General features: G+C 41.4%; 1 protein-coding gene across 1 annotated transcript; it reads left to right on the forward strand.

The window, feature by feature from the left end:
* Positions 1-9,180: 9,180 nt before the first annotated feature.
* On the forward strand, positions 9,181-47,371 carry supt5h (SPT5 homolog, DSIF elongation factor subunit). The gene is made up of 28 exons (XM_084065214.1): positions 9,181-9,379; positions 12,688-12,844; positions 13,969-14,040; positions 17,200-17,269; positions 18,016-18,084; positions 18,862-18,927; positions 19,041-19,071; positions 19,812-19,880; positions 20,696-20,947; positions 21,757-21,846; positions 23,254-23,324; positions 23,680-23,785; positions 24,901-24,991; positions 26,885-27,021; positions 28,020-28,175; positions 29,896-30,042; positions 32,340-32,486; positions 33,091-33,216; positions 34,813-34,897; positions 35,971-36,084; positions 36,596-36,698; positions 37,559-37,686; positions 39,404-39,512; positions 41,490-41,648; positions 42,205-42,373; positions 44,256-44,453; positions 45,544-45,639; positions 46,689-47,371. The coding sequence occupies exons 1-28, from the start codon at positions 9,296-9,298 to the stop codon at positions 46,827-46,829; spliced, it is 3,243 nt and encodes a 1,080-aa protein (XP_083921340.1). The 5' UTR covers positions 9,181-9,295; the 3' UTR covers positions 46,830-47,371.
* Positions 47,372-72,089: the final 24,718 nt, after the last annotated feature.

Here is a 72,089-nt window from a genome sequence, read left to right on the forward strand (position 1 = left end):
CTTCAAGCGTTTCTTTAAAAAAACTGGCCTGAAAAAAGCGCCTGTAAGAAGACGTGTTTGTGGAACTGAAAGGAGTTGTTTAGTGGATGACCGTGATACTGACATGATACTGACGTGTTACTGACCATGATACTGACCATGATACTACCATGATACTGACCATGATACTGACCATGATACTACCATGATACTGACCATGATACTGACCATGATACTACCATTATACTGACCATGATACTACCATGATACTACCATGATACTGACCATGATACTGACCATGATACTGACATGATACTGACATGATACTGACATGATACTGACATGATACTACCATGATACTGACGTGTTACTGACCATGATACTGACCATGATACTACCATTATACTGACCATGATACTACCATGATACTACCATGATACTGACCATGATACTACCATGATACTACCATGATACTGACATGATACTGACCATGATACTGACCATGATACTAACATGATACTGACACTTGCCATGAAACTGAGCATGATGCTGACGTAAAAATCTTCTCTTATGGGGGTCCCTGGCTTATCTTTTCAAATGGGGGTCCGCGGGCTAATAAGTGTCAATTTGGGGGTCCTTGACATGAAAAAGTTTGAGAACTGACGGTTCATAAGATGTTCACGGACCGGCATGGTGAACTTCAAGCGTTTCTTTAAAAAAACTGGCCTGAAAAAAGCGCCTGTAAGAAGACGTGTTTGTGGAACTGAAAGGAGTTGTTTAGTGGATGACCTACAGTAACCTGGGGGCAGGAAGAGGAGTTAGCACATCAGACATGTATTGTGGAGCTAGACCATTAAGGGCTTTAAAAACTAAAAGTTAAATGTTTTAATTAATTTGATAATTCGCTTGTATGCAGTTGGGCCAACATCATTGTTAAGGGGTTCCATGGCCTAATGAAAGTCCATTTTGGAGTCTGTGACATATCTTTTTTTTTAAAAACCCGCCTGTTTTCTCATCAACTTTCTCCCTGTATCTAACAATACATGGGCAACTAGTGGCCCCCACCTTCACTTAATGTGGCCCTGCGGGTCAATATATAAACATGCAAGTTTACATGACCTGTTTAAACTTACTACACTGCATTGTATTTAATGTCCAGTCTGTGTTTACTCAAGTTCATTGGGGTATTCTTGTGTGACACCTTATCTCTGCACTCCATCAGTGTTTTACCATTAGGTACATGTTATTTATATTTTTAACACCTTATCTCTCCTCTCCATCAGTAGATGATCATTAGGTACTGCACATCATGTGGTTTCTCTGCAACATCACAGTTTTCTTGCTGACATGAAGCTGTTATTCACCACGTCTTCCTGTAGCTTCACCGTGTCTCTGAAACGGAAAATCTTACACAGTGTGTGTGTGTGCGTGCATGTGTGTGTAAATATAAAATAAAAACATTAACATTATAAAATCTATAAAACAATTTAAGGATTTAGTTAAACAGAAATAAAAAAGTAGCAATTACATTCAGTGCTCAATGAGAAAACAGACAATGGATCATCCTCAGACTGAACTAAAAGCAATAGACTTACATAACAATTACAATAATTATTGTACCTCTGGGGGTGGACAAGTGTTGTAATGTTGAGAAGTATAAGAGTATATAGTGCTGGAATTTAAATAAGAATATTAGAAGTTGTTTGGAAGAGTGGGGGAAAGAAAGGAGCTGGCTGTTTGGAAAATGAACTTTTGACTGACGTTACAATGACTAAAAATGATGTTGCCATGCAGGACAACTGTTGATCTTTTGTGTAAAATTAAAGGAGGAATTGTAGTATTTAAATAAGAATATTAGAAGTTGTTTGGAAGTGTGGGAAATGAAAAAAAGCTGGCTGTGTGGAAAGTGAACTTTCTGCTGACTTATAATGATTAACAATTATGTTGTCATGCTGGATAACCGTTGACCTTTTGTGTAAAATTAAAGGAGGAATTGTAGTATTTAAATAAGAATATTAGAAGTTGTTTGGAAGTGTGGGGGAAAAAAAATAAGCTGGCTGTTTGGAAAGTGAACTTTTGGCTGACTTTATAATGACTAAAAATGATGTTGCCATGCGGGACAACTGTTGACCTTATGTGTAAAATTAAAGGACGAATTGTAGTATTTAAATAAGAATAGTAGAAGTTGTTGTGAAAGTTAATTCTAATTTTATAAAAATATCTGTGATAAACAGCATGGTGTTGAAAAGTGGAACACACACACGCACGCACGCACGCGCGCACACACACACACACACACACACACACACACACACACACACACACACACACACACACACACACACACACACACACACACACACACACACTGAGAGCGTACGAGCCAGCCCACAACCACATGCTGCAAACTCACCAACCCCTGGCACACTGCCTATCTGTCTGCTACCATGCTAGCTGTCTGCTACCATGCTAGCTGTTAGCTTTCTGCTAGCTGTCTGCTACCATGCTAGCTGCTAGCTGTATGCTACCCTGCTAGCTGTCTGCTACCATACTTGCTGTCTGCTACCATGCAAGATGTCTGCTACCCTGCTAGCTGTCTGCTACCATGCTAGCTGTCTGCTAGCTGCTAGCTATATGCTACCATGCTGGCTGTTAGCTGTCTGCTAGCTGTCTGCTACCATAATAGCTGCGAGCATACTAGCTGCTAGCTGTCTGCTACCATGCTAGCTGCTAGCTGTCTGCTACCCTGCTAGCTCTCTGCTACCATGATAGCTGTCTGCTACCATAATAGCACGCTAGCATACTAGCTGCTAGCTGTCTGCTACCATGCCAGCTGCTAGCTGTCTGCTACCATGCTAGCTGCTAGCTGTCTGCTACCCTGCTAGCTCTCTGCTACCATGATAGCTGTCTGCTACCATAATAGCACGCTAGCATACTAGCTGCTAGCTGTCTGCTACCATGCCAGCTGCTAGCTGTCTGCTAACCTGCTAGCTGTCTGCTACCATGCTAGCTGTCTGATACCATGCAAGATGTCTGCTACCCTGCTAGCTGTCTGCTACCATGCTAGCTGTCTGCTACCCTGCTAGCTGTCTGCTACCCTGCTAGCTGTCTGCTATCCTGCTAGCTGTCTGCTACCATGCTAGCTGTCTGCTACCATGCTGGCTGTTAACTGTCTGCTAGCCGTCTGCTACCATAATAGCTGCGAGCATACTAGCTGCTAGCTGTCGGCTACCCTGCTAGCTCTCTGCTACCATGATAGCTGTCTGCTACCATAATAGCTGCTACCATGCTAGTTGCTAAATGTCTGCTAACCTGCTAGCTGTCTGCTACCATGCTAGCTGTCTGATACCATGCAAGATGTCTGCTACCCTGATAGCTGTCTGCTACCATGCTAGCTGTCTGCTAGCTGTCTGCTACCATGCTAGCTGTTAGCTGCATGCTAGCTGTCTGCTACCATAATAGCTGCTAGCATACTAGCTGCTAGCTGTCTGCTACCATGCTAGCTGCTAGCTCTCTGCTACCATGCTAGCTGTCTGCTACCATGCTAGCTGTTAGCTGTCTGCTACCATGCTAGCTGTTAGCTGTCTGCTACCAAGCTAGCTGTCTGCTACCATGCAAGCTGTCTGCTACCATGCAAGCTGTCTGCTACCATGCTAGCTGTCTGCTACCCTGCTAGCTGTATGCTAGCTGCTAGCTGTCTGCTACCATGCTAGCTGCTAGCTGCTAGCTGTCTGCTACCATGATAGCTGCTAGCTGTCTGCTACCATGCTAGCTGTCTGCTACCATGCTAGCTGTCTGCTACCATGCTAGCTGTCTGCTACCATGCAAGCTGTCTGCTACCCTGCTAGCTGTCTGCTAGCTGCTAGCTGTCTGCTACCATGCTAGCTGCTAGCTGTCTGCTACCATGCTAGCTGTCTGCTACCATGCAAGCTGTCTGCTACCCTGCTAGCTGTCTGCTACCCTGCTAGCTGTCTGCTAGCTGCTAGCTGTCTGCTACCATGCTAGCTGTTAGCTGTCTGCTACCATGCTAGCTGCTAGCTGTATGCTACCCTGCTAGCTGTCTGCTACCATGGACAGAAGGGGGGGGGGGGGTGATATGCAGCAAAGGTCGCCGGAATCGGCCTAGGTGCCCAGGCGGTTACGCCAACCGTCCGGGCCTCCTCCTCCTACAGATTGTGTGCCAAACTCACACACATTGCTACACAGTAGCACTGCCAAGGACGCCGATACTGTAGGTGCCTCGAGGCTAAAGCACACAGGGGAAATGACGAGCACCCATCACAAACTATCTGTCTGCTACCATGCTAGCTGTCTGCTACCATGCTAGCTGTTAGCTTTCTGCTAGCTGTCTGCTACCATGCTAGCTGCTAGCTGTATGCTACCCTGCTAGCTGTCTGCTACCATACTTGCTGTCTGCTACCATGCTAGCTGTTAACTGTCTGCTAGCCGTCTGCTACCATAATAGCTGCGAGCATACTAGCTGCTAGCTGTCGGCTACCCTGCTAGCTCTCTGCTACCATGATAGCTGTCTGCTACCATAATAGCTGCTACCATGCTAGTTGCTAAATGTCTGCTAACCTGCTAGCTGTCTGCTACCATGCTAGCTGTCTGATACCATGCAAGATGTCTGCTACCCTGATAGCTGTCTGCTACCATGCTAGCTGTCTGCTACCATGCTAGCTGTCTGCTAGCTGTCTGCTACCATGCTAGCTGTAAGCTGCATGCTAGCTGTCTGCTACCATAATAGCTGCTAGCATACTAGCTGCTAGCTGTCTGCTACCATGCTAGCTGCTAGCTCTCTGCTACCATGCTAGCTGTCTGCAAGCTGCTAGCTGTCTGCTACCATGCTAGCTGTTAGCTGTCTGCTACCATGCTAGCTGTTAGCTGTCTGCTACCAAGCTAGCTGTCTGCTACCATGCAAGCTGTCTGCTACCAAGCTAGCTGTCTGCTACCATGCAAGCTGTCTGCTACCATGCTAGCTGTCTGCTACCCTGCTAGCTGTATGCTAGCTGCTAGCTGTCTGCTACCATGCTAGCTGCTAGCTGCTAGCTGTCTGCTACCATGCTAGCTGCTAGCTGTCTGCTACCATGCTAGCTGTCTGCTACCATGCTAGCTGTCTGCTACCCTGCTAGCTGTCTGCTACCATGCTAGCTGTCTGCTACCCTGCTAGCTGTCTGCTATCCTGCTAGCTGTCTGCTACCATGCTAGCTGTCTGCTACCATGCTGGCTGTTAACTGTCTGCTAGCCGTCTGCTACCATAATAGCTGCTAGCATACTAGCTGCTAGCTGTCTGCTACCATGCTAGCTGCTAGCTCTCTGCTACCATGCTAGCTGTCTGCAAGCTGCTAGCTGTCTGCTACCATGCTAGCTGTTAGCTGTCTGCTACCATGCTAGCTGTTAGCTGTCTGCTACCAAGCTAGCTGTCTGCTACCATGCAAGCTGTCTGCTACCAAGCTAGCTGTCTGCTACCATGCAAGCTGTCTGCTACCATGCTAGCTGTCTGCTACCCTGCTAGCTGTATGCTAGCTGCTAGCTGTCTGCTACCATGCTAGCTGCTAGCTGTCTGCTACCATGCTAGCTGCTAGCTGTCTGCTACCATGCTAGCTGTCTGCTACCATGCTAGCTGTCTGCTACCCTGCTAGCTGTCTGCTACCATGCTAGCTGTCTGCTACCCTGCTAGCTGTCTGCTATCCTGCTAGCTGTCTGCTACCATGCTAGCTGTCTGCTACCATGCTGGCTGTTAACTGTCTGCTAGCCGTCTGCTACCATAATAGCTGCGAGCATACTAGCTGCTAGCTGTCGGCTACCCTGGTAGCTCTCTGCTACCATGATAGCTGTCTGCCATAATAGCTGCTACCAGAATCAATTACTGAATGTCAGTCTCCAGGTCCAGCACGAGTAGAGAAACGGTTGTTGCCCCTTCCCTAGCCCCTGTAATAAGTGTTGCCATGTTGGCTTATTATAAGTGACTTTGGGCTTCTTTTTCTGTGAAGTTGCTTGTAAAAATTGGTAGTTGCGGGTTGCAGTTCTTTGGAGCTTTCTAAAGTATAATTGCTTATTTAGGCTTCTTTCCATGTTTTTATTAATATTATTTAATATTATCAATATTACATGTTTCTCAAATATTCATGAAAATGTTTTGTGCAATTGTGTTATTAGAATGTTTCACAAATATTCCAAATATTCCACCGTTTTATTGCAAGAGTTTTTGAAAATAGCCGAGCTTGTAGATCTGTTATTTTCAAATAGCCAAAGCATATAGGTTTAAAGTGCTCATGTGGCCTTAAGTTGCTTCTTTTGGGCTTGTTTTCCTAGACCTGGTTGCTTATTTCTCTCACCGAATATGGCAACACTGCCTGTAAAAGTGAGTCCTCATTAACGTTGGCTGACAGTTTGTGCTGAACTAAATGCCAACTTTTGCCAACAGACTGCCAGTCTGTAGTATTCTGAAGTAGTCTGTTTGGTGGAGAGTCACTTTATGGCACGTTAGGAGTCCACTAGGACAGTGGTTTTCTAACTTTTTCTTAATTTTCAAGGACCCCCTAATAACTCTGAGAGTGCACAGATGGAACCAAATGGACCCTGGTTCCATTTGTGCACACATGCTTGTACACATGCTTGTATCACACATGCTTGTATCACACACCGAAGGACCTGAGCATCTCAGAAAGAACATTCTGCTCTGACCCAAGGGTTTCTGACCCAAACCTTTCAGGCCGCGACCCCTCAAAATAATCACTCCTATAGCCGGTCCGTGAACATCTTATGAACCGTCAGCCGGCAGGGACGTGCACAGATAGACTCTAGGTGGTGCTAGAGCACCTGCCCTTTGCCCTCTTGACCAGAAGTGCCCTTTTTTCCCCAGTTTACAGCAGGGGTCTTCAACAGGGGGTCCGGGACCCCTAGGGGGTCCTCAGAGTTACTACAGGGGGTCCGCCAAATCTTTATGTGATATGATTTTTCTTTTTACCATAACCACTCGAAACCTAGCATCCCTTTTCTGAGGAGAACTTTAGCCAAAAATAGCCAATCTACAAGCCCACAACGCCTCGCAGCGTTGTGGGCTTGTAGATCGGCTATTTTTGGCAAAGAGGTATAGGTGTAGAGGGAAAAAAGAGCAGACCAAGTAAACAAAAAAAAGTATAATTTACTTGAGCACCTGCCCCTCAAAATGTCTGTGCACGCCACTGTCAGCCGGTCAGTGGGAACAGAAAGGTTAACTTGGGAACCCCTGCTTTAGAGGATCTTCACATGTGATTCTAGAGAGGTTATAGGGTTAAGGGTTAGGGATAGGGTTAGTTATAATGGGGTCAGTCACATCTTAATCACATGACTGCAGTGATACTGTGTAGCAATGTGTGTGAGCAGTTTCCACAGCCCGTTCCACTGAACAGGTGCTGAGGCCATGATGTCACTCATGTTTATAATGTAACAGTCAACCTTGAGTCTATATTATTTATAACATTATGCAATGTGTTTGATCAGTGACCTATGGAGCGGTGCATATCAGATAAGATGTTGTATAAATGTATAGGCTCATTTAAACGTTGATACGGCATTGACGTGGATTGTTTTATGCAAGTCATCTTTTCATTGTAAGGCCAGAGAACAGTGATACAGTACAGCTGTTAAAAAAAAAAGAAAATGTTTTTTTTGTAAATGAAAATGATTGTTGTGAAAGCAAGTACCTTAATGTAAAGTAGTCTGGCATTTACCAAATTCATGCAGTTTTAACATGATTCAGCACAAATGTGTTTCAAGTTTCAATTGTACAATATGTGGCCCCTCACTCACTTTATGGAAGTCAGTATGGCCCCCTGGAAAGACATCTTGCCCACCCCTGGTTTAAGTGGTGAACAGTCTGACAATACAATCCAACACAACGCTTCACATAGACAGTGCTGTCAAACAAGTCTATAAATATATCTATGAGAGAGAGATAAAACGTGTAGTGAGGGTCCCTGCTTCATCTCTCTCTGAGCTGAGGGGTCCTTGGCCTGAAAAACGTTGAAGGCTCGACTCGGAGTAGTGGAGTAAAAGTAGACTACAATATTTGCCTCTGAGATGTAGTGGAATAGATGTAAAAGTACTGAAAATGTAAAATACTCCAGTAAAGTAAAAATTCATCAAATGGAATGTAATTGATAGAAAATAAGTATTTTTTTTTGGGTGAACTACTCCTTTAAATTGGGATTCGTAAACGTGATGTAAAAAAGTTATGTAGCCTATTGTGAAAACAAGCAGAGAACAGAGTATACAAACAACAATATACACAGCGTAATTAAAACAGTGAAAATAACAACAACAATTATGTTTGTATGCATTTCGCACATTAAAGTATATTGATTAATGTATTCATTAGCTACTGTAGTCTTACCGTGCGGTACATGAAAAAACTCCTGTTACAGTCATGGAATAACTTCAACCTGGTGTTTGCACTTTTTCCATTTACGGTCCGTGCATGTATACAAACTTTCAGATGTCAAATATAAAGTGCTTTTCCCATGGTGACGGATGTTAAAATTATGCACGGGTCTCTCATAAGTACCCATATATTATGTATTGTTCAATAGAAAGCATTTTAATCCGATCGTTGGCCATTTTATCATAGAGGTATAATGTGTTAAGAGTGCAATACACCTCCCAACCGATAGGGTCACGGAGTTGAAAACATGGCGAAAGTACGGAGAAATGGCCAAGGATTAGATCAAAATGCTTTTTATTGAACAATACGGATGATACGGGTAATTTTGAGACCCTGCACATAAATGTAACATCCGCGGCCATGGGGTAAGCACTTTATATTTTAAATATGATTCATGAACGTTTATGTAGATGACGTGTATCGGGCCGTAAATGGAGAAAGTGCAAACACCAGGTTGAAGTTCATCCACGGTCGTCGTGTATCCATGGCTATTTCTCCCTCTAACGTTTCCCGTGTTTTTTTGTATATTGAAATAATGTCATGCACATTTGTCCAGTGCATAGCCTACTGTAGGCCTTGTTGACTAGATTTAGAAGAGATGTCGAAGCCCTTACTCCTGAAATGATTGATTATGTATAAGGGGAAAAGCGGAAAACCCATTGACCCAGTGAGATCACGTTTGTAAACGTGGTCCTCCTCGCCTGGAGCAGGCGCTGTAGATGAAAGACACCCACCCCTCACCGTCCTGACCTGACGTCAGCTCAGTTTCCGGGCCTCAAATCTCGCGGCTGTGAGACCAGTCTGTAGTGTGTTGTTTATTTTGTCCTACCCGTTCTCATTAACGTGTTAATAGATAAACTAACACATCTGTCCTATCGACACAACGACGCCATGTCGGACAGCGAGGACAGCGACTTCTCGGACGCGCAGAGCGACGCGGCGAGCAGCGACGGAGAGGCCGTGGAGGACAACGAGGTACTAAATATAACAAACACCCGACAAAACAACCTAAAACCTCGCTTCAACAGGCTCTCTGTTGGGGAAGCCTGGTTCCTAATACCAATCAACTGATGGAATCCGGTCTAGAGCCCCGCCTACTGTATCCGGTCATTTGTACAATGCCACACCATGTATGAGCAAGTAACGTTTCCGTATCCGGTATAGACCGGATCAGCATTTTGCAAAGCAACTTGGAGCATCCCCAGCCTACCGACAAGACCTATTAAGTGACGTGACGCTAAGCTAAAGCTAAGCTAACCTGTTAGCCACTTAAATGCTAACGCTGGGTGCTGTGCTGTTGCTGTTTGAAGGTTCTATCTGCTGCTAGTTAGCTGCTAACATGCTAATGATGCTGGTGGTTGTACCTGGTCTTAAAAAAAACCTCACGTCTTGTCTTGTTGTTTTACTTTTTAGTTTTAACACCGCTGAATGGAGCTTCACACCGACGTTACGTTATTGCGTTGCATTACATTTAGGACGTTACATAAACCCGTTAGCCCGCCCCTTTCGGAACCCTGTATACCTTTTTTTTCTGCCGTTATCCATACATAATGAGTGGTGGAATAAGTATTCAAATGGTTTATTTCAGTAAAAGTACCAATACTGCTGTGTAGAAATACTCTGTTACAAGTAAAAGTCCCGAATTCAAAAATGTACTTGAGTAAAAGTACAAAAGTATTGGTATCGAAATGTGCTTAAAGTACCAAAAGTAGTATTCACTGTGCAGAATGTCCCATTTCACAAAATGTCTGAAAATCTTTTGAAAATACACCTCAAAATTGTACACAACTTGTACAGTACTTGAGTACATGTGCTTAGTTACTTTCCACCACTGGAAACCTGTATATACCTTTTTTTCCTCTTATGGATACTCCGTTCATCCCAAATACATAAGTATTTATGCTGCACATGCGTATTAAACCAGGGGTGGGCAAGATTTCTTTCCAGGGGGCCATACTGACTTCCAGAAAGTGAGTGAGGGGCCACACTTTGTACAATTGAAACTTGAAACACATAGTGACAAATTATGTTAAAACTGCATGAATTTGGTAAACATGCTAGACTACTTTACAATAAGGTGCCATAGCTGAGTGGTTAGTGAGCCCGCCTAGGGAGCCAGGGGCCTGGGTTGCCCCAGGTTCGATTCCAGGCCAGGCCAGCATATGTGTCGATGAAATTAAATTTGTCCCTGAGCAAGACTCTTAACCCCTAATTGCTCACAGGTTCTCCTTGGAAACAAGACCGCAAGGACTTTCATGAACGACCTGTTAAAAAGGAATTATCCTTATCCTTAAGGTACTTGCTTTCACAACAATAATTATCAGTTACAAAAACAGCTGTACTGTATCACTCTGTACTCTGGCCTTAAAATGAAAAGATGACTTGCATAAAACAATCCACGTCAATGCCGTATCAACGTTTAAATGAGCCTATACATTTATACAACATCTTATCTAGGTCACTGATCAAACGCATTGCATAATGTTATAAATATAGACTCGAAGGTTGACTGTTACATTATAAACATAAAACATTTGAGTACATACGGATGGAGGAAAGCAGGTAGGTATAGTACTCAAATGGTAAATATGAATTACTATTAATTGGAGTCTCGTTAAATACATTTTTCTAAAAAAAACTTTAACATACGGCAGCCTTTTAGAAAGTACATTTTTGGTGGGGGTCATTTTGTTTTTCTTTGAGGACTTGGCGGGCCGGATTAAGATGGTCAAAGGCCCAGGTCCGGCCCCCGGGCCGTATGTTGCCCACGTGTGCCCTAAACACTTGAACTTGGTCTGCTCTTTTTTTCCCCCTCTACACCAAACCTCTTTGCCGAAAATAGCCGATCTACAAGCTCACAACGCCTCGCAGCTTGTAGATCTGCTATTTCCAGCTAACGTTCCTCTCTGAAAAGGGATGCTAGGGTTTAAGATGCTACGGTACAAGTGTTTATGTAAAAAAAAAGTGTCCCTATCACACAAAGATTTGGCTGCCCCACTGTAGTAACTCTGTGGACCCCCTTGGAGTCCCAGACCCCTGGGCTACATTACTGTGGACCAAACCTCTGTCTATTTACATTACAATGTTGCATTACTGTGTGTGCGCCACACCAACATCATGTAATATTACAACGTTATTTTTCTTTTGGACCAGACCAACCATAAATTGCGTTACATTAAATATATGAAGAAGGCTGATTTGTGTTGTTTACTGAGGTTAAAGCAGCAGTTTAAAGTTTACAAGTTTATAGTAGACTATTGGACACAACAAATGTATAATCTTCTCCCGGTCATATTATCCTCTCTTCTCATAACATTTTTGTTTAATGTCATAAGGTTTACCCAGAGAAGCACAGCCTTCATTCTATCATTGCCTACGTTGTGTTGTAGACGTATTAACGAAGTGACACTAGGTCACTGTACTTATATTACGATTTCATTCATAATTTGGTAGATTCCAATTGTGTAAAGCAAAATGCATTATGAAAGTGAACAGATAGAAAAAACACAGATGTGATGTGAATCAGTGTACCTCATTAAACCTCATTATGCCCAAAACTATTACTTTTCAGCATTCAAATAAAAAAATGTCAGATCTACAAGCTCGAAACGCGTCACATTTTGAGCTTGTAGATCTGCTACTTTTGATACTTTTGTGTGACGCTGTAGTATGATCAAGTAGGGCGTTAATTTACATTAAAAAAACACGACGAATATGGATTTTGTTGCTCACGCAGCAAAGGTCGTCGCGATCGGGATTCGAACCCGCGAACCACGCTGTCAGGCTGCATTAGCGGCCTAGGTGCCCGGACCGCTACGGCGCTGAGTAGGCTCAAGCGAACGTCACAACGTTCAGGGCGGCAACTCGCTTGCTTTAGCTCGCTCGGTGGTCCCTCATGTGGTTCCAATTCGCTTGAGACAACGCGCCTCCGTCAATAAAAGTATTACAAATAAAAAATAAAGTATTAAAAAAAAAGAGACTGCGCGCCTCCGTCATGGTCCGAAACCGAAACTAACTTTATAAGTCATCTCCGTCGGTAGGTCAATAGGTCCTGATAACAGCCAATGAATGGTCTGAGAAATCACGGGTAGGTCAGTATGTCGCCTACTTCGCCCATTCAATGGTCTGATAAAACGTGATAATGTCCCATTTCAATGCATTGATAGCATCCGAATGGGGTGCAGGAAATGGGAATATCAGTGCTACTGAGAAAAAAACAAAGTTGATACAAATGTGTGTGTGTGTGTGTGTGTGTGTGTGTGTGTGTGTGTGTCTCTCACCAGGAGGAGACGGCCAGCCCCGTGGGCAGCGATAAGGTAGCGGAGGAGGAGGGGGAGGACCTCGAGGACGAGGAGGAGTATGACGAAGAGGAGGAGGAGGATGACGACGACAGGCCGCGGAAGAAACCCCGACACGGGGGCTTCATCCTGGACGAGGCCGGTACGGAAAAAGACCCCTTCCCCCCCTCTGCTCCTGTTTGTCGTCTATAATTCATCACACTGTGTTTACGGGCCGTGTCCATAGGGAAAACATGTTTTTTTTTGTTGAGCTGCCAGTGTCTTTCTGCCATGTATTTAAAGGTAGGGTAAGTGATATTTTTTGGTTCAAACAAAAAGTATTGTGTTAAAAGGTTAAAGCTCTATATTCTGATAGTAATCATTGCTATAGAGTGTTTGTTCAGTAACAGATGTCTCCCCGTCTCTCCAGCTCTTTAATAAACAGAAAATACATTTTCCGGTAGGTGTCAAAATCTCAGCCAATCAGGAGAAAGTACCCATTTTTAAGCTTCATTTTTATAGTGTTCCAGTTCCAGCTTTGTCTGCTAATTTCTTAGTGTCATCACTTCCAATTTCACTTGTTTAATCTGTATCCTGATTGAGTTCTCTATCCTGATTGGATACAATTGGAAATGAAACTGAAACGAAAATGCGTTTTCTGTTTTATGAAGAGCTGGAGAGACAAAGAGACTCCAAAAGGCTTTTACTGAATAAACACTCTATAGCAATATAGAGCTATTTAACACTTATTTTAACCAAAGAAAATCACTTACCCTACCTTTTAAATGGTTAAAGAGCAAGACCACTTTGGTAGAGGTTTGGGTTGTGTAGTTACCTTGTCATGATGTAACTGCAAAGGTGAATAAGACATAAGAAATGGATCATTCTAAATATGCTCCTCATTGACTTGCATTGTATGGTAAAACAGCTCTCAAAAAGTCACTCTTTTAGCACGTAAACGAACACGAACAAGGTTGATTCAGACAATACAGAACATCACAAAACCCAGTACTGTTTTTTTTTTAAATAAAAATGTTAACTTCCTGTTCCTGTTGCACTGAGTAAGAAGCCCGCTGGACGTGATATCCAAAGCACTTCTGCTCTAAAAAAAAAACACACTTTCTATGGACACGACCCCTTATTGTGTCAACGAACCCATTAACGACGCAGACTTGTCGTAAGACGTGTTTGCCTGTTATGACGTGCACAGAATAGAGACACTATAGGGCTCATTCATGTGGTCTGTTTGAAGTGTTGACTGCATTGTCTCTTGTCTTCTCTGTCTAGATGTGGACGATGAGTATGAGGACGAAGACCCATGGGAGGAGGGAGCGGAGGACATTTTGGAGAAGGGTGAGCGTGCACAAACACACGCAGGCACACACACACACACACACACACACACACACACACACACACACACACACAATGCCAAACATGTTAAAGATTCAGAACTATACGTGCACTTAGTGATCCAGACAAGGATCACTTTTATATATTCATATATGTATTCAAATTAATGTTCTTGTTTTTTTCACATGTACTATATACTGTATCTGTATCAATATTTGTACATTCTGTTAGGCTTTAAATGAACTATACTATATGAAGTTCAAGTTGTCCGTGGGTTTAGGGTTAGGTGCATCGAGAACTATGCCCAAATATGGAGATTACGGACACACACCCATATTTGGAGATCTTCTACATTTGGGCAAATTATTGTTCACATTCTTTTTTCTTCTTTTTTTTAATGCTGTGATTTCTGTTGTATGTGACGTCAGATCACAATATTTATCTGTGGAACCGAATCAAACTATCATTCAAATATATGATTATTTTAGGGGGTCTCCGCTGGTCATCAAATTATTGGCAAAACGACAAAAACAAACAAATATCCATTATTATTAATCAATAGTAAAAAATATTTTTTTGGGGGGTGAACTATCCCTTTTAAAGCAATCTGGCTGAAACTACTCATGTAAAAGTGTCAGCTTCTTGCTAATAATGTCATGAGTGGTAAGGTTTAGACTACAGTAAAACAAAAACAAAAAGTTATTGCACAAATGTTCAGCATGAACTGAACTAAAAAAAAAATAACAATAACTGCTATAGGGGTGTGCCGATACACTAATTTCACGAAACGATACGATACGATATTTGGCTCACAACTTCGATACGATTTCGATACGATACGATACGCACTTTTTTTATTATGAAAATATATGGAGGAGAAAAAAAGAAAATGCAAACAAATAATTCTGTTTTTGCATTATTCAGACATGCAAACTTGTAGCTTTTCAGCTACAATAGCCGTTTTGAATCCAAATAGTATGACACCTGACCCGAAAAAAAAACATGTTGTCACTCTTTTCACTTCGGGGCCGTTTGCATGCCTGATTATTATGATTGTAAAAAAAAAAAAAAAAAAAAAAAAAAATTCAAAAACGATATTTTTTTTTTCCAAAACGATACATATCGTCGCGAAAACGTATCGCGATATATCGCGGGACGATATATCGGCACACCCCTAAACTGCTACTTTAGCGTTCTGGCAGCACAGGCTTTGTTTTTCCTATTGTACTTATAATAACTGATGATCCTAAAGTCAAATAATTGCTGATATACAGTATATTGTCTAAAAACCGATGGCTATATAACTGTAAAGCTTGCCTCGGTTACATGCTGTGTCACCCTTTGAAAATGTCAGATTTACAAGCTTGTAGATCTGCTGTTTTCGGTGCGCGAACACCGGCACGCAACACAGTATAATTCAGCCCGTAACTATGTTGGTATAATTGATTGTATGAGATGAGATGTTGGCTCAGTTTTCTGACTGTGCTCTCCCTGTCTCACCAACATCGTCTATGATGCATGTCCTTCTTCAGTTAACGGTAATCCTCAACACTCCTCCTTAATCGTTGCTTTTTTATTGATCCATCGTGTTTTTTATATGAGTCCAGTGGATTATCAGCTCATCCATTTAATAAAAAAAAGCCCACATCCCCGGGTTAACTTTTTTATTTGTATTTTATTTGTTTGTTTCTTTCTCCATGATCAATAACTCTCATCCCATTCCAGCTCTGCTGCATTTGTAAGTCTGCAGTCTTTAATCTACGGGAAGCACAGATGGCAAATCTGTTTCTTGGTTTCCTTTAAAAAATAAAATAAAAGGAAATGCTGGTGTCAGTAGAACTTTAGGGGCTGTGTCCACCAAGGCTTCGATTTGTGAACAATACAGCATTCATCAAATTAATTTGGTTCCCCTGTACGGAAGGTTAGAGGTGTGTGTGTGTATATATAGTAGATCAAATAGTTTGGGGTCTCCTTTGTCCCTGGGTAAGTGAGTGAATCTCTTCAGAGGATCCAGTAGGACCATTTGCCTGACCTTGCTACCTGATGGAACAGTGGCTCTCAGCTTAAGTCCTGGGTAGAGCAGCAGCACCACCTCTCACCAAGTGCAATCTAACCCTAGTTACAGTCTAGTGTCTACTGTCTAAGTAGAGACTTGGGCATGACTAAAATTAAATCTGTTTGGTTAGTTTGTCCAGGGTGGGTTCCTTAAACCGGTGCCAGAAAAATGTGCATTTATCTATAAGCTGTGGTGTTTAAAAAACCCTTGGCGAAACTGAAAATTGCTTTTCACCTAAGGGATTTTTACTGTTCTAGGACCGCAGTGTGAGAGCCACCTGTCAAAGTCACTATGTTGAGAACTAACAGATGTAACGGATGCTTCTCTGTATCACATTGTGTAAAAAAAAGCTGCACACCGTCATTCTAAAACCATATCCACGCTTCAGTGTTGTCGTGGCGTGTACAACAGCTCATTATTATTATTAATCGACTTTTTTTTCTGTTTGTGTTTTTTGTCGTCTGTCATTCTGTGTTGTCGTTCCTGCCTGTTTGTTTGTTTGTGTGTTTCTACTCTTGTGTGCTACCGTACGCCCCGATGACAATCTCCTTTTGTCATCTTTGTCTGTCTCCTTCCTCCTCATCCTTCCATCTCTCCTCTCCTTCATTCTCCCTCACTTCTGATCTGCTTTTCCTTTATCCTCTCTCTCTCTCTCTCTCTCTCTCTCTCTCTCTCTCTCTCTCTCTCTCTCTCTCTCTCTCTCTCTCTCTCTCTCTCTCTCTCTCTCTCTCTCTCTCTCTCTCTCTCTCTCTCTCTCTCTCTCTCTCTCTCTCTCTCTCTCTCTCTCTCTCTCTCTCTCTCTCTCTCTCTCTCTCTCTCTCTCTCTCTCTCTCTCTCTCTCTCTCTCTCTCTCTCTCTCTCTCTCTCTCTCTCTCTCTCTCTCCTTTATTGTTTTACCTTCCTGATTGGCCCTCGGCAGAAGAGGCAGAAGGTGAGTTTTACTTTACTTGCTTTATTTGTTTGTTTAGACGGGACGCCGCATATTAATTTTACGGAACTCTTGTAACTTAGTAACAAAAACATTGTAACCAAAAGAGTTGTGTACAGTTTGAACAGTGTGTGTGTTTCTTATTGCGTACAAACTAATGTCCCTGTTCTCTGTGTGTCAGTGTCCAACATAGACCATGTGGTTCTGGATGAAGACCACTCGGGATCCAGAAGACTTCAGAACCTCTGGAGGTGATCACATAATAATCATCACATTCATTAACCACTTAAGGCCTACATGGTTGACCTATGCTAGTGTGTTTTCTGTTTTCGATCGTCAAGCTCACAACGCGTTAGCAAGATTCTAATGTGTGAGGGGGCCATTTTTCCATTACTTTTTTAATATATTGTTTTTAATGTTGAAAGTGAAATATCCCTTTAACTGGCTGAAATGAAGTCTAAAGAGAATTTTCTTTTTTGTTCTATGGCATAAGATACATCAGTTAATACCCCACTCATGAAATGTGAACCTTTTCTGTGTCTTTAGCTGTTTGCTACAATAAGACTACAGAGGTTTTGGGGACATTACCACCAACCTGCTCATCAGTAGTGGTTAGGTCAGTTAGGTAGTTCAGTGTCTTGCTCAAGGACACTTTGACACAGTATCACAGGGGGAGCCCGGGGTCAAACCCGATTTGGGAAAACGTCCGATTTCCAAGCGGCTGCTCTACCGCCTTGAGCCACTGCCACCGCAGTATCATGGACTTGTATTTGCCGGCAACAACATAACATCCAGTGAAAAAAAATCACATAGACATTTTGTCTACAAAGATACGTGGAGCGCTACATTGCCCTTTACAATAAACATTAATGTATTACTCTCTCTCTCAACATACATTATTTCCAACTTGTTTGATGCTCTCGTCCCGAGTGCCTCGACAGTGAGTGTCCACGACTTACAAGTGTGTTGTTGTTGTGTGTTTGTGTTTGTGTTGCAGAGATTCTAGAGAAGAGGCGCTGGGTGAATATTACATGAGGAAATATGCCAAATCATCTGGAGGAGAGCAGTGAGTATACTATCTACTACACTACAGTGCTTCACACATGCACACACGCACACACACACACACTTGCAGCGTGCGCATACACACACCCACACACGCGCACACACACACACACACACACACACACCCCCACTATGTTTTGTGCTGTTTTTTTAGTTTTTTGTCGTATACAGTGTCTTATTTTGTTCATGGCTTAAAACTGAAGTAAACCATTACTACTACTGAACTATTGCCATAAGCGCAAGCATTGTGTGTGCGCACGCGCATGCATGCACGTGAGACAATACACATACACATACATACATTCTGATTTATTCTTAGTCTTTTGTCGTTGTTGTTTGAATAACACACCATTTAGTCTTAGTCGACTAAATATAAAAACCATAGTCTATTAGTCTTAGTCGACAAAATTAACACACACTCACACACACACACACACACACACACACACACACACACACACACACACACACACACACACACACACACACACACACACACACACACACACACACACACACACACACACACACACACAGCTGCAATCTGGAACTTATTGTTGTGACCAAAACGCTATTTTAACCATTCTGTATGAGCGAGTAGTAGATAATATGAAATGTGTGAACCCATAGTCATATTGTATCGTCATACATATTGAGGTATGTCATTTTGCCCATTTCTAGCAGCCCCTGTATTTTGTCGGGGGAAACCCCGCTGACTTGTAAACACACCGAGCATGTTTTCATAAACCTTTTTGTGTTCTTCTTCTTCTGTGACCAGTTTCCCTGGAGGATCAGAGGAGCTGTCCGATGACATCACCCAGCAGCAACTGCTTCCTGGTGTCAAGTATGTCACGTGACACATCCAGCCAATCGGCATCCAGATGCAGAGATATCTACCGATGATTTGAATATGGCGTTATAATACCAAACCATCATTATTGTGATTGTATTTTTCAGGGATCCTAACCTTTGGACAGTCAAGTGTAAGGTATGTAGAGATTCAAGCTTTGTACTTGTTATATCTCATTATGCAAGTACAAAAGTGAAATGATTTAGGTTTGGTTCTTCAGCATTGTAACTGTAGTAACTTCAAATGTAGAGAACAAGTGGTAAGATAAAGAAATTATTAACTCATTGCCTGCGAAAAACGTTTATGAACGTTTTTGAGAATTTAGCTATTGCCTATATTTTTACAAAAATAAATTCTAGAATAATTTTTCATTTTTTGGGTTTTTCCGTTTTTCCGTTCGTCACAAAGAACCAGGAGATAACATTTTCCAAAAAGTTGCTGCTCCATTCACTTCAATGTTAAAAAAAATAAACGGACAAAAAAATATCATTTTTTCTAAGTACTAGCTTAGAAAACACTGGCAGAGGCTACAGACTGTTCTAGAGAAACTCTGTCGGTCTAAGAGTTAATTAGGGTTTGATTCCCACAAGGACTAGTTAGTCATACAAGAAATCTTTCAAACCATTTTACAATAGTAAGCACAATTTGAGTCCGTTTTTGACAAGTGACACCGTCCGTCATACGAGGAGAAATGTGACTTGTTGATGACTTTGTTCTGTATAACAATGGCCCATCTCTGCTTTGACTTATGTTGACGATAAAGTTATATCAAATTTTGTGATAGAGAGAGACCCCCTGGAACCCTGTCAAGGACCCAGTTGAGAACCAGTGCTGTCGTAGTAGGTATGTCTTCCTAACTATACGTGGTGTATTTCCAGATCGGAGAGGAGAGGGCCACCTGCATCGCCCTGATGAGGAAGTTCATCGCCTACCAGTTCACCGACACAGTAAGTTTGGACCAGTGGTTCACAAACGTGTTCATGTCAAGGACCCCCAAATTGACACATATTAGCCCACGGACCCCCATTTGAAAAGATATGCCAAGGACCCCCCATAAGAGAAGATGTTTTACGGCTCTAGCAGGGATTTTCAACCATTTTAATTTCAAGGACCCCCAGTTTGACATGCATTAGGCTACGGACCCCTATTTAATGGCATTTCTATCTTTTGGACCCCAATTTATATAGTAAAATCAATGTTAATGTAACTCTTGAGAGTGTATGCTCTCTGAGTTACAGACCCATAAGGGTCCATTTGGTTCCTAACTATCATTTAGCTGGGGACCCCCCGGAACTCCTTCAAGGACCACTTGGGGGTCCCCGGACCCCACTTAAAAAAAACAATGGCGTAGAAAACCTTGGCGATGGAAGGGGCCCCTACATATGTGCTAATAATAATGCAAAAACAGAAGTATGTATTTGCATTTGCTTTTCTTTCCCCCCCATATATTTTCATAATAAAAAAGTGTCGTATCGTGAAATAGGCACACCCCTAGTGTAAAACGATCAGGGGTGGAAAAAGTACTCAAATGTTTTACTTAAGTAAAAGTATCAATACTGCAATGTAGAAATACTTATATTGTAATATAGTTATATCTGCAAAGTAACTAATGACTAAAGGTTTCAAATAATTGTAGTGGAGTAAAAGTACAATATTTGCCTCTGAGATGTAGTGGAGTAGAAGTAAAAGTACTGACAATTGGAAATACTCCAGTAAAGTAAAAGTACCTCAACATTTCCACCATTCCTCCGGTCCCTCACAGCCGCTGCAGATCAAGTCGGTGGTGGCCCCGGAGCACGTGAAGGGCTACATCTACGTGGAGTCGTACAAGCAGACGCACGTGAAGGCGGCCATCGAGGGCGTGGGCAACCTGCGCATGGGCTTCTGGAACCAGCAGATGGTGCCCATCAAGGAGATGACGGACGTGCTGAAGGTGGTGAAGGAGGTCACCAACCTCAAGCCCAAGTCCTGGGTCCGCCTCAAGAGAGGCCTGTACAAGGACGACATCGCACAGGTAGACGCTAGAAAGAATAGCCGATCTACAAATCATAAAACATCTCAACATCTCAAACATCTCATCTTCAAACATCTCAACATCTCACTACATAAAATAGCCGATCTACAAGCTCACAATGCGTCGCATCGCGACGCATTGTGAGCTTGTAGATCTGCTATTTTCAAATGGCCAAAATATATTTAGTGCTGAAATGGTTAATGTATGTTTTGTATTAATAATCAAAATCTACAAAGTAACTAGTAACTGAAGTTTTTCAAATAATTGTAGTGGAGTAAAATTACAATATTTGCCTCTGAGATGTAGTGGAAGTACTGACAATTGGAAATACTCCAGTAAATTAAAAATCACACCCAGTGTGAAGTGAGCGGTGATTTTTATGAGTTATTAATTTCATCATGCATCTCGGTAGCCAATCACAGCACGTCACACTGGTTGTGATTTCTTTTTTTTATTAGCCTATGGGCGTGTTTTCCACAGCATGGCATCACAGCGAAATACAAATTTTCACGACGGAAAGAAAAACTTTCACCACGGATGGGTCCTAAACCCTCTTATAGGAGCGGTTGCACCGCTCAAAAATACCTCAAAACTGTACTTAAGTACAGTACTTGAGTAAATGTACTTAGTTACTTTACACCACTGATGCCAGGTTCTTGGTTGACCTGTGATCATAGAGTACAGAGGCACTACACTGTCTCTCTGCATTTGATGTTTGTGTTTACCTTGCTTATGGATAAAGAGCATCTGCTAAATGCCTACATTGTAACGACACTAAAGGTGTGAACGCTGTGGTTTGTTCATCTCAGGTGGACTACGTGGAGCCAAGTCAGAACACCATCTCTCTGAAGATGATCCCTCGCATAGACCTGGACCGCATCAAGGCCAAGATGAGCCTGGTTGGTTCATTTACACATGCACACACACACACACACACACACACACACACACACACACACACACACACACACACACACACACACTAGTGCAGGGTGTACTCTTAACCATCAAACTGCAGGTACCATTCAAGCTGTTGATTTTACGGTCCTGATTTGATTTTCATTCATTTTGATTGATTGACCAAATTATTTTATATATAATTTTGTGACAGCCCTATTAATAACAATGATTCTTCTCCAGGAGAATCATTCTCATCTGTGCCTCTATACAGACACAAAAAAACACAAGTTTAAGATAACATTCCACCCTCTGAGACTCTTATATTGACGTGCATCATCGACCCATGACGCTCAACGTACTATTCCAGGTGTTATTTTGTTTTGAATTGTTATTAGCTTTTTATTTTTGATCATGCCGGCATTGTAGATTGTTAAGGCTATTACGGGTGTACACATTTACATCTCTGCACTAGTGTTGATCCTGGATGATTGTTGAAGCCAGCTCCAAATACAGTCTTTTTTTGTTTTGTTGTTGCACATTTAAAAACAACATATTTGTAACAACAGCATAATATTGGGTTGTGCGGGTGAGATTTAGAAAAACCCTGTGGGGTTTATAAAGTTAATATCACCTCATTTAACAACAAAAATACAATAGAAATGGGAAAGTAATCAGAAAAATAAAAAGCAAACGTAAATTATTTGGCGACATAAATACAACAAGGATACACAGTATAAATGAAAAGAAAGAACCCAAGAAAGAAAGAAAAGAAGAGTCTAGAAAGACACCTGTTTTTTGTGTCGCTGACATCAAAAGCAGTTCTCAATCATGTTTTAGATAGTTTTGTTTCCATTGTAGAAAAAGTACTGACGGACACAGCGGTTTCAAGAACCTTAGACCTCGTGGCAGAAATTTACATTTGACAATTGCCAAAGCAATTGTTGTGCTGCTGATCTTAGCCTATGAATATTTTGGAAGATATTTGTACATTTTTGCCTATAATGACTTGCTCAAAATGATACGCGTGGTACAACCATGCGATAGCAGGACTTCTATGAGAGTGACCATACAATTTATAGGGTGACACGTCGTGACAGAGAGGTTCAGTAGTACTGGCCTGGCCTTTGGGTGCCTGCAACAATACATAGCCGTGAGAACTGATACTACTGTATATGCTATTTCATATACGGAGCCATTCTGCTGTTACACCGTTGTAGAACATGCTTTCATGGTGCAGGGCACTGGTTTTTAAACACCAAAATATACTGTACACATTATCACTAAACTTCACTAAAATGAGAGATGGCGGCAATGTTGTTGGATATTCTCTGAGTATCTTGTGTGTGTGTGTGTGTGTGTGTGTGTGTGTGTGTGTGTGTGTGTGTGTGTGTGTGTGTGTTGTGTAGAAAGACTGGTTTGCCAAAAGGAAGAAGTTCAAGAGACCTGCACAGAGGCTGTTTGATGCTGAGAAGATCAGGTACACACACACACACACACACACACACACACACACACACACACACACACACACACACACACACACACACACACACACACACACACACACACACACACACACACACACACACACACACACACACACACACACAGAGATTGTGCTGTGATTTTAAATGCACACACAATAATACATGTATACATATATACACACACAATACAAGTGTGTCTGTAGAGTTATTATTTATGAAACCATTGTCTGTTTTAGCCATGATTTTAATGTCTCTATTATAAAATATCTCTACATTACATTATAACTGTTAATACAAGTTGCTGAACCATACAACTGGACGTAAGGCTGTCATGTTGTTGTCCAGGTCTCTGGGAGGAGAGGTGAGCCATGATGGTGACTTCATGATCTTTGAGGGGAATCGTTACAGCCGCAAGGGATTCCTTTTCAAGAGCTTTGCCATGTCTGCTGTGGTGAGTGAGGACCATGTCTGCCTTATGATACATTATAACTAATGTCTGCTGTGGTGAGTGAGGACCATGTCTGCCTTATGATACATTATAACTAATGTCTGCTGTGGTGAGTGAGGACCATGTCTGCCTTATGATACATTATAACTAATGTCTGCTGTGGTGAGTGAGGACCATGTCTGACCTATCATAAATGATGACTAATACATCCCTAACATCTAGAGATGTTCCAATACCGATATCAGTGTCGGAAAAGCTGCCGGTACTGCCTAAAATGCTGTTATCGGCGAGTGTGCCATTCCCATACCACATAATTGATCACATGATATGTAATTTACAGTAATCAGTTATTTTGCATTTTGAATGCTTCAGTTGATGTTGCACTACTGTTTTATTTAGAAAAAAAATAATAATAATAATAAAAATAAATATTTCAAGGACCCATAACTCTGAGAGTTGGGTACAAATTGTAGTTAGGTACAAATGGAATCAAGTGGACCTGTGAGGGTCCATTTGGTTCAGTTTGTACACTCTCAGAGTTACATACCTGTAAGGGTCCATTTGGAACCCCCTCAAGGAACCCTGAGGGTCCCTGGACCCCATTTTGAGAACCACTGTCCTAGATTTTCTTTTACATTTGGGTGTAAAGAGCAGCGTCTAGGGGCTGCTAGCGGGGCCTTTAGTCTTATCTAAGGCCAGACCGCACCAATGCATCTAGTCACAACTGCCATTGAGGATAATGGTTGCAAGGACTTGCATGTTGCAAGGAGTTGCATTGGCCTTGCATCTGGCCTTTTTAAGGGCTGTTCCCACTGAGCGCTATAACCATAACTATTATTTTTCACCATGTAATTGTTTTTATAGTTGGTGTGAACTCTACCATCCACAAAATCTTTATATTGATAGTTATAGTATTTTTTTTTATAGCTAACGTATACAATCTAAAACGACACAGTTGCTTTCCTGGTTTTAATGGGTTAATGTTAGTCTTTTATGGTGTTGAAACTTTTTTTTCATTGCTGCTATTTTGGACAGGGCTCCCTCGTAAAAGAGTATCTTATATCTAAATTGGATTTAATGATTGATTTGTTTTTACTGTGTATGCTTCTTGGTTGTAGATCACAGATGGAGTGAAGCCCACGTTGTCAGAGCTGGAGAAGTTTGAGGACCAGCCTGAAGGCATCGACCTGGAGGTGGTGACCGAGTCGGGTATGTGTGTGTTTTTATAGCTGCGATCGGTACGTTATGTGTCCTGCCCTGGATTCCAACCCCGGATCTCCCGGGTGGTGGGAGACTAAACTTGTCCCCCTCTGTCAAGACAGAAGGGGTTGTAGTGTCGTATTGTAATCCCAAGAGACGACAGTCAACTTTCCTCAGAAATGATATTCGAATATTGGTCTTAAAAATTGGCAGATATTCGAATATTATTATTATAAAAAAATACTTATTTTTCTTTAAAAAAAAAAAATATATATATATATATTTTTGACAGAAACAATACAAAAAACATGTATCGAGTGCTCGGATCCAATAAAACATATTTTGTTTGTTTTTATAACTTGATACATTGTTTTTTGTGTTGTCCCTGTCAAATAAACCATTTTTTTCTTTTTTATATTCGAATATTAATATTCATATTCGAATATACAGCTTTTCCCCATATTCGAGGAATATTCGATATTCGAATATTAATTCACCAGCCTGTGTGTGTGTGTGTGTGTGTGTGTGTGTGTGCTTATGAGGCCCAAATGTTCCCACAAGTATAGCATAATTTGAAAGGATAGACTTTGGCCCTCATTTATCAACGCAGCGTATAAACCGCCATATATTTTTCCATATATTCGGCCATACACTAACGTCGAAGTCACATTTATCAACGCATCCTACACAGCTGATCCGAGCGTACACTTGGTCCCAGCGTTGATAAATGTGACGGCTGAAACCGAGCGTCATTTCAATAACACGCCCTTAAATATTCTCAACACGCCCCGATTTTACGACATGAAGACGAACTAGAAGACGGTTTGCCCTGCTCGCCACGCACACGTCTCTCTCTCTCTCTCTCTCTCTCTCTGTCTCTGTCTCTGTCTCTGTCTCTCTCTCTCTCTCTCTCTCTCTCTCGCCCGCCCGCCCAACTTCGTCTTTCCGTAGCGGTACATGAGACTCGGGCGGAATGCAGTGATTCCGTGCCGCCACGTTAATATTGGAGCGTCGGGTTTATATCCTTAACCCAGCCAGGTTGTGTAGCCTACATAACTCTCTATGACATAACTCCATAACATAGGACAAGCTACTGTAAGTTTGTAGACCTCACTGTCCATGAAAAGGTGGCCGGGAGTCCCGGCGCAAAAGCGCTCGTATATTTTTGAAAATAGCAGATCTACAAGCTCACAACGCGTTGCGATGCAACGCTGGCTTGTGAGCTTGTAGATCTGCTATTTTCAATACAGACAGATCTACAATCTTATCTTAATGACTGTTAAAGCAGTTTGTTTAAATTACTTTATAAAATGATATATTTTCACAGCGATTATTTATTAGTGTAGATATACACATTTAGGAGTGGATTATGTGTCCAGATGCTTGTCAGACAGTCAGACAATGGTGCTCCGCAGGTCTAGAATGGAATAAACGGGCGCAGCCAACGTCAACAACTGGTCTCGACCAGACGTGAGATCTCAGCGTACCGTAGGATAAAGCCCACGTCAGGATATATTGATAAATGCCGAAAAGTGCGGTGAAAACGCTGTGCGCCCATTATTTGGGCTGCACCGCGTTGATAAATGAGGGCCATTGTGTGGCGTAATGGTGGTTCTATGGTTAAAAAAAGAGTTAGGATTGAGGCGTTTAGAGGTTAGGTTTAAGGGTTAGACGGTTAGACTCTTGCCAGATTTATACATAGTTGCGTGCTGCTGTCGTGCACCGAATCTAGCCGGTCTATAAGCTCACAATGCGGCGCACCGCGGCACGTTGTGAATGCGTAGTGAGCTTGCAGATCAGCTGTTTTTTCGCCTTTAGGGTTGAAAATGGCAGGAAATTGTATAATGCCATTCATATAATTGTAATACAAACGTGTTTGTGTGTGTGTGTGTGTGTGTGCAGGTAAAGAGCGTGAACACAACCTGCAGGCCGGTGACAACGTGGAGGTGTGTGAGGGAGAGCTGATCAACCTGCAGGGCAAGATCCTCAGCGTGGACGGAAACAAGATCACTATCATGCCCAAACACGAAGACCTCAAGGTACACACACACACACACACACACACACACACTTCTACTACTATACTTGTGAGGACATCAAAAGTTTACGACGGTAATTTGATCAAACGTTTTACCATGTCTACCATGGCACCACTTTTTGCGTGCCAGGTGTCCTGCATGCACCCAAAATAGCCGATCTACAAGCTCACAACATGTCGCACTGTGACGCGTTGTGAGCTTTTAGATTGAGCTATTTTTTATCTATTTTGGGGTGTGCGACAGCATCGCACAACTAAGTATAGATCCAGCCTAAATTTAACATTTTTTTATACATTTTGTAACCATAAAACAACACTTTTTTTCGTGTGAGAACCTGGAAAATGGTCCTCATTATGTCTACTTCTTTAATTCTACTATACTTGTTGGGACATTTGGCCCTTACAAACTAGTGATACAAATACACACTCACTCACTCACTCACTCACTCACTCACTCACTCACTCACTCACTCACACAAACACCTGAATGTACACACACAAAGAGACCTGAAAGTATATTTTGTACACACACTCACACAAGTCAAGTGTAATTGTGCGGTTTGTATTGTCTGTAGTGATGAGCGGGCCGACCCGTAACCCGCGGGTTCCGCGGGTCAACCCGCGGCGCGGGTGGTCAAGTCAGGAGGCAATTATGCGGGCTGCGGGTGAGCGGGTCAGCCGCTCTCACATGCAAAAAAAAAACTATTTTGAACAACATGCTTGTTTATTTAGCCCATGACAATGTTGTGCTACTGTAGACATTTAAAGCAATTGTGGGTACTTAAAAGAGAGCTATATAAATCTGAGCTATTATGATGATGATTATCTTTTTTTTCCCACTGCGGGTCGCGGGGCGGGTTGAGCCATAGATTTATATATGGGTTCGCGGGGCGGGTGGAGGCGGGTTGGGTTCCATGGCGGGGCGGGTCATGAAAAAACCCGACCCGCACATCACTAATTGTCTGTGTTGTGTGTGTGTGTGTGTGTGTGTGCGTGCAGGACCCGCTGGAGTTCCCCGCTCATGAGTTGAGGAAGTATTTCCGCATGGGCGACCATGTGAAGGTGATCGCTGGACGCTACGAGGGAGACACCGGCCTCATCGTCAGGGTGGAGGAGAACTTTGTCATCCTCTTCTCTGACCTCACCATGCACGAGGTACACACGTGTGTGTGTGTGTGTGTGTGTGTGTGTGTGTGTGACTGAAGCTTGGTTATCACCAATGAGTAGCCAGTCAATTCTAACGTTGAGACAGACAGTGGGAAAGCTGAGAGGGAGACAGTGTAGGAGAGACAGACAATAGGAGAGCTGAGAGGGAGACAGTGTAGGAGAGACAGACAGTAGGAGAGCTGAGAGGGAGACAGTGTAGGAGAGACAGACAGTAGGAGAGCTGAGAGGGAGACAGTGTAGGAGAGACAGACAGTATAGGAGAGACAGACAGTAGGAGAGCTGAGAGGGAGACAGTGTAGGAGAGACAGACAGTAGGAGAGCTGAGAGACAGACAGTGTAGGAGAGACAGACAGACAGTAGGAGAGCTGAGAGACAGACAGTATAGGACAGACAGACAGTAGGAAAGCTGAGAGAGACAGACAGTATAGGACAACAAAGAGGGAGACGGTTTAATAGAGACAGGCAGTAGGAAAGCTGAGATACAGACAGTGTAGGAGAGACAGACAGTATAGGACAACAAAGAGGGAGACAGTGTAGGAGAGACAGACAGTAGGACAGCTGAGAGTGAGACAGTGTAGGAGAGACAGACACCTAGGTTTCACAACATATTGTATTTATTGTATGTATTGTTTGTTTTATCATTTACTGGATAGATGATTAATCGACACATTAATACAGTTATGATTGCTGTTATTATTGTTGCCATCCATGTTAAATTCCTCCACTTTATGGAGTTTTATATACGTAAAGCCACAGCAGAGCACATTAAGATATATAATACATTGTCGCTGAGAAATCTTAATTTAGTCACAGGCTCTGGCTAATACTTTTCATTAGTTCAATATTTATAAAAACCCACCCATAGAGTTCCCTGTTTTGGGCATTGTCAGTCGCTTTGGATAAAAGCGTCTGCTAAATGACCGTAATGTAATGTCATTATAGGCCAATGTACTCACATAACAAAAAAGAGAGCTAAAATAGCCGAGCTATAAGCTCACAACGCACCGTGATGGATTGCGTCGTGAACTTTTGTGTGACAATGTCGCCCACCAAAGTATAAGATAGGCCAGTGGGTGATGCAACTTTGATGATGGAGAGGACCACTATATTTCCACGCTCACTCTAGGGCCACATTGCATAGTGTTATCACTGCATTTTTACTTTTTACTCGCCATTCTTTGTCACACAAAAGAAGCAAAAATAGCCGATCTACAAGCTTAAAACGCGTCGCGGCGCGTTTTGAGCTTGTAGATCTGCTATTTTTGCTACTTTTGAATTGGAATCCAGAATTTGTTTTTGCTATTTTTGAATTAGAATCCTGAAAAGTAACATTTTTATTTAATTTCAAATACATTTAGTTACACTTATGTTAACTTTATGAACTTAAATACGAATACATTGGACATAAAAAAGACAATAGAATGTTAATACTAGTCATTAAGCTACTAATATAGACTGAAGTCATTAAAGCGGGTCATGTTTGCATGTTTGGAATTGTAACAGCTGAAATCAATAATATATCACTATTCTGATATTAACCTGCGGGGCCGCATTAAGTAAAGGTGGGGGCCGCATGTGGCCCCCGGGCCGCTAGTTGCCCATGTATTAAATAGGCGATTCATTTATGAAAACGTAAAAACATGAAATATGGAGGAGATACAGTTTCTGCCCTATATAAAAGTGTGTGTGTGTGTGTGTGTGTTTGCAGTTGAAAGTGTTGCCCAGGGACCTGCAGCTGTGTTCAGAGACGGCGTCGGGAGTGGACGCGGGCGGGCAGCATGAGTGGGGGGAGCTGGTCCAGCTGGACCCCCAGACGGTGGGGGTCATCGTCAGGCTGGAGAGGGAAACATTCCAGGTACATTTCTGTTCTCAACCTTTTCTTCATTTGAAGGACCCTCAGGTTGATATGCAGAGAGGCCATAGGGCCTGTCAACCGGTATTCCATATTCAAACCTAGAGTCAAATATAAAGAATAAAATGTGTTCTACAGTTGATCTTATTTATCAAAACGAAGCCTACTAGCTCGTCTGCTGATCTGCAAACCATGACTTGATCCCCAGCCACATCCACATCTATCTATATATATACAATTTGAATCCTGCGCCATGTCGGTTGTCCGTATGCGACGCCAGTGTGACGGTGTGACGTAATCTGACATCACGATGACAACGCCAGTGTGACGTAATCTCACGACAGCATGACATCACATCCTACCTATAAATAGGTAGGATGCACCAGTTCGACGGCTTCCATCCTCAACACAACCCACGCCGACGACCCTTTACACAAATAAACTGCTAACTTCATCTCCTGCGATTTCAACTATCTTTTCACATTGTACACCACTGCACACTCCCCACAGGTCTGCCATACCAGGTCTGAGTAATCACAAAGTGGGTTTTGGTCATTGGAGAGGTGATGCACGTCACCTCTTTCTGAAGTGGGTACTTTCAAAGCCTGCCGTGGATTTAGGAGAGCACAAAACTCTCTCTCACACTGTGAGGTGCCTGTAAGGTGGCACTGCAAAGTGAACGACGCGTCACGCTATGAACTTCTAGTATCTATATATACAATTTGAATCCTGCGCCATGTCGGTTGTCTGTATGTATGTATGTAGCCAGTGTGACGTCATATGACATCACGGTCGTGACATCACGATGAGACATGCCAGTGTGACGTAATCTCACGACAGCATGACATCACATCCTACCTATAAATAGGTAGGATGCACCAGTTCGACGGCTTCCATCCTCAACACAACCCACGCCGACGACCCTTTACACAAATAAACTGCTAACTTCATCTCCTGCGATTTCAACTATCTTTTCACATTGTACACCACTGCACACTCCCCACAGGTCTGCGTAATCACAAAGTGGGTTTTGGTCATTGGAGAGGTGATGCACGTCACCTCTTTCTGAAGTGGGTACTTTCAAAGCCTGCCGTGGATTTAGGAGAGCACAAAACTCTCTCTCACACTGTGAGGTGCCTGTAAGGTGGCACTGCAAAGTGAACGACGCGTCACGCTAGACGTTCGGGCCGCATAGCGGCCCGAACTTCTAGTATATATACAATTTGAATCCTGCGCCATGTCGGTTGTCAGTATGTACGTTGTAACGTTGTATGTAGCCAGTGTGACGTAATCTGACATCACGCCAGTGTGACGTAATCTCACGACAGCATGACATCACGCATGACATCACATCCTACCTATAAATTCTAGGATGCCGTCAGATCGCACCAGTTCGACGGCTTCCATAGTGGGTTTTGGTCATTGGAGAGGTGATGCACGTCACCTCTTTCTGAAGTGGGTACGTTCAAAGCCTGCTGTGGATTTAGGAGAGCACAAAACTCTCTCTCACACTGTGAGGTGCCTGTAAGGTGGCACTGCAAAGTGAACGACGCGTCACGCTAGACGTTCGGCCCGAACTTCTAGTAGTTTACAACTCCTGTCATAGATGTGTAGATTATGCCCCCTGTGCACACGGGAAGCACACAACATGACTTTAACCGATTCAAAATGATCATGTAGAGTAGATCAGTCCGTTTGATAATGATGGGGAGACAAGTTCACAACCAGACTCGACCAAAGAAAGCGATCTAAAATGTGAAACTTCAATTAATACCTCAGACTTTATTCAAACCTTCAGGCTACAGAATAAGATATTACGTATGAATCATTCATTTAATCTTGTAAGAGAAAGAGACGTCTGCAGTCTTTAAAATACGTTTTACGGCTTACTATATTTTATATTAGAAATAAATTTGATAAGTTTGAACCTATGTGTTGCAATAAATGCAATTTATTAGGGTCAAGCCACAGTACACAGCATCTTGTATCAAAATCAATTCTGCTCAGACCCTCATTATTGTGACATTTAACATTCAGAACCACCCTTAGCAATACTGAAACACAAAACGAAAACAAAAATACTACAACATTAAAACACAAACAAACCGATACTAAAACTTAATGTTGGGCCAATTTTGACAATCCCTACTAAGCCACGGACTAAGCCATCTAATGCTATGTTTATATCTGGGACACCAATTTGAATGTCAGGAGGAACATTTAGTGATATGCTCCTGTGTTGTGTACTCTAGGTGTTGAACGTGCATGGTGAAGTTTTATTGTCCGTTTTTTGTGTCTAGGTGTTGAACATGCACGGTAAAGTGATGACAGTGCGCCACCAAGCGGTCAACCGGCGGAAGGACAACCGATTCGCCGTGGCTCTGGACTCGGAGCAGAACAACATCCACGTCAAGGACATTGTCAAGGTCATCGACGGACCCCACTCTGTAAGGACAACACTCACTACTCTGCCATATTGTGGTATTGCTACTTTTACTTAAGTAAAATAGCTGAGTACTTCTTCCACCACTGGGGAAAGATGTACATATTTACATTCCGTAATATGACGTAGATGTAAGGTGCTATAAAACATTGGTTCTCAAAGTGGGGTCCCGGGACCCCCAGGGGTCATTGGGAGGGTACCAGGGGGTCCCCAGTAAAATGTGTTAATAAAGTGTCACAATCATTTCAATCCCTTTATCCATATTTTGTTTTTGGCTATTCAAAAATAGCAGATATACAAGCTCATAGCGCAGCACCGGGTGCTGCGCTATGAGCTTGTATATCTGCTATTTTTGAAAAACTGAACATTTTGTGCAAATCTTTGAATACATATTTTTTTAAACCGAACATTTGTAACTCAAATCTTTGCTTCATGGGGGTCCCTGGAACACAATATTGTGAGATGGGGGTCCACGGCCAAATACATATCATTTTGGGGGTCCTTGACAGGAAAAAGTTTGAGAACCACTGCTATATAATAACCATGTCATTCAGGGGTCTGTCGTGGATGAAAAGGTTAAAATATGTGTTGTATTAATGTTTTTTCAGGGTCGTGAGGGAGAGATCCGTCATCTGTTCCGGGGCTTTGCGTTCCTCCACTGTAAGAAGCTGGTGGAGAACGGAGGCATGTTCGTCTGCAAGACGAGACACCTGGTGCTGGCCGGAGGATCCAAGGTCAGAACCCTGACCGTTAAATATACGATCTACAAGCCCTCACGCGACTGAAACTTTATCAGTACTCATAACAATGGCTTCGTATTAGAGCCTGGCATTGTGTCATGAGATTCAATATCATTTTCTTCTTATTCAATATTCAACAAGACAATCCTAATGACTTCTAGATAAATCAGGTCAATGATGAGCTCTACTAATTTAGATGGAGCTACTTTATGGAGATTTTGACCAACATATTGTCCCTCACACTAGTCCTGTTTCCATACAAATGACCACGAGGTAAATCATTTCAAATCCTAGAGAAATGTATATATATATTTGAACTGGAGTACATTGTGATGAATTGAGCTAATTGTGCATCCAGTGAACTGACTACACCAAACACTGGTATGAAAGATTACAAAATATATATTTATGTCGCTAAGACATTAATATCTTTAGCATCAAACCCCCTTTTCACCTCAAACGTGAGAACCGTTTTATTAAATTAGCATAAAACTACATGGGAGGATTGTGTTGTCTATCAGTTTTAACATTGTGTTGTGTATCAGTTTTAACACATTCACCGCCCCAGAGTTTATTCATAATGTACTCACCCACTGCCAGACATTTGAGTTTTATAGCCTTTTGAACCGGTCACACAATTTTTATATCCATTAATCGGATGCTGTTTATAAACAACGACGACGGACGTACGAGCCCTCATAGTGTTTAGGTTTTTCTTTCTTCTTCTGTGATATCAGCGGCTAAGACAGGCTGCAAACGTCATATCCGTTTGGCTGTGACGTGATTTCCGCCCTTCCCCACCGGCCATCTTAGATTAGCTTAGCATCCGATCGGCTATCAGATCGTTTGTAAACACAAAGAGGATAACCGTTCGTCGATCAAAGTAAAGAAAATACAACCGGAGCTTACCGTTCGTTTTTTAAACCGTGTGAAAACCATGATGTTTAGCCAAAACCAGGAAAAAACTTTTTTTTCTGGATAAAACAGAAAACACTCCACGGATATTTTTTACATAGGATGGGTCGAAAGCGTCATGGGATGAGAAAAGTAATCAAGGATGGTATAGAAATTTACGGCGATCGTCCATTGAACCGCAAAAGACGCACCCAGTAGGGCCCTACGGGCTCGGCGCTTAACACATTGAGTGCCAATCGCGTCGATCTACGCAAATCTAAATAATTGTGCAGCGTGCCAGTCGCGTAGATCTACGCGAGGTGGTCTTTTTTTTTCTTTTTTTCTCGCAGGTTCACATTTCATTGTAGGCCTCGTTCGCCACGACACATTTCATCGTTGCACCACCGGAAACGGAATTATCCATATCCGGAGATTTTCGCTCCTATCCGCCTCCACTCTAAAGCGGAAACTAAATCTCCATTTTCTCGGTTGTTGTTTTTCTCATCGCTGATCGCTGTTTAACATAAACCGTTGTAGCTTCAAGATGAAAAAACAACAATAAATTGCTAGCACTGGTGAGTACATTATGATATTAAACTCTGACTTGGAATGTGTTAAGAGGTGGATTTTATCGGCCCGTAGAACTACGGGCTTGGCCGACAATGTGTTAACATTGTGTTGTTGTGTACCCTACAGCCCAGAGACGTGACCAACTTCACAGTGGGAGGCTTCGCCCCCATGAGCCCTCGCATCAGCAGCCCAATGCATCATGGGGGAGGAGGTGAGAACCACAGACCTGACCTCTACCAAGCGGTGTTGATTTTGACAGTACATCTTGATTTAGTTTTAGCCACATTCTAGTCATCTGAAATGTTTTTGTCTAGTTTTAGTCGACTAAATATCATAAGATTATAGTCGACTAAATCTACAGTTGACAAGCTCACAATGCGTCGCGCTGCGACACGTTGTGAGCTTGTAGATCTGCTATTTTCGGAGCGCAACACTCGAGCGCAACCGACATAAAATGACTTGTCTTAGTTCTACTGGATCTCTTCTCCACTAGTCCCTAGACTTGTATTTAGTCTTAGTCATCGTAACTTAGTTTTTATTTTGTTTTTATTTTGTTTTCGTCAGTGAGTAATCCTCCATTCCAGAGCTATGGCTGTTTGAATGTGGCTTGTTTTTTGAAAAACCACTTGAAAACAACAGAAATCCGAGAAAAAATTACTTTTGTAAATCCTTTAACATGGAAGCGGGCAATCTTTTTTTTGCTGTGATCACCTGATTTCTGGGTGCAGCGCCCCGCCCCCCACCCCCACCAAAAGAATTGGCAAGCTCTGCTTCTCACCCATTGACTTGCATGTTAAATGATGGCTTTTCCCCTTAAAGATAATCGATCATTTCAGGAGCAAGAGCTTCAAAATCTATTCTAAATCTAGTCAACAAGGCCTGCAGTAGGCTATGCACTGGACAAATGTGCATGACTTTATTTCAATAAACTAAAAACATGGGAAATGTTAGAGGGAGTAATAGCCATGGATACACGACGGTCGACTGTCACGACCGTCATGGATGAACTTCAACCTGGTGTTTGCACTTTCTCCATTTATGGCACGTACATCTACGTTCATATTTCAAATATAAAGTGCTTATCCCATGGCCACGGATGTTACATGTATGTACGGGCTCTCGGAAGTACCCGTATCATCCGTATTGTTCAATAAAAAACATTTTAACCTGATCGGTGGCCATTTTCTCTATATGGGGTTTAGCGAAGTGTCCATTGGCATTTGGACGTGAATTACGTCCGTGGCAGCGAATGGGTAAGAACTGACTTCATAATGTGTCCTCCAGGTCAGCAGCAAAGAGGAGGCGCAGGAGGTGGAGGACAGATGGGACGGGGCCGCGGCAGGAGAGACAACGACCTGATTGGGCAGACCGTTCGCATCTCACAGGGACCGTACAAAGGTGAGCCAGGCTCTGTGTGTGTGTGTGTGTGTGTGTGTGTGTCACAGTACAATTGGTTAACCCATTTAAGACCTGGGACGCATCTGTGTCATTTTTAGATTTGAGCTAAAAAGCATTATTTTACACTTTGGCCTATTCAAAAATAGCAGATCTACAAGCTCATAGTGCGGCACTCTAGTGCCGCACTATGAGCTTGTAGATCTGCTATTTTTGAAAAATCGAGAAAATGTGTGCAAATTAATATATTTATATTATTTTAAAGCGAACATTTTTAACTACAATCTTTGCTTCTGGGGGGTCCCTGGAACAAAATATTTTGAGATGGGGGTCCGCGGCCAAATACATATAATTTTGGGGGTCCTTTTGTGCCTACATTTCCCAGGGTACATTAGCCACTAATATAATGTTGTGCCTACATTTCCCAGGGTACATTAGCCACTAATATAATGTTGTGCCTACATTTCCCAGGGTATATTAGCCACTAATATAATGTTGTGCCTACATTTCCCAGGGTACATTGGTGTGGTGAAGGACGCCACAGAGTCCACAGCCAGAGTGGAGCTTCACTCCACGTGTCAGACCATCTCTGTCGACAGACAGCGCTTAACAACCATGTACGTATATATACACACACAATCGCGCTCAGTGTTATTTCTCTCTTGCTTCCACTGTCTTTTCTGGCCACTCTATACACTCAGGGTTCCCCAATTACTTTTCCCCAAGGGCCAAATTATGTCTCGGGTACCAAGCCGAGGGCCAGGGGCATTTGCCCGCGCGCAAAGCGCACATGCGCAACATTTTTATTTGTTTTTTGTCTCTAATCAAGCTATTTATTTTTTTTGTTTTTTTCTCTAATCGAGCTAATTTTTTATTCGTTTTTTTCTCTAATCAAGCTAATTTGACACTGTGTTATTTTAGGCCTGGGATTCTTAAATCCTGTGTTGAGGGTCACACAAGGAAAAAATGCACTCTGGAAACAAAATAAGTCTGCTTGAAAAGTAATAGAGATTAACAGCAGCCAGTACATGCTGAAAATCTAAATAAGTCCAGAATCAACAATTTACTTACAGATGTGTTTGTTAGTCTGCTTGAACAGTAATACAGATATTATTTAAAAAAAATAATAATAAATAAATAAAATAAAATAAATCTTTTTTTTTTCAATTTAGTTTTTTATAACAGGAGTCGTCGCGGGCCGGACAGTTGCCTCTCGCGGGCCTCCTATTGGGGAACCCTGCTATACACTCTATAATTGGCCACTAAAAATGTATAGCAAAAAAAATAAAAACTTTGACCTCACAAAACTCCCAAATTCCTCCAAAAAGTCTTCCTTCGCTGTACTAAATTATGAGTGTGGACCGACACGGATGTCGGCGGAGACATACGACAGCCATGTAGAGTTTCTAGTTGGTGTTATGTTTATTCATTGTGTCTGTGTGTGTGTGTGTGTGTGTGTGTGTGTGTGTGTAACCAGGGGAGCCAAGAGACACAGCGGCATGACGTCGACCCACGGACGCACCCCCATGTACGGCTCCCAGACTCCCATGTATGGAACGGGCTCCAGAACACCCATGTATGGCTCCCAGACCCCAATACACGAAGGTAAGACGCTGCGTGTGCGTGTGTGTTGAAGGTGCAAAATGATAACTGGTTATCCTTAAAGGTAGGGTAAGTGATAGATTTTGGTTAAAGCTCTACATTGTGATAATAATCATTGCTGTAGAGTTTTTGTTCAGTAACAGGGGTCTCCCAGTCTCTCCAGATCTGTTTCCAGATCTGGAAACAGAAAAGTCATTTTCAGGTAGATGACACATTTTCAGGAGAAGAGTGCCCATTTATCAGCTTCATTTTTATAGTGTTCCAATTTTGTCTGCTTTCTTTGAGCATTTCTTTGTGTCATCACTTCCAATTTAACTTGTTTAATTTGTATTCTGACGTGAGTTCTCTATCTTGGTTGGATACGATTGGTATCCCGACCCGAAAAGGCATTTTATGTTACTAAAGAGCTGGAGAGACATGGAGGCTCCTGTTACTGAACAAACACTCTATACAGCAATGACATTATAGAGCTAATTAACACTTATTTTAACGAAAGAAAATCACTTACCCTACCTTTAAATCTCTAAAAGAAGCATTTTATAGCTGCAATCAGAAACGTATTAACAATGTTATTTTGTGTAACAACAATGTAACAACCTGTGATGGTAGAGTATGATAATACAGTATAACTAGAACATGTACAAAGTGGTTGGAGGTGAAGAGGAGAACTCCTTACTCTTCCATTGAGAGACCTAAATGTCTCAATGGAAGAGTAAGGAGTTCTCCTCTTCCTGTGGTCTGGTAGGACGCCTACTGGCCGACAAGAGGTATTGCATGCAAGTCAAAGCACAGTTGATCCTCTGATCTTCCATCGAGAGACATTTTAAGACCCTGGTGTCAGTGGTTCTCAACCTGTGGGTCGAGACCCTCCAGGGGAGTCCCTACATGATTTAGGGGAGGACGGGGGTCCCCCAGATGACATTGAAGTGACAATTTAAGGACTTTTAAGCCTTTTTTTTAATACCTAAAGAAAGAAATGAAAAGACTATTACTGCATCAAGAGTAATCGACAAACTATACTATAAAAATGGGTCTAGCATTGGCCAAATTGTCAAATAATATTTAAGAGAGAGGCAGCAATTGTGAAAATAGCAGAACTAAGGATAAGGATAATTCCTTTTAACAGGTCGTTCATGAAAGTCCTTGCGGTCTTGTTTCCAATGAGAACCTGTGAGCAATTAGGGGTTAAGAGTCTTGCTCAGGGACGAATTTCATTTCATCGACACATATGCTGGCCTGGCCTGGAATCGAACCTGGGGCAACCAGGGTCTCTGGCTCCCTAGGCGGGCTCACTAACCACTCAGCTATGGCCGCCCCACAACTACATGTTCACAACGCCTCGCGTCGCCAGAGCTTGTAGATCTGCTATTTTCACAATATTTATCTGTGGAACCGAGTCAAACAAAATGGACTGTCTCATCTCCTACTACATTCTAATTGCTTGTCAGGGTGGGGGGGTCCCCAGTTCAAATATGATTATTTAGGGGGGTCCCCAGTTCAAATATGATTATTTAGGGGGGTCCCCAGTTCAAATACGTCAGAAATTGGTACGGTAAATATGTTAATGTCTTACTTGTGGTAACACACTGTTTTCTTTAGGAACATAATGTGTATTGGTAGAAGGATCTCTGTGTACACATTATGTTAAAAGTGTTCATGGTCTTGAAAAGGTTGGCCACTCATTACTGCTCTAACCTGTTGACCCTTTTGACCCCCAAAGCAGGAAGTCGTACGCCTCACTACGGCTCACAGACGCCCATCCACGACGGGAGCAGGACGCCGGGACAGAGTGGAGCCTGGGACCCCAACAACCCCAACACACCTTCTAGGTACACACACACACACACACACACACACACACACACACACACACACACACACACACACACACACACACACACACACACACACACACACACACACACACACACACACACACCCCTTCTCTGCCACGTGTAAATATGTTAAAGGTTCACCCCCCAAAAAATTACACTTTATTTTCCTATGGATTAGTCACCCCATGGAGACTTGAATTCATGGATTTTGTCATAGTTTTTGTCTCATTCCTATAAGCCAATGATGTGATGACCAGCGGACCGGTAGACTCTTTGTGTCTCCTACCGGAACCGCTGCCGGTTATCAAATTATTGGCTTATTCACCTGTTTCCTAGGCTTTTCACTTCCTGTGTGTTTTCCACTTCCTGTCGATTTGATCCAATGAAATCCAATGAAACTGGTCAGATGACTAATGATATCCAATGAAATCCAACAGGAAGTGGAAAACACACAGCCTAGGAAACTGGTGAATAGGAATGAGACAAAAACAGAAAAAAATAGTCTCCATGGGGTGACTAATCCATAGAAAAAAAAGTAATTTTCTATTCTGGGGCAAACATAGCCCATCTACAAGCATTGTGAGCTTGTAGATGGGATTATTTGGTAAAGACATTTGGGTAAAGAGGGGGGATACAAAGGAGTGGGCCGAGTATAGAGCCGTGGGACGCACCAGTCAACTAAGTAAACTGCTCACAAAATGTAAGGAAACTTGAATTTGGGCCATTATATCTCCCCTTTACTAATACCAATCAGTAAAGTGTTATATATCATTTTTATCGTTGATTAGTCACCTTTATAACGAGGTACAGCTTGTAAGGATTGGGCATTCATGGAATGAACAACACAGGCAAACGTGTGGATAGCGCTGAGCAAAAATGCGCCAAAATCACCCAATATGCTTTTGCTGGTAATCGCTCTTGTTTTGAGCGACCTGCCAGCACACACCTGCTGAGAGGTGGGTTCTGCAACTTTGCGTTCTGCAACATGGGTTCTGCAACTTTGTTGAGTTTGTGTATGCTCCAAGCAGCAACACTGCCCCCATAGAAAGATACCACGTTTGTCCCTTCAGGATAAGGCCCGTGCAATAGGGCAAGTGAAGCTGGTGTTCCGTTAGGCAGATTACGCATTATTTGATGTCAGCCCAGGTACCATTTGCAGGCAGGTGTGTGCCAGTCACAGGTGTATGACTGGCACCTGAGCATGGGTCCTGCAACTTTGACATCTGTCTTTGGTACCGTTGTGCAAATCTTGCCTGTAAATCTATGGTTCCTCAGTGAAGCAAGGGGTCTTGGGTTGTTGTCTTCCTTGTTGACTTCACCAGTCTCACAGAACTTGATCCTAAGTTTGGAAATGGTACCAGGGCTAACACCAAATAATGCTGTCACTCTGCATAACGGAACACCAGCTTCACTTGCCCTGTTGCACGGGCCTTATCCTGACAAAAGTGGCGTCTTTCCATGGGGGCAGTGTTGCTGCTTGGAGCATACACAAAGGTCTAACAGGCCATTTTGGCACATTTTTGCTCGGCCCTCCCCACGTTTGCCTGTGTTGCTCATTCCATGAATGCCCGATGCTTACAAGCTGTACCTTGTTGTAAAGGTGACTAATCACCGATAAAAATGATATATAACACTTTACTGATTGGTATTAGTAAAGAGGAGATATAATGGCCCAAATTCAAGTTTCCTTACATTTTGTGAGCAGTTCAAGACGGTTACTTTTCAGGATTCAAATTAAGAATTGCAAAAAGTAGCAGATCTACAAGCTCGAAACGTGGCGCGAAGCGGCGCGTTTTGAAACTTTGTGACGCTGTAGTGTGATCAAGTAGGGCGTTAATTTACGAAAAATATTTAATATGGAGATAAGAGGTTTCTGCTCGACAACAACGATACAGAGTTGTAATGTAATAATGGACTGATGTTTGATTTCTGACTGTGAAACGTTTCTCCTGTTGTTTCCTCTTCATCCAGGAACGACGAGGAGTACGACTTCGGCTACGACGACGAGCCCTCCCCGTCCCCTCAGGCGTACACCGGGACCCCCAACCCACAGACCCCCGGCTACCCCGAGGTCCCCTCGCCACAGGTCAACCCCCAGTACAACCCCCAGACCCCTGGCACCCCTGCCATGTGAGTACCACACACACACACACACACACACACACACACACACACACACAGGCCTGATCATTGTAATATTTTTAGTCGTCATCATTTCCATGTTGAAAAATGTTCCATTTATCAACATTTTCCAAAATACTGGAAATGGCAGATTGAACTTTCTTTTTCTGTTTTTCTTATATATTTTTGAATTATCTGCCTTTATTAACCCATTAAAACGGGGCACGTGTCTGTGTAACCACTTTAACCATTATTTTATACTTTCATACTTTTATACTATTCAAAAATAGCAGATCTGCAAGCTCATATGAGCTCGTAGATCTGCTATTTAAAAAAAAATCTTTCCTAAGCAATAATTTGATGACCAGTGGACCGGTAGGCAGCGGTTCCGGTAGGAGACATTTGAGACTCTTTGTGTCTCCTACCGGAACCGCTGCTGGTCATCAAATTATTGCTTAGGAAAGATTTTTTTTAAACAGCAGATCTACGAGCTCATATGAGCTTGCAGATCTCAGTGAATTTCCCAGCCCCTACTGCAACAGCGCCTCCCCGTGGTGTGTTTCAGGTACAACACGGAGCAGTACTCGCCCTACGCCGCTCCGTCTCCGCAGGGCTCCTACCAGCCCAGCCCCAGTCCTCAGAGCTACCACCAGGTGGCGCCCTCACCGGTGGGCTACCAGAACACGCACTCGCCCGCCAGCTACCATCCCACACCTTCTCCCATGGCTTATCAGGTACGTTACGCACCATAGATTTTATTTTTTTAAAACAACGGGAGCCCCATTGGTTTCTACGGAGCGGAGACATAAAATTCCACCCACTCCTTCCATTCTGAACGTGGCACCTTAGCTACAAATATCAGCCACACCGCCCGCAACCTGGGTGTAATTTTTGACCCAGACATCTCATTCAACACCCAAGTTACACGAGTAGCCCAGTCCTGCTACTACCAGATTAGGAACATTGCCAAAATAAAATCATTTATTATATCCACCGCAGTTTTCAAAGCCTCCCTCAAAACCCACCTCTTTAGACTCGCCTTCCCTACCCAGACCTAACCAAACCTCACTTTCGTCCTCTAAGACAAGTCTTAGCCTTTTGTTTTAGCCTTTTAATGTTTTCTTTTCTTTTGTTATCTTTTTTTTCCTAATAAAATTGTTTTTAAGCTGTTTTGTAAAGCGACTTTGGGTACTAGAAAAGCGCTATATAAGTCTGATGTATTATTATTATTATACATGCCTTCATGTCATCCCGCTTGGACTACTGTAAACTCCCTCTACTCGGGTATTAATAAAAAAGCCATATCCTGTCTCCAGGCGGTGCAAAACTCTGCGGCAAGATTACTCACAAGCACTAAGAAACGAGAACATATCACACCCATCCTGGCTGCCTGTGAGCTACAGAATTGATTTTAAGATTTTATTGATCACTTGTAAAGCCCTACATGGACTGGCTCTCAGTTACATTGTGGACTATGGCTAAAACCCCATGAGCCAGTGTGCCAGCTTAGATCCTCCGATAGGGCTTCTCCTGGATCCTCCCACAACGCACTTTGTCACATGGGGGGGGGGACAGGCTTTTTCGGCCCGGGCACCGTTGCTCTGGAATGCCGTACCCTTGAATCTTAGGTTAGCAGAGTCAGTGTCCTCTTTTAAATCGCTTTTGAAAACACATCTGTATATAAAGTGTTTTTTTCCTAAGGATTGTTTTATGGGCTGACATCAAATGCTGTTTTCGTGTTTTATAATTTTTTCTTATTTCTTTTTTTTCTCTTGCTGATGATTGCTGTTTTTAACATGTATGTAAAGCACTTTGTAACTACGTTTGAAAAAGCGCTATCCAGATAAAATTCATTCATTCATAAACACTGTCAGTGCAGTCAGATAATAGGAGAACAGCCCGTTACAAAGTACATAGACTGCAGAAATATTGTTACGTACAATATAGTTGACATACTTGTCAGACACAGCGGACATAAATCATGGATAAAGGGAACAACGTCTCCTCCAAATTGAGCGGCTTCCTGTAATAGCTGATACTATGTTGATTTTAACAGCAATTTTTTATTCAGTTTTAGTCATAGTCTTTTGAATAAAATTCCATTTAGTGTCATATTTTAGTCATCTGAAATGTTTTATTGTTAGTCTAGTTTTAGTGGACTAAATATCATAAGATTTTAGTCCACTGAATCTACAGTTCATTTTAGTCGACTAAAATGCATTTTGACGGTGCCTTGATGGCGTCGTAATGGCTGATTTTACACTTGGTTGCATGCTGAAAATAGCCGAATTACAAGCTCACAATCACATGCTTGTACATCTGCTGTAGACTTAGTTCTACAGGATCAATTCTCCACTAGTCCCTCACTAACATTTTAGTCTAGTTTTTATTTGTTAACGAAATTGTCAATATATTTAGTCTTAGTTTAGTTTTTATTTAGTTTTAGTCAGTTAAAAAACGGTAGTCGACAAAACATTTTCATCATTAGTTAGTTGACAAAATCAACACTGCTCCACACACACACACACACACACACGCATACACAAGTTGCTCTCGATAAGAGTGCCTGAATTGTAATTGTATAGTTTAATAATCTTTGTGTGTGTGTCTATCCAGGCCAGTCCTAGTCCTAGTCCGGTGGGCTACAGCCCCATGACCCCCGGAGCGCCCTCTCCTGGCGGGTACAACCCTCACACGCCGGGCTCCAACATCGAGCAAGGCAGCAGCGACTGGGTTACAACCGACATCCTGGTCCGAGTCAAAGACTCCTTCATGGACCTGATGGGCCAGACCGGAGTCATCAGGAGTGTGACGGTGGGACGCAATACACACAGACACGCACGCAGCAATTTCTTATTTAGTTTTAGTCATTGTCCTTTGAATAAAAATCCATTGAATTTTAACCCATTAAGACCTGAAGCGATAATTACAAATGTTTTCTAAATCCTAACAGTTTTTTTTTTTTTTATCTCAAAAAAAAAATTCAAGATTTTTCAAAAATAGCCAAAGACATCTAAAGTGACACGCGCTACGTCCTACCAGGGAAATTTCCCCCTGTCGGGTGACAAGAAGGTCAGTTGGCTCTCATGCACTGAAGGAGGCATGAGCTCGGCCCTGGCCTCCCTAGGCTGGTGGGGGGAGTGTAGTGTCCAGGATCACTTAGCAAATTGGCACCGGGTGAAAAAAGGGTTACAAAAATCGAGGGATAAAAATTATAGTAAGCGGATGGGCTTTTTGGACGAACTTTAGACTAGATTTTCTTACCTTAATAAAAATGGTCATAAACACTATATGCTTCCAGTCGCTAGTTTAAAGTCTCCTTTCAATCATCATGATGTGCGTTTTGCTAAATTATGGTCCCATTTATTCTAAAATTGACGCTAAAGTAGGCTATCCTCCAGGAGGGGCGGGATGATTTGATTGACAACCTACACAACCAATAGCATTCTTTCCCCGCCCCCGCTCTTGATTGACCAGCTACCCAACCAATAGCATTCTTTGGGGGTTCCATATGTGACCGGTTCCCTGGTCACATGTCTGGTCTGAAGCAATAGCGTTTGAGTTCCGGCGTGGCTAACTGTATATATTAAAGATGGAGGATTGCATGTTCCTGAACAATCGGCTTCATTTACGGTCTGTAGAAACCAAATGGGTGACGTCACGTTCCCATCGTCCATTCTTTTTACAGTCTATCTATGGGATGCAGACACAAAGAAGAATATTTCTTTCTGACCGTTATGCTTGAGTACACTAAACCCCAATGAACAAAACTGTTAGAAAATAATATTTTTGATCAAACTAGGGGTCCTTCAAATGAAACCATTCTCTTCTTATCCTCCTTTTCCTTGTTCCCCACCTCTTCCTTTCCTCTCCTCTGTTCCCTCTCTCTCCTCCTCCTCTTCAGGGAGGCATGTGTTCAGTCTTCATGCAGGAGTCAGAGAAGGTGGTGAGTCTGAGCAGTGAACACCTGGAGCCCATCACCCCCACCAAGAACAACAAGGTAACAGACAGACAGACAGACAGACAGACAGGCAGACAGACAGACAACAACAAAGTAAACACCAAATACATATTACTTTGGGGTAGAGGTGATGCGATCAAGGTTTTTGCGATCCGATCCGATTCCGATCAGGCAGCATCAAAACCGATCCGATTAATTCCGATCCGATAAGGCACATAATAGTCTCTATACTGTCTATCTAAAATGTTGTATTTTAAAATGTTTTGTTGCTCTCTAAAGCACTTTGAGCTGCATTTATGTCATGAAAGGTGCTATATAAATAAAGTGTATTATTATTATCTAATGTTGACCCCCCCCCCCCCTCTTGATCAGGACGTGCTACTCACTTCTGTGTTGACTCGCACGGACAATGTGTCGGCCCGTACAACATGTGGCGCGCGGCCACGACCGCGGTCCACGTGCCGCGTTTTTTTATCTTTACTTTTTATTACTGATTTTATGTTAAACTAAATGTTAACTCATTCAGTGCCCAGCTTATTTATGGAAGTTTGGCTCCTAGTGCCACAGCCAAAATTCATTGTAAAAAAAAAAGTGCTTTGGAGCCGAGATACAGCCTTTTTCAGTAAGAAGTTAAACAAAGAGCAGAATGGAGCAGAATATTTGCAAACATGACGTCTTTTAGGCGTCATGTGGCGCTCAGGGCGTCAGGCCACGTGACGTCTTAGACGTCACGTGGCACAGAATGAGTTAAAAAAGGATTGATCAAGTGATATTACTCAAACAGAGAACATAACCTCTCCAGGATCATAGTCAACAAAGTGTCACAGCGTGCTGGTTAGAAGTGCTGCATAGAACTGCTGGAGTGGAGTGTTTAAATCGGAGCGTTTGATCGGCATTTTCGCTGCGATCCGATCTGTTAATCGGATCGCGGCATCTCTACTTTGGGAGTCCTTGACCTGGCATAGTTTAAGAACCACTGTTCCACAGCACCTTGTAAATACTGTACTGTGTGTCTGCTTGTCTTGTGGACATGAATAAAATGGTTAAAATGTGTGTGTCTCTCTCTCTCTCTCTCGCTCTCTCTCCAGGTGAAGGTGATCCTGGGCGAGGACCGCGAGGCCACGGGCATCCTGCTCAGTATCGACGGGGACGACGGCATCGTGCGCATGGAGCTGGACGACCAGCTGAAGATCCTCAACCTGCGCTTCCTGGGTCGCCTGGAGCACTGAGACACACACGCACTGAGACACACACACACACACACACAGACACACACACACACACACACACACACACACACTGACACACACACACTGGGGTAACAGAGAGAGAGAGAGAAAGAGAGACTCACACTGACAGTGATGCTTAGTTCTCATCTAAAAAAAAGAAAATACTACACGACTCATGTCCTTGTTTCCCTGAGTCGTGTTGTCTGTCCTTATTTCCTTGAGCCATGTCCTTATTCCCCCCCACCCCCCCACCTGAGTCGTGTCTAACTCTGAGAGTTAAAAAATAGCGATCTACAAGCTCACGGCTTACTTTCGATTTTTTAATCTGTCCCTCGGTGAGCTCTGTGTGTGTGTGTGTGTGTGTGTGTGTGTGCGTGCGCAGTAAAATCCCCCCCAGTGTTAATTCAACTCCATGCACAGCGGCCATATTGTGAAGAAATTGGGGCCTCTTCCTTACTTCCCTCACAGGTGTTACCAATGATACTAATTAAGGCTCTGTTCCATTTTAGTGTAGCACAGTGGGACCCCCCACTCTTGAGAGTGTACCCACACTCTTGAGAGCGTACAAATGGAACCAAATGGACCCTTGCAGGTCCATTTGGTTCCATTTGTACGCTCTCAAGAGTTACACATCCGCAAGGGGCCATTTGGACCCCCCCCCCCTCCCCAAGGAAACTGTGAGGGTCCCTATGACCACAATTTGGGACCCTCTGGTGTATCAGAGTGTTTCCAGTGAGTCGAAATGTAACAATATCAGCACCTGTCACCTGTTTGACCAGAATGGAACGGAGCCTTAATTAGTATCATTGGTAACACCTGTGAAGGAAGTAATCCCTTACTTCCGAGGCCCCGATTTCTCAACAATATGGCTGCTGCTGTGCACAGAGCCTATCCCCGCCCGACGTTTTTCTTAACCTTTTTATGTGATATTATGATATCCTAGGACCAGTGGGTACAGTAGGAAAACATGTGTAACTCCATCCCAAGTCGCTAGATCACGTATTTTAACACATTGGGACCCCCACTCTTGAGAGTGTACCCACACTCTTGAGAGTGTACCCACACTCTTGAGAGCGTACAAATGGAACCAAATGGAATACAACCATGGAGTGCCAAAACCGTATATATACGTTTTTTTTAAGAAAAAAAAAAGAAGAAAAAAAATGTATCCATTTTTTTTTCCCTTCACAGCACAAGGAGATATCGTTTTCCGAAGATTTAGACTCCAATCCACTTCCTGGTTAACTTATGACTCCAAAAGCCTGTATCTCGGCTCCTCAAAAATGGTTAAAAATCCTGGCACTCAGTGTACTCTGTTTTTAAAAAAAAACTGGCACCCCATGTGTTGTTTTTTTGTGTGTTTTTTTTTTTTTTTTGAGATCTAACGTGCTAATGGACATAAACGCCCTCCACGGTGTTTTATGTCGGACGCGCCTCTCCGGAAGTCTCGCAAAAGACGAGATTTCTTCGCCCGTGACGTCGCTTTGTAAATACTACGGCGGCCCGTTTGGGACAAAAACATTGTGGAGGGTTTTCTGTCCCATCACTACGTTAGATCTCACCAAAAAAAAAAGGTATTAAAATACGCGATCTAGCGCGTGCCATAGTGCCATAGGCTCAGGTTTTTTTTTACCTGCGGTGGACTCGGGATGGAGTTATGAAATGTTTCTACTGCACCGCTCATCCTAGGATAACATAATATAATATATAAAAGGTAAGAAAAACTTTGGGCAGAATTCTCCTTTAATTCAACTCTTTGAGTGTACAAATGTAAACCAAACGGACCCACATTTGTAACCAAATCCATGTGGTTCCATTTGTACACTCTCAGAGCTACAAATGGAGGAGAAAAAAAAAAGAACCCTGAGGATTTTAGTGTGTTTGTGCGATCTCTCGCTCCACAAACTCGTTTTTTCATCGATACTTTCAACCGATTAATCTTTTTTTCAGTTATTTTATCTTTGTATGGTTAAGTGATCTGAACCTGTTTTAGTGCTTTTTTTGGATTGTAATTGTCATCATTTGTTTTTTTTTCCAAGGGACACACGACACAATCCTGAGTGTTGATTTAACTCAAACGTAGACGTTTCACACTTTTGACGGTTAAATCGACACTCTTGATTGGAACAGCGTGGCCGTTTAGAAAAGAATGGAATCGTCTACTTTTTGGCTTCATGATAAAACACCATGTTAATAAAACTGTGAAATTGGTCCACATGCTTGTGTTGGTGTGTTTGTGTACAGAATCCTCAGTAGAATGACACTTGAGTCGTTATTTTAGTCTCACATCTGTTAAAAAAAACATACTTACCCAAAATGTACTAGTTATGCAGAATGTCCCATCTAAAATGTGTACAAGTCTTTTGAATCTACAAGCTCACAACGTTGTGAGCTTGTAGATCTGCTATTTTCAAACATTTTAGTACTTTTACTTTTGGTACTTCAAGTATATTTTGATGTCAAAACTTTTGTACTTTTACTCAAGTAACATTTTGAACACATGTATGCCTTTTTCTATTAGTATAGAGTATTTTTATACTGTGGTAGTGGTACTTTTATTTAAGTAAAAATATCTGTGTACTTCTTCCACCACTAGTTAGTGCCAGATATGTGGAGAATAAAAACTAAATGATGCTTCCCCACGTTCATTTGGGATTCTATAGACGGATTTCCGCGCGACGTCATCACAGAGCAGAATGCGCAATCTGCGCATGCCCGGGTGAAAGGCGCGTTCGAAAATACAGCCCTGAGCGGCAGTGAGCGCACTGGCCAATACAAACTAATAGGCGAGTGTGCTCCGGTGCGTAATTTCCAAACGCACCCATAGGCTTCCCCCTCCTCTGCGCGGTCATATTCCTCTCATGTTTACTAACAGGAAACCTGTCTATAGGAACAGAAAGCAGAACCTTTCTCAGATGGTTCATATCATACAATATCAGAAATGTATTTTGGCCCTAAACCATTAAAACCATTTAAAACTAGAAAAAGTGCTCCTCGGAGCACAGGTCTCCGCCAGGTCAGGTAGGCAGGGGCGTCACGGCCATTCACTGTGTACGACGCGACACCCTCGCTCTCACAGATCCGTGATTTCATACCCCCCACTTTTTGAAAAAATATATGTATTTTTTTTTATAATAAATCGGTAAAATCAGGCAAAAATAAGAATTAAATAACCTAACCCTAACCCTAAAACCGAAATAAAGTAACCAAAACACGAAAAAACATTTTGAAAATACAGAATTTGTTTACATTTGACAGTTACAAATGTTTTTCACGCTTTTTCAAAAATAGCAGATCTACAAGCTCATAGCTATGAGCTGGTATATCTGCTATTTTTGAATAGCCAAAGTGTAAAATAAGGGGTATAGTAATAGTCGACCGAAAGTCCATCCCCCCCACCTTCTGAGAGCCCGTGACGTCCCTGCTGGTTGGTTATTGTGGGCCAGCAATGTTCGGAATTCGCCAACCAGGATGGAATATGACAAATCGGACAGAACCGTCTTGATCCCTTGACTATAGAGATAATGTGTACCGATTTGCATGATGTCTGGACCAAATTTGTATGAGTAATATTAAAAATAAAAGTGTTGAAAAAATTGGCTTCCTGGTGGCGCTATAATAGGCCAATGTTAAAAGGGTGGCATTTGTTCCTCAACGTAGCGCAAATGTGCGTGCAAAGTTTCACCGCATTCGCAATCAAGATGGAATATGAAAAATCAAACGGATCCGTCACATGAATATAGAGATCATGTGTACCGATTTGCGTGAAATTTGCATAAAATCTGAAGGCTTAATATCAAGAAGATTGTTTTACATAAGTCGGCCTCCTGGTGGCGCTATAAAAGGCAAATGTGAAAAATGCAGGTTAAAGGTCTTTCCTTGGCCTCTAGAGAGTGTGCATACAAAGTTTTATATAGATCGGTGCAGTTATAGGTAAAAACACGAATCGGCCTGTTATTGCACCACCATGAGGCTGATTTGAAAATTTTCAAGAGGCATTACTTCCTCAGCCTAGTGGGAATGTGTGTGGAAAATGTCACCGAAATTGCAAGCTGTGTTCATGATTTGAGGCATTTTGTTCAAAAGGAGCACTCCTGCAAACTTTGGAAGCCAATTTTAGCCAATCAGGATGAAATATGAAAAATCTGAAAGATTTATTTGGTTTAATGACTATAGAGATACTGTGTACCGATTTGCGGGATGTTTGGACAAAATCTGTAGGAGTACTGTCAAAAAATGTGTTTTGCACAAATCGGCCTCCTGGTGGCGCTATAAAAGGCCCATGTGAAAATTGTGGGACAGAGGTTCTGCTCTGGCATCCAGGGAGTGTGTGTGCACAGTTTTGATGCGATGAAGCCAACGGTGCCAGAGATTAGCTGTATACACAGACAGAATGACACACACACGGACAGGGGGCAAAACATACTCTCGCCATGCCTTTCGGCCTGGCGGAGACAATTATAGTCGATATGGCGTTACCATCATTTTAACCACTTTATATATCTCCACCCGATCTATGATATCTCTCAGGTCATCCCTGCAACATTTAAATTCAAATTACGCTACGCAAATATGTAAATCTTTCCCCCTAAGATACAACGTGTCACAGTGAAAACTTGAGAGAATAATTCCTTTTGGAGTTACGACAGATTGACGTTATACTTGACGTTTAACCACTTGAACCCCAGCATCCCTATTCTGGGGGGAATATTAACCATATATTAGCCAACATAACCGATCTACAAGCTCACAAGGTGTCGCAAGGTCCGTTTCGCTAATTCAATCTAGAGGGTCTCAGTGGTTAAACTGAAGTGATATTGATGAATTCCAAATATTAGTATCCTGCTGTGGCACCCCTGGACTTGTGTCACGGCACCCTAGGGTGCCACCGTCTGCACCCTAGGGCACCCACTTTGAGAAACCCTGCCCTGAGTTATTGCTCCACACTCCCTGGGAGCAGGGAGGGAGGGGCTGGCTTTTTAAGTCCTCCAATTGTCACCTCGCCCCCCCCCCCCCCCCCCTCACTCACACACATACACACACACACACACACACACACACACACACACACACAGCCTCTGCAATGTTTTGGAAGTGAAAGATCAAAATAAACAACTCATAATATGACGTTACTCCAGATGAACGTTGAGTAGAGTTGTCAGTGTTTCAGAGTGGTGAAAGCTGCTAAAACACAAACAGAAGTGCATTTTCTCCATCTGACCAAACTCAGGTGAGTTTCTACAGGTGACTTAGCTTAGATAATTAGCTGCTTAGCATTAAAGGAGTTGATGGAATTTCGTGTAATTTCACTTTTATTTTACTTGGTAAAGCAACAACTAGTCAGGATGAAGCATTGTTGTGTTATGTGATGTGATGTGAAGTGAATTATGTTGTATTGTTGAGCCGTGTTTGATTGTGATGCTAAGACAGGCTACAGTATGCAGGCCTAGTCAGTGGTGTAAACTAAAATAATACATACATGTACTCAAGTACTATACAAGTTTGAGGAGCTTTTACTTTACTGGAGTATTTTAATATTCAATACTTTTACTTCTCCACTACCTTCCAGAGACAAATATTTTACTTCTACTCCACTACAATTATTTGACAACTTTAGTTACTAGTTACTTTGTAGATATGGATTATTATTACAAAACATACCACTTCAGCCCTATACCCTATATAGTTTGGCTATTTGAAAATAGCCGATCTACAAGCTCACAACGCGTCACATCGTAACACGTTGTGCATAATGAGTACTTTTACTTTTGGTACTTTAAGTATATTTTGATGCCAATACTTTTGTACTTTTACTCAAGTCAATCTTGAATACCAGACTTGTACTTGTAATAGAGTATTTCTAAACTGTTGTATCAGTACTTTTACTCAAGTAAATAATTGTAGTACTTTTTACACCACTGGGCCTAGTAAACCACTTTACACATTCACCAGGATTCTGGATGGCTTGGTTCCAGGCTTAAAGGGCAAGACCACTTTGGTAGAGGTTTGGGTTGTGTTGTTGCCTTGCCATGATGTAACTCCAAAGGTGTGCAAGAAATAAAAAAATAATTGCTCCATTGATTAGAAATTGATAATTCAAAATATGCTCCTCATTGACTTACATTGTACGGTAAAACAGCTCTCAAAGTCACTCTTTTAGCACAAAAACGAACGCAAACAAAGTTGATTCAGACAATATAGAACATCACCAAACCCAGTACTGTTTTTTTTTTAATAAAAATGTCAACTTCCTGTTGATTTTGCCATTTTTAATAAGTAGAAAACCTGGACTGGATCCGCGGATCCGGATCCAGATCTTCAAATAGTAAAATCAACAGGAAGTTGACATTTTTATTAAAAAAATAAACAGTACTGGGTTTGGTGATGTTCTATATTGTCTGAATCAGCTATATTTGGGTTCATTTATGTGCTAAAAGAGTGACTTTGAGAGCTGTTTTACCGTACAATGTAAGTCAATGAGGAGCATATTTTGAATTATCAATTTCTAATCAATGGAGCAATTATTTTTGATTTCTTGCCCACCTTTGGAGTTACATCATGGCAAGGCAACTACACAACCAAAACCTCTACCAAAGTGATGTTACCCTTTAACATAATTTGTAAAAAATATTTTGAAAATCTAAAATGAATGGGTTTGACACCACAACATGGGCGCCACTGCTATGCCCTTTAAGTGTATACAGGGTATTTGTACATTTATAAAGTTACAATTTAATGACTAATACTAAATTTGCCAAATGGTCAAATATTATGTAAGAAAGAGGCAAACATTGTGATATTGGCCGATCTACAAGCCATGTATACGTATACTAGGCTGTGTATGCTGTGACAGGATACAGTATACGTATATGTGGCTCTCGGTGAATGAATCTTTCTTTCTTTTTTCTTTCTTTCAGATACTCAAGGCTGGCAGAGGTGTTGCAGGGGACACGCCCCCCTCTTCATTATAAGCCTGGACTATGCATTAAGACATCAGTGGAGGAGGGGGAGCAAGAACTGGGCTTCACTACTACAACTAGGAGGTCTAGATGGCTCCCTGATGTAGTCTTTTTTTATTTTTTTAATAAACACACACACACAAACACACCCCACACACACACACCCACCCACCCATACACCCACACACACACACACACACACACACACACACACACACACACACACACACACACACACACACACACACACACACACACACACACACACACACACACACACACACACATACTGTATGACGATGCAGATGACATCTGCATCGTCAATGCCCAGAAGACTGCGGTTCTCACCTACAGTGTAACACCCTCACAGACCATCTGGAGATCTCTCTCTATCCATGGGTTTGTCTGCATGGGGGGGGATTCCTCCGAAGACTTGGTCCGCACGGCCGAACGGCCGAAGACCTCGTCCTTCTCGGGGGTTTCCCCTGAAGACGGCTGATGAAGACGGCTCAAAGTAGGAACCTCTTTAGGACTGTCACGATTATGACATTTTACTTGACGATTATTAATTGTCCCTCAAATAATTACGATTGACGATTTAAATGTGTATCTGTCGTGCTCTGTCATACACTGAACATTGTAACATTATTAATAAAACAAAATCTGGCTTTTTAGGCTTCGTAAACAAAAGGTTCACAGGGCAGATATGACAAATAACTTGTATAATTCAATAACTTTATGCTTAAAAAGAAACATGAATAGTGGAAATAGCAGTCTGCTATTTCCACTATTTTTTCTAATGTTTGAAAACATATACACATTTTTCAACGTGGAAAAGATTATGACGATTATCTGAAAAAGTATTGCGGTCATCTCAAATACTTGCGATTAGGCGATCATGTAATAATTGTGACAGGCCTAATCTTTGGATGCTGCTGCTGCTGCTGCAGTTTGTGTTGTATGCTGTTCATGTCATGTGCTGATGTGGTTCAAGATGGAGCTCTGTTAGGGCCCGCTGTGGCAGTGAAACATGTCATGTTGGGGCCCGCTGTGGCAGTGAAACATGTTGTTGTCATGTTGGGGCCCGCTGTGGCAGTGAAACATGTTGTTGTCATGTTGTGGCCCGCTGTGTCAGTGAAACATGTTCAGTGACTGCTTGTTTGTGGCTCTGGAATTGAAGGCTGATCTGAATCTAGACCAGGGGTCTTCAACGTTTTCAGGCCAAGGACCTCCTAGCTGAGAGAGACATGAAGCAGCGAGGGACCCCCTCTATACTGTATAAAATTGTGTTTCAGATGAAACTTTTTTTGTTTACTTGGTCTGCTCTTTTTTCCCTCTACACCTATACCTCTTTGCCGAAAATAGCAGATCTACAAGCTCACAACGCCTCGCAGCGCGAGGCGTTGTGAGCTTGTAGATCTGCTATTTTTGGCTAAAGTTCTTCTCAGAAAAGGGACGCTAGGGTTCTAGTTGTTTATGTAAACAAAATAATCATACCACACAAAGATTTGGCAGACCCCCTGTAGTAACTCTGAGGACCCCCTAGGGGTCCCGGACCCCCTGTTGAAGACCCCTGATCTAGACTATGTCGGCTGTGTTGAGGCTCTTATTGGAACTGTGTGTGTGTGTGTGTGTGTGTGTGTGTGTGTGTGTGTGTGACACAGAGATAATTTGCATTAAATACTTTTTAGACATAGGCCTCTGTAAATCCGGGCCTGGACCTGGTCATTTGAAACGTCACTTTTTGGTAGAGTACCAAAAGGTTAAGGGGACTGTGTAAATCCGGGCCTTGGGCTTGGTCATTTGACCTGTTACACTAGTCACTGCAGCTACAGTGCATTCATCAAGACGATCTACTTTTTCATTTAAAAGTTCAATAGACCAATTATTTGTTTACAAACATTGAGACTGGACGCACAGGTGACTGTTTCATGTAATCAGTTCCCAACAGATCCCCAAACCTGCTGTTTTGGGGTGCGCTGGTTTCACCTCATTCAACCTCCGCTTGTGCGTTGGCTATAGAACAGCTGACATACAAGCTCACAACTGCGTCGCGGATGCGACCGCTGTGAGCTTGGAGGCAGTGGTGTAAAGTAACTAAGTACATTTACTTAAGTACTGTACTTACTGTAAGTACAATGTTGAGGTATTTGTACTTTACTTGAGTATTTCCAATTGTCTATACTTTTCCTTCTACTCCAATACATCTCGGAGGCAAATATTGTACTTTTACTCCACTACAATTATTTGAAAACTTTAGCCCTATTTTATACCTAGGCTATTTGAAAATAGCCGATCTACAAGCTCACAACGCGTCGCGATGCGACACGTTGTGAGCTTGTAGATCTGCTATTTTCAAATATGTTTGTACTTTTACTTTTGGTACTTTAAGTACATTTGATGCCAATACTTTTGTACTTTTACTCAAGTAAATTTTGAATTCTGGACTTTTACTTGTAACAGAGTATTTCTATATTGCAGTATTGGTACTTTTACTTAAGTAACCTTTGAGGACTATATGTTTGAACTTGACACTTGCCGATACTCTGCACCTCAATCTTCATGTACATGCACTGATACTCTTCTTAAACTAATGTCTTAGCCTGACACTCAGCCTGAATTTTCATTTCGTTTTTTCAGCAGCACCAGAACTGCACAGTCACCTGAGTCAACAGTCATAAATAGGTCAATGCTACTTTTAACAGTGCGGACTCCGTGCTGTGCCGCGCTCTGAACCCAGACTGAAGCACTTCAAGGGAGCTATTTTCGTTGAGGAACGATTGTAGTTGGCAAATCCAAATACAACCTTTTCCAGGATCTTTATAAAGGATACAAAGGGTCAATTTGATATAGGTCTATAGTTTGAGAGAACAGTGGGGTTGAGGTTGGGTTTTTTAATAAGGGGCTGGACCACAGCATATTTCAAATAAAGGGGGACGTAACCTGAGCTAAGACAGCCATTTATAATTGACAGGATGCTAGGACCCAACATTACATGTCAAAGGCCTCTTTGAGCAGCCGTGAGGGGACAATATCAAGGGAACAGGTTGTGGGTTTCATGTGAGAAACTGTCCAGCAGACAAGGGAGGGACACGGGCTCGAACTGGCAAAGAGTAGCACTAGGCACAGGGGGTATGAGATGGCTGCTTGCGGATAGTGAAATACATGATCTAATATCAGTTACCATTTTAACAAAAAATGAGAGAAAGTCTTCACAAGTGATCAGGGGCACGTACCTCCAGTGTGTTAATGATTGGAGGGTTTAGAACTGAATGTATGGTGTCAAAAAGGACTTTTGGTCTATGGCAGTTCTTGGTGATGAGGTTTGAGAAATATTTTACTCTTTCAGTTTCAACAATGTCTTGGTATCCCTCAGGATGTCATAGAAAACTTTGTAGCCGGTCCGTTTCCATTTACGCTCTGCCTTTCTGCAGTCTTGTCGTGCGGCTCTGGTGGCATCATTATGAGCCTGGGCTCAGTTTTGGGTTTGGGCCGCCTGGATTTTAGGGGGGGCAACATCATCCAGGACGTCTAGGCAGGTAGAATTAAATAAGGTGAGCAGTTCGTCGATGCTCATGAAGGGGGAAAAACACATTTTCAGGTCAGGACAACAATTTGATCTATTCAGCAGAGAGAACTCAAACAGGATAAACAACAGATTGTTTAAGTACCAAGATGCTTGGCAATAATATAATACTTTTATTAAAAATATTAGTAGCACATTCTAGTGATGATGTACAAACAAAATGTTAGATTAAGAAAAACGCAATTGTTATTAATACTAATAAACAATAGGTTAATATTAATTTCCAGACAACACACACAAGGCGTGATGCACCACTGAAGTCTCTGAAATCTCTCATCACAAGGAAACCACTTTAGGCTGTGGTCACACCTAACAGTGTGTCTTTTTTTGCAATGTTTTTTTAAGCCATTCAAACCGGGAATGGTGTAACCACTTAAACCATTCTTTTATATTTATAGGCTATTCAAAAATAGAAGATATACAAGCTCATAGCGCGGCACTTGTAGCGTGCGGCTCATAGCGTGTGTAGGGCAACACAATGGTTTACTCAATATTGCTCTTTTCTCTGACATGCACTATTCACGTTTCAGCCCCAGACAGAGAGTTTCAGGGTAAAGGGCACATTTATTGCTGCCGAAGTTCTAGTTTTTGTCATTGTTTTCTTGTATTTGATCCTGTTATTACGTGTTGTTTGTTATCTATTGTTAGAACAGTCTGCAAAGCAGGTCACTCCAACATCTCACTGAACATATTGTACTTAATATAATAATAAACTCAACCTTGGATTAAGAACAGTAGTGGAACCATTTTACTCAAAGTTCTGTACTTGAGTAGAATTTTGAGGTGCTTAATACTTTTTCCATTTGTTCAATACTTCATACCTCTCCACTACATCTCAGGGGCAAATATTGTACTTTTTAGTTTGTACTCCACTACAGATATTTGAAAACTTTAGTTACAAGTTACCGCGTAGATATAGATTGTAAAACATACACACTTTGAACTGGCAAAAGCTTGTGAAATGTGACATTCTGCATACGTTTATGGGGGAGAATTTAGGCCTGACTGATAGCCAGTGGTGGGAAAAGTACTCAAATTCTTTACCTAAGTAAAAGTACCAATACTGCAATATAGAAATACTCTGTTACAAGTAAAAGTCCAGAATTCTAAATTGACTTGAGTAAAAGTACAAAAGTATTGGCATCAAAATGTACTTAAAGTACCAAACGTAAAAGTACAAAAATATTTGAAAATAGCCGATCTACAAGCTCACAACGCGTCGCATCGCGACGCGTTGTAAAAGTACAAAAGTTGTAAAAGTACGTAAAAGTACAAAAATATTTGAAAATAGCCGATCTACAAGCTCACAACGCGTCGCGATGTGACGCGTTGTGAGCTTGTAGATCTGCTATTTTCAAATAGCCTAGGTATAAAATAGGGCTAAAGTGGTCAATGTATGTTTCATGATATTTATATCTGAAAAGTAACTAGAAACTAAAGTTTTCAAATAATTGTAGTGGAGTAAAAGTACTATATTTGCCTCTGAGATGTATTGGAGTAGAAGTAAAAGTATAGACAATTGGAAATGCTCAAGTAAAAATACCTCAACATTGTACTTAAGTAAAGTACTTAAGTAAATGTACTTAGTTACTTTCCACCACTGCTGATAGCTATAGTTTTGGTTCAGTGTGTCTTGTTATGGTTCAGCTTGTCCTTGTAGCATCTACAGCATAACTATGGTGTGAGCCCTGTGCTCTGATTGAACATTTAAAATATGCTATTTAATGCTATTTTATTTAAACCATTAAAACCGGGAACGCATCTGTGTAACCACTTTAACCATTATTTTATTTCTTTGGCTATTCAATATATAGCAGATATGCAAGCTCATAGCGTGGCACTGTACTGGTAGACCCCCCCCACTACATATTATATAAAATGATGTTGCAGATAGAACTTCTTCATAGATGTCACCAGGTCGATAGCTTCATAGATTTGTTTCACAGACACTATCAGTGTTATGCAAATTAATGTTTGTTTGTTTATTTGTTTACACATTATATTTTCTATTAAAATATTTGCATTCATGTTAAATGTGTGTTTTCAGACATTTAACCTCTTAAACCCTCAGTACTTAGTAAACGTTACCTTTGGCTCTGTACTTAGTCTTTTCTCTTTTTACCTCTGTCTACACAGCAAACCTCTTTGCCGAAAATAGCAGATCTACAAGCCCACGTTGTGGCATTTTAAATCTACTATTTTCAGCAAATGTTTGCCACAAGGATAGGGGGCAAATAGCAGCCCCTCCTGTAGTAGCTCTGAGGACCCCCTGAAGACCTGTATATTTCTTCATCTTAAATTCAAGTAACTCATCAATGATTATCTATCAACTCATTCATGATTATCAGCCTATATGGTGATTGATGATTGGCCTGGATCATTTTGATGCCACCTCGGAATGTGTTGATTGATTGATTGATGTACTTTATTTAGTAAGACATGAGAACAGTACATGACAGTACATAACAGTACATGGAAGTACAAATTCACAATACAAGGTCTACTAAACTGGATAGCTCATTAAGCACTAAGTTTGTTTAAGATGAGATCCCCATGCACACAAATCATGATGACATATAAGAGACAGACAGATATACACACTACTATACAGAATATCATACAATCAGCTTACAGGTTACTGGTATGAAGAGTGAAAAATATGTTCAAAAGAAGAAAGAGAGAGAGGGGGGGGGGGGGGGGGGGGTAGGGGGTAGGTTAGGTTAGGACATGGGGTAGGTTAGGACTGGGACATGGGCCATTTTTGAATTGCAGCCTCCTGAAGGTGTATCTTTAGGGCAGTTTTGAAAGTGAGTAGGGTTTTACACTCCTTTACTCATCTTTGATGAATAGCATGAGAACAAGTTCATTCCCTTTGTTGAGCCAAATCTGGGTTGAACATGATTTGTGGAGCTGCCTCTGGTGTTATGATCATGGACTTCATTAACATTTTGGAAGTATTTTGACAAAACAGGGGGATCCCAATGTTGTGGTGTATCTTGAAGACCAGGCCCATAGCAAGTTGCTGTACTCTGTCCTCAACCCTAAGCCATCCAATCCTAGCAAAATGAGCAGGGGTTAGATGGGTTTTGTGATTGAGGCCAAGAAGTAGCCTTACAAGTTTGTTTTGGGATGTTTGGAGCCTTGTTTTTAAGGCCTTGGAGGTGTTGTGATACCATGAAGTGCATCCATAATCATAATGACCTTGTATGAGGGCCCCTGCAAGAATCGCGTTCGGCGGCCTATACTGTCTCAAGTTCTGACATAATATTAGTCTAACTATAACTGACCACAACGGTCAAACTGTACACTGACCTTATGAATAGTTTGATCATGTTGAGTCTATAAACATCATGGTCATGGTGACTGTGGACCATCTCCATCCGGCCCGCGATGTCCTCAAAAGAAAACCAATTAAACCCTAATCCTAATAAGGGTTTAATAATAAACCTTTTCCACCACTGATGATTACATCACTGCATTCCATTGATTCGGGTAATCAAACTTTTTAAAGATTTGATATTTACTGTTGTTGAAACCGTCTGCCATGAGTCCATATTGTAGTCCGGTGGCTCAGCTAAAGTGGTTTCTTTTTTTTAAACTTGTGTTTCTATGTCAGTGGTTCTCAATCTTTTTCATGTCAAGGACCCCAAAATGTATATATGCTTGGCCGCGGACCCCCATCTCAATTTTTTTTTTCCAGGGACCCCCCCTGAAGCAAAGATTTCAGTTACAAATGTTTGCTTTAAAAAATATATATATATTCAAAGATTTCCACAAATTTTCTCGATTTTTCAAAATAGCAGATCTACATATCTACAAGCTCATAGCGCGGCACTCGGTGCCGCGCTATGAGCTTGTAGATCTGCTATTTTTGAATAGCCAAAGTGTGAAATAACGCTTTTTAGCTCAAATCAAAAAATGACACAGATGCTTCTTCAGGTCTTAATGGGTTAATCACCACCTTGCATTTTATGAGGCTTCTTGAAGACCCACTGGATGGATTCTAGCCTATAGGAGCCCACCATGAGGCTTCTTTAAGACCCACTGATGGATTCTAGCCTATAGGAGAGGTCAGCACTCTCCACAGAGCACAATAAGGAGGATTTTTCAACGCAAGTAAAAGCTAAAAAGAATATGTTGGAATTCACATCAATGTGTATTTTCAAACAGGACGCCCTATAGGGTCCCCCCTGTTGAAGAGCCACATGGATTACGTGTTATAGCTTTTTCAGAACAACATGTTTACTGAAGCCTGTTGGAGGACACACACACGGCAGCAGGCCTTCCCACACACTTTGACACAAATGTCATATTCATGACCTTGTGCTGGCTCAGCACAAGGTCATGAATATTTAATTTTGTTTGTACCGACGTGTATCAGTGTTTACACTGGTTTGTATTATAAACACTGGTTTGTATTATAAACACTGGTTTATATTATAAACACTGGTTTATATTATAAACACTGGTTTGTATTATAAACACTGGTTTGTATTATAAACACTGGTTTGTATTATAAACACTGGTTTGTATTATAAACACTGGTTTGTATTACAAACACTGGTTTATATTATAAACACTGGTTTGTATTATAAACACTGGTTTGTATTATAAACACTGGTTTGTATTATAAACACTGGTTTATATTATAAACACTGGTTTATATTATAAACACTGGTTTGTATTATAAACACTGGTTTATATCATAAACACTGGTTTGTATCATAAACACTGGTTTGTATCATAAACACTGGTTTGTATCATAAACACTGGTTTGTATTATAAACACTGGTTTGTATTATAAACACTGTTTTTTATTATAAACACTGGTTTGTATTATAAACACTGGTTTGTATTATAAACACTGGTTTGTATTATAAACACTGGTTTGTATTATAAACACTGGTTTGTATTATAAACACTGGTTTGTATTACAAACACTGGTTTGTATTACAAACACTGGTTTGTATTACAAACACTGGTTTGTATCATAAACACTGGTTTGTATTATAAACACTGGTTTGTATTATAAACACTGGTTTGTATTATAAACACTGGTTTGTATTATAAACACTGGTTTGTATTATAAACACTGGTTTGTATCATAAACACTGATACACGGTTGGTACAACATGAAATATTCATGACCTCGTGCTGAGCTACAGTCTATAAAGCTGAACCACCATCCTGTCTGCCACATTCTCCTCCTCCACCACCAACCATGAAGGCTGCTGCTACTCTGCTGCTCCCCCTAGTGGCGCTGTTGTGTATGTGTTGGACGGTGGTTCCACAACCCAACGATGGCACCTGGGACCAGTTGAAACAACGGCTGGAGGCGTGGAATAAAGGTAATAGTATAAACTATAATTAATGTGTGGAATAATGGTAATTTAAACTATAATTAATGTTTCTAAAAAGGTAATATAAACTATAATTAATGTTTCTAGTGGAATAAAGGTGATATAAACTATAATTAATGTTTCTAGTGGAATAAAGGTGATATAAACTATAATTAATGTTTCTAGTGGAATAAAGGTGATATAAACTATAATTAATGTTTCTAGTGGAATAATGGTAATATAAACTATAATTAATGTTTCTAGTGGAATAAAGGTAATATAAACTATAATTAATGTGTGGAATAATGGTAATATAAACTATAATTAATGTTTCTAGTGGAATAATGGTAATATAAACTATAATTAATGTTTCTAGTGGAATAAAGGTAATATAAACTATAATTAATGTGTGGAATAATGGTAATTTAAACTATAATTAATGTTTCTAGTGGAATAAAGGTAATATAAACTATAATTAATGTTTCTAGTGGAATAAAGGTAATATAAACTATAATTAATGTTTCTAGTGGAATAAAGGTAATATAAACTATAATTAATGTTTCTAGTGAGAAGCAAACTAATCGTTTTCCTTTTCTGTTAGAGGTGTGTCCTCAATCTGTTTCTATTCACTAAGTTGTCTCTTTCTGGTGGAAACCTCATTTGTTCCAAAACCGTTCCAAAACCGATTTTCCAGATACAAATTCAAAAACAGCAAAAGTAGCAGCTCTACAAACTGGAGCTTGTGTAGCCTGGTAAACCCTCCCCTCCATTCCTGGGGGTTTACCAGGCTACACAAGCTCCAGTTTGTAGATCTGCTACTTTTTATACTTTTGTGCAGGGACGTGCACAGATAGACTCTAGATGGTGCTAGATTACCTGCCCTTTGCCCTCTTGACCAGAAGTGCCTTTTGAAAAAAAGAAGAAATTTTTTTTTTTTTTTTTCAGTTTACAGCAGGGGTCTTCAACAGGGGGTCCGGGACCCCTAGGGGGTCCTCAGAGTTACGACAGGGGGTCCGCCAAATCTTTATGTGACATGATTTTTCTTTTTACCATAACCACTCGAAACCTAGCATCCCTTTTCTGAGGAGAACTTTAGCCAAAAATAGCAGGTCTACAAGCCCACAACGCCTCGCGTTGCGAGGCGTTGTGGGCTTGTAGATCGGCTATTTTTGTCAAAGAGGTATAGGTGTAGAGGGGAAAAAAGAGCAGACCAAGTAAACAAAAAAAAGTATAATTTACTTGAGCACCTGCCCCTCAAAATGTCTGTGCACGCCACTGCTTTTGTGTGACGCTGTAGTGTGATCGAGCAGGGCGTTAATTTTACAACAACAAAAAGAACACTTTATAAATGATGAAGATAAGAGGTTTCTGCCCGACAACAACATGTAAAAAGAGTATTTATATTATTGTAAATGTTTCATTTAATGTGTGATTACAGAATTAGGGAATGACATGACGGCCCTGGCGGATAAGAACGCAGGTAAATTCATCTCACATAAACTTTAATCAAAATGAATTAAATGAATGTAAAACGTTCAATGCATGTGTTTACATTATAAAATGTATACAAATCTTTTGAAAATAGCAGATCTACAAGCTCACAATGCGTTGCATCGCCACGCATTGTGAGCATGTAGATCTGCTTGTAGATCTGCTTGTAGATCTGCCAAAACATATATACAGGGCAGAAATGGGTAAGTGGGTAATGTATGTTTTGTAATAATAATCAAAATCTACAAAGTAACTATAGTAACTATACATTTTTCAAATCATTGTATTGGAGTAAAAGTATGATATTTTCCTCTGAGATGTTATGGAGTAGAAGTGAAAGTACGGAAAACTGGAAATACTCCAGTAAAGTGAAACTAATACCTCAAACACTTTTATTTCACCTCTGGGGCGGAATCTGCCAATGCTTTGTCAATGCAAATGCCTGGATTCATGGTCTTTCTTGTGCATTTTTTCCCATGAATCCACGCATTTGCATTGACAAAGCATTAGCAGATTCCGCCCCAGAGGTAAAATGAAAGTGGGGCAGGACCGCGCCCTAAGTACTGTATTTCAGCAAATGTACTTAGTTACTTTACACCACTGATTATGAGTGTTAGCGAGGACCAAGTATATTTGAAGATAACGTTGAAAAATGGCCGAAGTGCTCCTTTAACCCATTAAGACAGGCGAACGCATCTGTGTGTCATTTTAAGATTTCTTTGGGCTATTTTTCATGAAAATTTGTGCAAATCATTGAGTGTATATATATTTTCTAAAGCGAGCATTTTTAAGTCGAATCTTTGCCTCTGGGGGGTCCCTGGATCAACATGTTTTGAGATGGGGGGTCCACGGCCAAATACATATCATTTTGGGGGTCCTTGACATGAAAGAAGTTTGAGAACCACTGATATAGAAACATACGTTTTTTTTTCTAAAAACTGTTTCAATTTGTTTCGATTTTTCCAAAAGATAGCAGATCTACAATCTCATAGCGCGGCACTCGGTGCCACGCTATGAGCTTGTAGATCTGATATTTTTATATAGCCAAAGAAATCTTGAAATGACACACAGATGCGTTCCTGGTCTTAAAGGGTTAAATGAATGTAAAACGTTCAATGCGTGTGTTTTACAGCAGATGATAGGCCTATAAATGACAATAAAACGTTTTAATGTGTTATTACAGCATTAGCGGAGGCCATGAGGACACAGAACGCAGGTGAGTTCATCGCACATCAACTTAATCAATATTTCTACTGAGAATAACATGATGCAGTGGTGGAAAGTAACTAAGTACATTTACTCAAGTACTGTAGCCTACTTGAGTACAATTTGTAGGTGTTTTTTTATTTATTTACTGGAGTATTTCCAATTTTCAACTCCATCACATCAATATTATGGCAGGCAAATATTATACTTTTACTCCACCAGTACAATTATTTAAAACCTTTAGTTACTAGTTACTTTGCAGATTTGGAGTAAAAGTATAATATTTGCCTCTGAGATGTAACGGAGTAAAAGCAAAAGTACAGACAATTGGAAATACTCCAGTAAAGTAAAACAAATACCTCAAAATTGCACTTAAGTACAGTATTTCAGTAAAGCCACTTTACACCACTGATTATGAGTGTTAGTGAGGACCAAGTATATTTGAAGATAAGGTTGAAAATGTCTGAAGTGCTCCTTTAATGACCTCAGTGAAGAGAACTCCGGTGAATTCATCTCACAACTTTAATATAATTGTTTTGCTGAGAATAACGTTATGTGTGTCCAGTCGTTTTACATCTGACCTCGATCTATTTATATTTAATATTTAAAAATATTGTTTAAATACATGTAAAACTGAATTAATGTGTGATTACAGTCTTAAGCGGTGACGTTTATATATCTGCTATTTTTGAATAGCCCAAAGTGTAAAATAATGCTTTTTAGCTCAAATCTAAAAATGACATAGTTCCAAGTCTTAATAGGTTAAATGACTATATGACTAAGTTTTAATTCATGTGTTTACAGCCCTGCAGAATGACATGTCAGCCCTGAAGACAGAGAGCACAGGTGAATTCATCTCACATACACTTTAATAGATGGTTTTGCTGAGAATAACATGATGTGTATCCAGTCTTTTTGTCTCTGCCAAAACATAGAGAATCTTTTTTTTTAGTTTTGTCACGTTTTGCTAATCGTGCTCTGCATCAATCAATGCTTCGTGGGGTGAGTATAGGCTTAACTTATAGGGAAAAGGGCATTTTGGGGTTGAGATACTCCTTTGATATAATGATTCTGCATATTATTTTATGTATCCAATCTTTTTCATGTTCTCTGGACTTCACACTGTTTATGTTTAAGATGATTTAAATACATGACTGTTAAAGTTTTAATTTGTGTGTTTACAGCCTTGCAGAAAGATGTGTCGGCCCTGAAGACACAGAACTCAGGTGATTTAATTTCACATAAACTTTAATAGATGGTTCTGCTGATAATTACATTATGTGTATCTATTATTTTTTACGTATGGCCTCACTATTTATATTTACTATTTAAAGATTGTATTTAAATAAATGTATAGGTTTTAATTCCTGTGTTTACAGCCTTGTAGAATGATGTGTCGAACCTGAAGACAGAATACTCAGGTGAACTCTTCTCACATAAACTTTAACAGATGGAACTGCTGAGAATAACATTATGTGTATCTTTCTTGTCTTTTTGACACGTGACCTCGATCTATTCATATTTACTATATGAAGATTGTATTTAAAGTTTCAATTCCTGTGTTTACAGTATGCCACTTGAAGTGGTTTCACTTGCAGAATGACGTGTCAGACCTGAAGACACAGAACTCAGGTGAATTCATCTCACATAAACTTTAATAAACATAGAACAAAAAGTTCATAAATGTGTAGGATTCCACTCTAATAGACTCTATATGAGGAGAGGAACCTGTACCCCCCATGTACCCCCATGTACGATGGGCACCTGGGTTAGGAAACTCAAAACAAGAGTCAACAGCAGAATAAGCCGAATAAGCTAACACACATTTTTCATGGTCACAACCCACACACTCAGCTGTGCTGCTCATTCCACAAACGGGGCCCTTACAAATGAGGCTCCATTTAAAAGAGAAATACAATTTAAAATGTACAATATAGACATTTAGCAGGCGCTCTTATTCCAGAGTGATTTACAGTAAGCCAACAGTATGAAAGTTACTTATTTCCAAGAAGCATTGTGTTACAACCTAAATATTATCTATTTGTGTAGATGGTTCTGTTGAGAATAACATGATGTGTATCCAGTCCAGTGGCATCATGCCCTTTGACACTGAGGGGGCACGTGCCCATGACCCCCAGATTTTTGGGAAGCTACTTTATTTATGTCTTAAGCTAAATGAGGATAAGACAGAAGTTCTCATAATTGGTTCAAGCGAGCAGAAAGAATCAATAATAAGTAGACTTGGTAACCTGACTGTAGAAAGTAACACTACGGTAAAGAACCTGGGGGTTATTATTGATTCTGAATAAAATTTTAATACACACATTAATCATGTTACCAAGATTGCCTTCTTTCATCTTAGAAATATTGCGCAAATTAGAGCCTATCTGTCGTTGGACGATGCAAAAGCGTCACGCTTTTGTTTTCTCTCGGCTCGATTACTGTAATGCACTTTTTTTCTGGCCTGCCAAAGAAAACAACTGACAGATTACAACTTGTTCAAAATGCGTTAGCCAGAGTTTTAACTAAAACAAAGATGCAAGAACATATTACTCCAGTTCTAGCTTCACTACATTGGCTCCCGGTTGTTTTTAGGATTGATTTAAACATTAATTTACTAGTTTATAAAGCTTTAAATGGTCTGGCACCTTCCTACCTCTATGACTGCCTGCCTAGATATTCCCAACCGGCCCCTCAGGTCTTCAAGTGCTGACCTGCTCCAAGTGCCTGAAATGTCATATAAAAACACGGTGAAGCAGCATTCTGCTTCTACGGACCGACAGTGTGGAATAAACTCCCTTTAAACCTAAGACAGGCAGCCTCTGTGGATAGCTTTAAAGCACAGCTCATTGATTATAAAAGTTTTAATTCATGTGTTTACAGCCTTGCAGAATGATGTGTCAGACCTGAAGACACAGAACTCAGGTGATTTAATTTCACATAAACTTTAATAGATGGTTCTGCTGAGAATAACATTATGTGTATCTTTCTTGTCTTTTTGACATGTAACCTCAATCTATGTATATATTCAATTCCTGTGTTTACAGCCTTGCAGAATGGTGTGTCGGCTCTGAAGACACAGAACTCAGGTGAATGTATTTTAATTACAGAAAAGGGTTTGTTTACAGCTCAAAAATAGAAAGATAAACTATTTTTCCATACCCCCCATTTTCTCTTTTCTTGTCTCTCCCCATACCCGCCCCCCACCCCAGAGGACTATGTCCATACTGTGAAGAAGGCAAACGTTGAATTATGACGAAGAAAAGGAAAAACAAGTAGAAAATAAATAAATAAAAATAAATTAACATAACCGAGAAAAACGAATAACTAGGTAAATGTATAGTAAAGAATTACAATACCAGTTTACCATATACATACATGTAGCCTAAATAACAGCAAACTAGTCAAACCAGAGAATTCCTTTTTTTTTAACAGGTTGTTCATGAAAGTCCTTGCGGTCTTGTTTCCAATGAGAACCTGTGAGCAATTAGGGGTTAAGAGTCTTGCTCAGGGACAAATTTCATTTCATCGACACATATGCTGACCTGGCCTGGAATCGAACCTGGGGCAACCAGGGCCTCTGGCTCCCTAGGCGGGTTCACTAACCATTCAGCTATGGCCCCCCACCAATCAGTCGGGGTTCACTGACCATGAAATAACAGCCTTCTAGTCAGTCGGCCGGGGGTAACCCACACCATGAAAGGGAAGATCAGTAGATAAATAAATAAAGTCTGCCCCCCCCCCCAAAGGAGTTCATCTAGAGAGTGCGCATTTTGGGTTTGGAAATATAAGAGGAAGGGTCACCACCAGATGTAGTAAAACATTTGAGCTGAACTTCTGATAGAGTACTTTATTTTTTCTAATAAAGAAAACAAACATTAGGTCCTGTAACCAGAGTGATATTCTAGGTTTTTGATTGATTGATTTGAATATTTTATTTGGCAAAAAATATGAAACATTTAAAATACTTTGTCTAAAAGGTCTGTTAAAAAAAAGTCCTTGCAGTCTCGTTTCCATTGAGGTCCTTGGTATTCAATTCATAGTCATATAGTGGCACCAACAGTTCAAATATCATCACAAACAATACAGAAAAAATGCAGGAAAAATATATAATGATATATGTACAACAATGGGGGGGGGGGGGGGGGCTCCTGAAAGGTGAATTTTCAGGGCTGTTTTAAATGAGCCCAGCGAACTGCACCTTTTGAGGGATGGGGTTAGGCTATTCCAAACCTGGGTGGCAGTGCTATAGAAGGAGAATTTTCCCATGTTTGTTTTATGGGTGGGTGGTACCAGATCGTTGTTAACACATTGGGTGCCAGCATTTTATAATAACAGATTACGTTCGGTGCCGAAATCTCACCGTTGAGCTGTGCGGCGCTGTAGACTGTAGACTGCACGGCGTGCATTCCATGTGAAAAAAAGCATGCCTGCATTTTGCCCGATGGTCCTGGCTAACGCCTGGAAGGATAACATCTCTCACGCGGGTCACAACGGCGAAGCGATCGCCCATGCAAAATGAGTCGTTTTCCCCAACGTAAAAAAGTTTCGGTTATAGGGGTTTTAGAGAAGGAGATAGAACAGAAGCGGATGGGGAGCCATGTTTTTGACACGGTGATCCATCTGGCCTATCCTTCTCTGAATCGCCTAGGGTGACTCCAGAGCTGCTCCAGCCCCTCCCGTGTGGGAAAAAAAAAAGAAAAAAAAGACTGAAAACACGGTTCAGACCGTGTTCGGCACCAAAGCGCTACTCTGTGTAAACACGGTTCAGACCGTGTTTGGCCTGTCCTCATAATCCCAAAGGTCCTCACAATGTGGTGAGTATTCATGGGAAATGTCCTCATAAACCTCCTCAATTTAGAAACAGTTGGCACGCAGGACCGAGTGGTTTGGCCCCACAGTGGTGGAATGAACTCCCCACTGATGTCAGGACAGCAGAGTCACTGCCCATCTTTCGCCGCAGACTGAAAACCCACCTCTCCAGGAAACACTATCCTTCCTCTTCGCCTGGCCTACTTGTTGTTAACTAGTTGTACGAACTCTTGTTTTATTGTTTTATTGGACCTTGTTTATTTGATACACTTATTTGTTCTAGCTCTTGCTCATTTGATTTTCTTATTTTGTCTCATCTGTTTATGAAAGTAGGTAGCTGATATATTGCACTTTCACTTTAGCGCTAGGTATAACCTTATTTGCTTGTTTTAGAAGAGAATGCACTTACTACTTCTGGTGATTAGTAGTTTCGTTCCCTACCTATGTTGAATGCACTTATTGTAAGTCGCTTTGGATAAAAGCGTCTGCTAAATGACCGTGATGTAATGTAATGTTTCCAACGAGCACTTCCAAACTACAATGCTCCATGCTGCTCAATGTTTTGCCACTCAGTCTAGAAGAGGGGGTGTGCTAAAATGGGCACGATGGAGAACTTTAAACTGTATCACAATGAGACGGGCACAGGAAGTAATCCCATTCACTGCACTCATAGCCCGGTCCCAAGTGTCCTCCGGTATCTCTACACCAAGTTCCCCCTCCCAGTCCCCCTTAATCTTGCTGAGTGAGTCATTAAATGAAGAAATAGAACTGTAAATGTTTGATATGAGACCTTGAAGTTGAGCAGAGGTCTGTAACAAAATATCAAATTTCAAGTCTGATTCTAAATTAGGAAAGGTTGAGCTTTGGGTTTGAACAAAATATCTGATTATTTACTTATTAATTTGTTTTATCTGACCATTGTTTCTTCAAAAGTAAAGTAACTTCACACATGGAGAACACAGTTACTTCAAAGTAAAAACTGTTCTCCTTGATGTTTAAATTGAGCTTCTACCTCAATGACAATAAAGAGTTTCTGTTTCTGATTCCTGATGTTCACAGAGAGAAAGGTGGCTTTCTCTTTTGGACTGAAGACAAACTTGGGAGATGTGGGACCCTTCGACTCTGAAACCACACTGCTTTTCAAAGACGTATTGACCAACATCGGCCAGGCCTACAACCCAGTTACAGGTACTGACCCTTCTCATCTACACAAACTCTATACATGTACACAGCAGTGGTTCTCATGCTGGATCATGTCAAGGACCCCCAGTTTGATATGCATTGGGACCACGGACCCCCATTACTCTGGGAGTGTAAAAAAGGAACCAAATCCATTCCGGATCCATTTGTACACTCTCAGAGTTACAGACCTGTAAGGGTCCATTTGGTTGTTAACTACCAATCATTTAGTTGGGGACCCCCTGGAACCCCCTAAAGGTCTGGGGACCCCCTGGAACCCCCTAAAGGTCCCTGAACACAGACCCCACATAGAGAACCAGTTTCATACAGTTCTGTGAAGTAGCCTTGTGAGATATATTTGTCTCTAAATCACATTGTTTTTGCATTATATTAGGTTTTTCATGTTTGGATAATTACTGTATGTGTAGATTTATTTATTTGTTTGTTTGTCATTTTGTTGATGTGTGTTGGTAATCAGTGGTACCGTACATAAATCACTGTCAGATAGAAACCTTGTCCAAAACGGTTACATTTCAGGAAATGTAAAACAGAACCTGTGTTCCAATGGATACAAGGTAGTTATTATTTAGTCACACGCTCTTGTTAATACTTTTCATTGCTTTAATATGTATAAAACCCATTGACACTTAAACACGTTCACTGACACAAATATCAGATCTACAAACAC

The sequence above is a fragment of the Gymnoscopelus microlampas genome (genome assembly GCF_963454915.1).
Source record: "Gymnoscopelus microlampas genome assembly, chromosome: 8".
Lineage (NCBI taxonomy): Eukaryota > Metazoa > Chordata > Actinopteri > Myctophiformes > Myctophidae > Gymnoscopelus > Gymnoscopelus microlampas.

Coding starts and splice junctions, on each gene's coding strand:
- supt5h (XM_084065214.1), top strand. CDS start 9,296: ATGTCGGACAGCGAGGACAGCGACTTCTCGGACGCGCAGAGCGACGCG. Junction 30,043..32,339: donor TGGAGAGGGAAACATTCCAG/GTACATTTCTGT, acceptor TTTTGTGTCTAG/GTGTTGAACATGCACGGTAA. Junction 45,640..46,688: donor CCCCCACCAAGAACAACAAG/GTAACAGACAGA, acceptor CTCTCTCTCCAG/GTGAAGGTGATCCTGGGCGA.